General features: G+C 39.9%; 1 protein-coding gene across 1 annotated transcript; it reads left to right on the forward strand.

Moving 5' to 3' along the window:
• The first annotated feature begins 210 nt into the window (after positions 1-210).
• Positions 211-22,190, forward strand: osr1 (odd-skipped related transcription factor 1). The gene is made up of 3 exons (XM_088354358.1): positions 211-331; positions 14,406-15,108; positions 20,775-22,190. Exons 2-3 carry the CDS (start codon positions 14,435-14,437, stop codon positions 20,905-20,907), a joined length of 807 nt encoding a protein of 268 aa, XP_088210484.1. The 5' UTR covers positions 211-331; positions 14,406-14,434; the 3' UTR covers positions 20,908-22,190.
• Positions 22,191-72,089: the final 49,899 nt, after the last annotated feature.

Consider the following 72,089-nt stretch of genomic DNA (forward strand, 5'->3'; position numbering starts at 1 on the left):
CATATCAGGAGGACATTTCTTCTTTAAACAATCGCACATGTACGGAGTGCACTGTGCAGTGTGACTTGTTTGGATTGGCAAGGGTTGCGGGTTTGTCTCCCGCCGTGCTCCTCGCACGTCTTGAGTTGTTTGTGGGCAGGCTTGAGTGACGCGTCGTTCAATGAGAGCAATAAAGAGTTGCGGAGCAGCGAGAGCGCATTTCAGCCAGAAGCGAGCGCCCCGAAAGACGCACCGCCGTGCCTTTTCCGCACCCGAGAACATGCCGACGTCTCACTGAGTCAGGAGCAGCTGAAGAAGTGGACATTTAATCCTCAGAAGTCGGCTTTTTACGGTAAGCTCTCCATTTTGTTTGTCAACAACGACAGTCGTCGGAGTCGATGCAATTTGGCGCCTGCAAATTGCGCTAATTATCATGACAACGCAAGTCTTTACTACTGTCAGTGTTGGGCACGGTACTTTAAAACAAATCATTTAGTAAGCGTTATAGGCGTAACTAGACCGTTTTGGGGATCAAGTCAAGTCAAGCCATGTTTATTTCTATAACTCTTAATCACAAGGTGTCTCAAAGGGCTGTACAGACTACAGACTATTATTACTCCATCCCCGATCTAAAACCTACATGAGGGCAAGGGAAAAACTCAAAAACCTTGGTGTGGTCATGCTAAAACATTCCCTAATTCAACCCAAGCACCCCCCAAAAATTATAGCACCTTGAAAACTCTCTTTTCCTTAATACATGACAGGATAGGATTAACTATTATAAAAACACGCAAGCTAGAACATAAAAAGGTAAAACAAAGCACAAATGTGAACAACGCATAGTTGGAAATACTCCACCACCTTGAAATGGTTCCGTCCTTTTGATTTCGAACATCACTCTCGCACGCCCTCCCCGTTCACCCTTCGCTCGGCTAGTGTCACTTGCGGCATAGCGGTGAAGTCTGTGGAGGCTCCGGTGTATTACGATGCCCTAATTAAAAAAAAGAACATTTATTTAATAATAACAACGTTAAAACAAACATTCAATAAATATAAACAATCTTTTAGAATAAAAAGACTCTAGCAAAATATTTTAATTAAATTTGTTATGTTATATCACTTTAACCGAAATGAAAAAAAACGTTTTTATCATCCAGACACTCTGGGTGCTCAGCACCCCCAAAACCCTGAACCTAAACTCGCCCCTGGTTATAATTGCTCACTACTTTTTCCCAAAAAGTAACTGAGTCACTAATTGAATTACTCTACAGTAAGCTTACTTGTTACATGCAAAAGTCAGTTTTGACGTTACTCTAAAAAGAAGTTGTATGACAAAGAATTTGTCATTTTCTGAGCAGTATTCGAGTCAGTCGAGAACAGGGAGTTGTGTTGTCATATTTATTGCCTCTCACAAGCAACAGATTCATCCTACAGTTGAGGGGCAACAAATATAAAAGTAAACATTATAATTAAATAGGAATCAGCATTAAATGATATAAAGTGAGGTGAATAAATTGAATGGAAACACAGAAAAAAAAGGAACAAAAGAAAAAAATACAAAAACTAAAAGAATCCATCTGTCATTTTTTTATAAATTTGGTAACACTGAAAAACACAGGAAATACAACAAAAATATGTATAAAGCTACCAAAAAATTAATACTTACGAAATTTAAAGTCAACACCATATTGACCAACAGTGGCGTTACCAGGCATGAGTCTCAGGGGGGGCTGGCAAGACTATTATTACCCCTTATTATTACAATTGTTTTGTATTTTATAGTTTTTTTTTCTTTTCGGAATGAGAAATATTTTTTAGTTTCCAGTGTTTTTCAGGGGTGTGTTCTACCATAAGCTTTAATTAAAAACGGTTTAGTTTATTCTTGCATTTTGTACACTGAAAAGATAATACATATTTTAAGTTGACATTTTGCTGTTTCGCGCAGGGATTCCAGTTGCTTGGCTTTAAAGTAGTTTAGCATGAAAAGGTTCAAAGTTTAAATGAGTTAAAAGTTCACTAGAAAGTGAAAAAATTAATCTTATTATTAATTTTATAATTAAGTAGAATAATAGTCATTAAGCATTTATTATTGTTGTACATAGTGTTACATTATTATTGGTAATATACTGATTTTCTTCTTTTTCCCCCTTTTTTCTGCTATTTTGTTTACCTTTCTTCCTAGCTTTTTACTTAATTTTTCTACTTTTTCTTCTTTTGTTCTTTTTTTTCCCTTTTTTTCTTTCAATCATATTTTGGTTGGAGTATGTTGTTAAGGAAGCCCAATAGTGCCATATTTCAATTAAAAAAGGAACATTCCATTATTAAAACCTTTTGAATAAAGACTTTAGCTAAATATTTTAATAAAATGTTATCATCATTGAATTCTACATGTTATATTACTTAACGTGAAAAAAAAGAAAGTTTTTAACCAGCCGGACACTCAAAACTCTAAACCTAAAATTGCCACTGCTGTCAACCTCAGCCAATTACTCCCTTTATTAATGACTGCCATTCCCCTTATCAAGCAATGATGAATCTTAAAAAAACAACGCGGCTCCTATTTACTCACAGCAAGACAGACTTTGTGGACCACGGTGACATTATTGGCAAGACGTTTAGGATTGGAGCACGACTAGATTGGTCTAGCAATAAAAACGAGTCGTTAAATTTATTTAAATATTTAAAATTCATTTTTATTTTAAAAAGAAAATTATCCTTTAAGCTTTGCAATGTTAAATATGTCCACTTGATGCCGCCAAAGCAACTGGGGCTGTACTCTCCCTCTCTCTTTCTCTCTCTCTCTCTTCTTCCCTCTCTGGCGTTGTCTTCTTTTCCCCTCTTGTCTTTTTGCTTTTCTCTGTTTTTCTCTCTCTCTTTCTCTCTTTCTCCCTCCTTCGTTTTGTATATTTCTCACGCTCTTTCTTTTACTTTTACTTTTTTCTCACTTTCTCTTTTTCTTTCTCACTCTCTCTTTCTCTCTTTCTTTATTGCTCTCTCTTCCTTATTCTCTCTTCTCCTGGTCTCGTTCTCTTTTTCTCCCCTTTTCAATTTCTCCCTCACGTCATGTGAAGCATCACCGCCCTCTAATGGTCGTAAAAGGACAGCTCTATTTAGAAAAAGAGCTCTCTTAGCTCGGCTCCCAAATGGCTCCTTAGATTTTTTCATTTTTTTTAATGATATATCATCGATAATAATAAAACATTATTCACCAAATTAATTAGTAATTAGTGATATCATATGTTTTGCAGGGATCGCTGAAAAATACTTGAAATATAAATTAAAATATTCACAGATCTACAAAATACATTTTGTAAAATTTTAGCTTTTTACACACTGAACATATTTAAAGTGAGACAACACAAAAGCCCCAAAACACAAAACAATAAATTACAACTTCAAAATATTAACGCTTCAGTGCTATGAATAAATGATAAAATGCCAAAAAAGTTAACTATCTACAATTTTGTTTTAACCAATTTACACACACATCCTCTAAAAACATGCAAAAACATAAATTAAAATAGGTACATTGAAAAGGAAAAGGGCAGCACAGTGGTAAGCCCGTGTGCGGCACAGTTCTGAGGTCGTGGGATCGAACCTTCCTGTGTGGAGTTTGCATGTTCTCCCCGTGCTTGCGTGGGTTTCCTCCGGGCACTCCGGTTTCCTCCCACATTCCAAAAACATGCGCGTCAGGTTAATTGGCCTGTCCAAATTGTCCCTAGGTGTGAATGAACGAGTGAGTTGTCTGTCCCTGTGTGCCCTGCGACATGCTGGCTACCAGTTCAGAGTGTCCCCTGCCCACTGCCCGAAGATAGCTGGGATGGGCTCCTCCCACATTTCAAAAACATGCATGTCAGGATAATTGATAAATTGTCCCTAGGTGCATTCAATATCATTAGAATGAGACCAAATTTGACTCATTTTTTCTGGTTTTCATAAATATAGTACTTTCTTTTTTTCCTCCCATATTGAACTCCGTTATTACCCAACATCTATAGAGTACTTTTCGTGTTTGTAAACAAGTGTGACGTAGTGTTGTAGAAATTGGAGGTCCGATAATCGAGAGAAAGTCTTCTCATAAGTGGATAAAAGACATAGACAGGAGCCCGCTTCGTTATGGAGGGAGATGTCACTTTATTGATGCGTCAATAAAGATCTCACAGAGCTAGGAACATGACAATGTATTTAAAGCTGGTAGTGACGATTAGGCTTCGATTGAGTACACCCCAAAAGGCGGTCCTGTATCACGTATCAAGTACAGAGCGTCCCGTCCCTTGCACGCTATCTTCAAGGAAACTTAATGTCTGCCAAGAGTATCTTCAAGGATGTCTACCCGACCTTTTCCCACAAACGTAAAAGCAAGTCTTTCTAAATTTCTACATGTATGCAAATCCATTCTACATTTGCAAATGTATTTGCCACAACAGTAGCCAAGCTGCACATGCATTGTTGAAGCAGAATAGATAGATAGCTAGATAGATAAATACTTTATTCATCCCTGTAAGGAAATTCACACTTCCAGCAGTCTACCCCGTTGTTTATTAACAGATGAACATGATGCCCTAGGGGTGCTTGTAGCGGAGTGGATGACGTCACGCTAGTCCAAAAGTTCGACATCCCTGCGGCAGATGGAAATCTTTTCTTTGTGAAAATCCAGGGATACACCACCTCGTGTTAGCAAGTCCGCCTCCTCTCCGATTCCCCCCGGCTTTCGTGTCTCTGTATAGCGGCGTTGAAGCCGGATAGCTCCGGGTAGCTACACGTTAGCGTCCTGTGCGCTTCGATGTTTTCCACCAGCACTCGATGATCTTATTTTGTCGTGAGTTCGCATTTACCATGATTACGGATGGTACCGAAGACTTATAACACCGCTAGCCGCTTAGCTAGCTCCGGCTCTTCTTCCACGATAGGCCCCTTCATCACGCCGGCACGAGAATTCTTCAGGGCAAGGAGTTGATACCTTGAATAAACGCATTTTTGTGCGCTAAAACCCATGTCCATAGGATAGAAGTAATCCATAGTGTAGTTGTCAAAACGGGAAGAAAAACACCGAAGATAGGAGCGGACAATAAAACAATAGGGCAGCTGCTGGAAAAGGCAGCCGCTCGATGTCAGAATTCATGTCAGTTTATAGCAGCCCATTGACACATAAAGATTGTAGATCAGCGATAGGTAAATCTTAAAATAGCACAAGAAAACCACTTCATTGTAGTCATCAACAACAACAACAAAAAACGTTCTTTTGATCGACGCTTAATCTCTTGCTTTGAAGGTACTGCGAAATGGGCCTTAAAAGCGCTTGAAAAGTGCTTGAATTTGGCCATGAAAAAAGTGTACGAATCCTGAATGATTATAAAGGTGATTCTGATCCTAATTAGTGTAGCAGCAGTCTGATCGGATTCACATGGAAGTGAGAAGCAGCGTTTGGGTCTGCCTCCCTTCCCCGAAAGGTGAAAAATCTCACAGCCTCCAGTTAAGCGCGAGAGATTTTTGGATGTGGAGGGCAGACATGAAAGGGTTAAAGGTGAGGAGAGCCTTCTATCCCCTAATGACCTCCCGAGTAAAAGTCAATTACTTCTGCGTCATGATCAGAAAGGAACAGACCACAGGGGGCTTTTTCAGCTTGACTGCTCCTCATTATTGATGGGAATTCCGGCACTTTTTAGAGAAGCGGCTCCTTCGGCTCAACTCACTAAAAAAGTGACGGCTCTTCTCAGTTTTTCAGGTTTTGGTTTTGTTTTCGAAGACACGTTTCCAAAAATAATGGAAATTTATGCCCCAAATTAACTTTAAAAATGTATCATGCCACTACATCGTGATAGCATTTATTGTTTCAATTTACCGTAAGCTTTTGTCTAATTTAAACTTTGAAATGGTTTGTACAAAGCTAACAACACAGAGAGGATGCCACTCTCATTGATTAGTAACGAGCACTTTAAAGATGGGGAGAGAGAGACTGAAAGAGAGAAAGAGAGATAGACAAGGAGAGAGAACTAGAGGGGAAAGAAAAATAAAGTGAGAGAGGGAGAAAAAGAGAATAGAAAGTAGGAGATGGATAAAGATTGATAGAGAATGAAGAGAGAGAAAGACAGAGAAAGAAAGAAAGAGAAAAATAGCGGGAAATTAAAATAAAGTGGAAAAGAGAATGAGACAGAAACAGAGAAAGAGAAACAGAGAGAGAGAGAGAGAGGGAGAGAGAGAGAGAGAGAGACAGAGAGAGACAGAGAGAGAGATAAAGATAGATTTAGAATCAGAGAGAAAAGGAGAGAAAGAGCGAGAAAAAACAAGAGAGGGACAGAGGGTAAAGAAGAGAAAAATATTGCCAGAGTGAAAAGGAGAGAAAAAAGAGAAACATAAAGATTGAGAGGGAAAGAGAGAAGATAAATGGTTAAAGACAAATACAAAAGAAAGAGAAAGAGACTGAAAAGAGAGAGAGAACAAGAGAACGCGAGAGAGAGGAGAGAGAAGAAAAAAGAATAAGAGAAAAATGTGTAAAAAGGAGAGTGAGATAGATATAGAGAGGAAGAAAGAAAGAATGAAAGAAAGAAAGAAAGAAAGAAAGAAAGAAAGAAAAGAAAGAAAGAAAGAAAGAAAGAAAAGAAAGAAAGAAAGAAAGAAAGAAAGAAAAAGAACGGGAACTGGCTCCTTATTGGTGGGGAGCTTGTCGTTCACTTCAAAGAGCCGGCTCAAAGAGACATTTGGTCAGCGAACAACCCAACACTGCTCCTCATTACAAAGTGATCCACTTTAGGGATCAAGGATTCTGACCACCGAGCGTACGATGACTTTTGCCTTCTCTCTGTCTGTCTGTCCGTCTGCCTGCCCGCCTGCCTGCCTGCCTGTCTGCCTGCCTGCCTGCCTGCCTGTCTGCCTGTCTGTCTGTGTATTTCCACGTCATGCTATTACATTGGAGCTGCCAGCTAAATACACTGACTTTCAAATGCCGCATTTCAAGCACACTGACAACTAAATTCAGGTTTAATACGTTTTATTATGATATCCTTAGCACTTTCATCTGGCGGGCCAAATGAAAAAGCAGTGTCTTAATTTACCATGACCTATTCAAATCAGTTTTTTTGTAAAATTGACCACTAGATGCTGCTGTTTTGTGTAGTAGTGCAACTGACAAACAAGTGCTAAAAAGGAATAAAACAAACTATGAGACTCAAAATGACCAATTTTGATTCTCATTTTTTTGGCCAGTCTTTTATGAACAAAAAAGAGACAAAAGGAAAAGGAAATAAAAGCAATAAAAGGAAAATGGAGAAACAGGGGAACAAAAACAAAGAAAAAAGCAAAAAAAGGGAAGGAGAAAAAAGAAAAGCAAATATAAAGAAAAAGGTAAAAGCATGAAGAATAAAATAAGATAAGGAAAAAGGACAAAAAGAGAAGAAAAACAGGAAAGAGGACAAAATAAGAAAGCAAGAAAAAAGAGAAGAAAAGAAAAAAAAGAATAGCAACATAAGCAGGAAAAGAAGTCATAAAGAATAAACGAGAAAAGACAAAAGGAAAAGAGAAAACAAATAAAAGAAGAAATAAAATATGAGGGGAAGTAAAGAAACGTACAATGAAGAGAAGAAAACAAGAAAAAGGACTCCCACATCCCAAAAACAGGTTAATTGGCCGGTCCAAATTGTCCCTAGGTGTGAATGAGCGAGTGAGTTGTCTGTCTCTGTGTTCCCTGCGACTGGCTGGCAACCAGTTCAGGGTGCCCCCTGCCCACTGCCCAAAGATAGCTGGGGAGGGCTCCAGCACCCCCGCGACCCTACTGTGGATAAGCGGTGCATATGATGGATGGATATATGCTTCTTTTGTCTCACTTTCTTTCTTACACCCTTTCTTTCCCTCTCTCCTTCTCATGCTCACATATTTTCTCTTTCTGTCTTTTTCTCTCCTCTCATTCTTTTGATCTTTCCCACTCTCTTTCTGCTGTCCTCATTTCTCTTTCTTTTTATGCATTATGTATAATTTTTTTCTCTCTTACTCTTAAACCTTCTAGTCCGCCCCCCTTGAGGTTATTTTCTTCTACCATGTGGCCCCCCATTTCAAATGAGTTAGACATCCTTAGTTTGGGAAGTTGACACAAAAGTCAAGTCTATTTCTAATTGCTGAGTGTACATGTCTGTTCAATGCTTGCATGTGTCAATCAGGGGCTGATTTGAACAAAGACACGTTGTTGTCTTGTTATTTTTGCTTATCAAAGCAGATTGAAAGTAGCGGGGCTCTGCTGCCGAATGCTGCTGAATGCTGCCATTCTCTTCCTTCAACAGCTCCAGGCATGTTTCTGGCAACAGGAGCTGCAGTTTGGACGCGTTCCGCCGTTTCCGTCTCACAATTTTGTCTCAGTCAATTGATATCTGCTCCCTTTCTTTGACACGTTTTGCACTTTTTTTTTTTTTTTTACAATTCTCATGCTGCGTTTCAGGGGCGTTACCAGGAGGGGAGGGTGGGGGACATAGGTCATGCTCTGCCCACCCCAAAGAAAACTGGATGTAGTAGTCGAGAGTGTTGGGACTAACGTTGCTATAATTTACACCGTAATGGCGGTAATTTGTCAAAAACAGGGTAATATAACGTGACCGCCTCTAATGTCAAAAGTGGTGCGTTACTTTGGCTACAGAACACCAATGCGCACCTGACACCGTGTTCAAGTGCCTGTCAGAAACAGAACAGACACAGGACCCAATCGCGTGACGTTCTCACACAAGCCCTTTATTTTATGGGAAATGGGGAGTCATGCACGTTAGGAAGCCGGTCTGGCGTGGAAGGACAGGACGCCAGAGACCGACACGATCGATAACGAATCAGGGTAACGAAAATAAACAGAAGAAACTAGACGGGAACCAAAAGTGGAGAAACTAACCAACAGGACAAGAATAGACAGAAAACAAAACTGAAACCCGAAATTAAACAGTACAAAAATAAAGGGGAACAATACCGGACTACAGATATCACAGGAAAACAGGACAGAACCCACGTCTTGTGGGGCAGAAGTTCGTTGACGGGCTGACACTGAAGAGAGCGCTGAGCCTTATATCCACAGAAAGTCAATCTCTAGCCCAGCCGCAGCTGGCACAACTCGGGCGGAGCCAATTGGGCACCATGGCAACCGTGACACACACAGGAAGGGCCAATTGGGCGCATTGCAACCGTGACAGACACGGGCGTGGCCAAGTGGGCGCCATGGCAACCATGACACACATGGGCGCGGCCAAGTGGGCACCATGGCAACTATGACAATGCCTAAACGCCTCCAAGTTGTTTACGTCGCGTCTTTTAGGAACACATTGTCATTTAAAATAGCAGCCGCCGTATAGTAAGATAGTGATTATGAATATTTTATATACTCTATAGGGGTCTTGAGACATATATATTTCATCATAGGCCTGATTTTGTAAATTTTTTTCTTCATTTTTCTTATGCTGAGTTTTTCCTTGCCCTCATGTTGGTTTTACATCAGTCTGTAGTTTTCAACAATCTGTGGTCTGTGCAGCCCTTTGAGACTCCTTGTAATTTAGGGCTATATAAATAGACTTGACTTGACTTGACTCTTTTCTAAGGCACCGAAAGAAAAGGCGAATGAGGGCTGAGTCGCAAAGACTTGTGTCGTTCACAAACTCTTGGAAGTGATTTGATCGGGTTTGAAACTTTATTTCAAACATGAGAAAAAAATAAAAATAAAACCAAACAACGTCGAAAAACAAAAACAATGTTACTGTAACATGTCTGAAAAGAAGTAAGAAGAAGCGTATTGTGAAGTGGGAAGGGGGAGACTGCTACCCACTAATCGAGAGCTGGTTCCCTTCGAGACGCTATATTTCTCTTTTAATTGGTCAAAATTCATTCTTTTCGGGGATTCTCTACTAATGACATTGAACATTGAAAATAATGAGTATAAAAAAAGAATAAAATTGTTTTTTTAAATTGATCTTCTTTGATGTAGATTTATAAATACTTGTATTTATATTTCCTGTGTTTTTCAGTGTTAAAATTTAAGGGGTAAATTTTCCCCTTTGAAAGGCAATTATATTAAAACATAATGAATACTAATATACGTATTAAACAACAAAAACAACCTGAAGAGCCATTTGGGAGCCGAAATAGCCGGCTCCTTATAGTGAGCCAAGCCGAAAGAGCCAGTTCTGTATTAAGAGTCAGAATTCCCATCGCTGCAACGGACCATTTGAGTAACATTTAAATTATTAAACTCACTTCATATTGTTGACTGCTCTGTGTTATTTTATTATTTTGTTTACTGTCGGGGCAGCATGGCGGATGAGTGGTTAGCGCGTTCGCGGCACAATTCTGAGGTCATGGGTTCAAATCCTCCTGTAAGGAGTTTGCATGTTCTCCCCGTGCCTGTGTGGGCGTCTCCTCCGACATTTCAAAAACATGGATGTCAGGATAATTGGCCAGTCCAAATTGTCCCTAGGTGTGAGTGAGCGAGCGAATCATCTGTCCCTGTCTGCCCTGCGACTGGCTGGCAACCAGTTCAGGGTGTCCCCTGCCCTCTGCCCGAAGACAACTGGGATGGGCTCTGGCACCCCTGCGACCCTACTGAGGATAAGCGGTGCAGCAAATGGATGGATGGATCTCATCTCATCTCATCTCATTAGTTGTACTGCTTATCCTCATTAGGGTCGCGGGGGGTGGCTGGAGCCCATCGCAGCCATCTCCGGGCAGTGGGCAGGGGACACCCTGAACTGGATGCCAGCCAATCGCAGGGCACACAGGGACAGACAACCCATTCGCTCATTCACACCTAGGGACAATTTGGACCGGCCAATTCACCTGAAATGCATGTTTTTTGGAACGTGGGAAGAAACCGGAGTGCCCAGGGGAAACCCACGCAAGCACGGGGAGAACATACAAACTCAGCACAGGAAGTCTGGAGCTGGATTTGAACCCACGACAGGTTCCCATGACATGAACTGTGCCGCACAAGCGCTAATCACTGCGCCGCCGTGCTGCCCTGGATGGATGGATGTTTACTGTTAATACTTGTTGCACTTCGAATGTAAAAAATGCTGCTGTTGGGTATGTTTAGTGCTGTGCAAAAATGTTTCGGGGTAGTACTAGTTGTGCCCCCCGCCCCATGCGTTTTATATGCCTCCCCCGTAACCCAAATCTTTTCAAGTATCTTATACAGTAATCCCTTGTTTTGCATTCCAAAAAGGTTAATTAAAACCTGCAATTCAGTGGCCTTGGTGTTAGGAGCTCGCCACGAGACTGGGAGGTTGCTGGTCCGCGCTTTGGCTGAGTCATACTAAAGACTTGAAACATTGGTAACTGTTGCTTCCCTGCTTTGGGTCAGGATCATGTGTTGGAATTTGGGGGTCTGGTGGCCTAAGGACTTGGGTCAGTTGGAACAATTGTCAAATTGTTTACTGTACACAAGGAGTTGGGATTGATTTTTGATTTGATTTTAGTTCTGAGAGAGCCACACCATATATTTTAAGACAAAATTCAATCAAACGTCCAAACCCACTCTCCAGACAAAAGCTAATTCAGTGCATTTAGTTTAACTGTGTGATATTTGATAATTTGATAAAAAGTATTGAATAATGATAATAATAATAATGCCATTGCCTGTGTCTCATATATTAATATACCACTTACAATTCCCTTCCGCAATTATTTAGTCTTGAGGCTCATTTTGACATTTCGTCATTTTTGTCCTAAATAATGCTTTAAAACCAGGTGCAAGCAAAGTTATTTTGTAAAAAATGTCACAAAATACTGCAAGCGAGGATACTGTATTTACCTTCAGTGCAGACGACGCTGGGCAAAGGAGAAATAGTGCAAGCACCCTGTCCTGTGTATGGCTCCGCCTATTCCTACAGCCCACCCAATCAAAATGCTTTAAGTGTTATAGCTTCTGGGTAAAACGTTTGATTTGGGTTAAAGTTTATCATGTGCACTTTTAGACACATAATGTCTTAACAGTGAACCTAAATTGTTTTTGAGCTTCTATATAAAGGATTATTTACACATTTTACACATGCTCTGCTGTTCACATAAAAACTCTTCAATGCTTCCAACAACTTTCCACATACTCCATACATTACCTGCCACAACGCCCCTCTAGCATACGCTTTTTCCAAGTCCATACAAGCTAAATAAACATCCTTACCTTTTGCAAAATATTTCTCACACACTTGTCCTACTGTAAACACCTGATTCACACGTCCTCTTCCTTTCCTGAAACCACTATGCTCCTCCATCACCACCTCATTCGTTCTTCCTCTCACTCTCTTAATCAAGACTCTTCCATACAGCTTACCCGGCACAGACAACTAACTGATACCTCTCGAATTGCTACACTCATACTTATTACCTTTACCCTTATACAATGGCACCGCACATGCACTACACCAATCAACAGGAACCACAACACTTAAAAAGCATACATTGAACAAGCGTACTAACCAGTCAACCATAACCGTGCCTCCTTTCAGCAGTACAACCATCCAACCCAGGGACCTTCCCTATAACAGCAAAAACATCGATGAATTTCCCCGCTAGAGGGGTGTCCTAAATGTTTCCTGACGTCACTGTGATTTTTGGGTTTTAGAGCGCATGCCTTGTGATAAATAGTTGCACCATATTTAAAGCCGCAGTGCTTAAATTGCAGCAAAACCTTTGAAGAGTGTGACTTGTTCAAGGGACAGTGTCCAATATTTGAATGATAAGCAAAAATGTATGAACCATCAGATAAAGATGCATTTTTAAACACTTCTATATCAAGAAATTTCTATGTATTTTACATAACACGAGGCTCACCTAATGGGAGCTGACTTGAATGTCGACCATTTTGTTTCTACATGTACTGTATCCCCCTCAAAAACGGTCCTTTTCCCTTTTTCCCCATTTTGTTCTATTCTTTCCTTTTGACTTTTTTCCTTTAATTTGATTTTTCCCTTATTCCTTCTTTTCTTCTTTTTTATTCCTTTCTTTTCTACATTTTTTCCTTCTTGTTTTGGTTTTCTTGCTGTCTTTTTTCTTTTGTATTTCTTCCATTTTTCTCCTTTTTAAATTTTTTTTCTGTGTTTTCATTTTTTTTCTCTATTTTTGTGAAATGATTCGCAGCTCATTCAGTCATGATGTGTGTGTAAGTACGTGCATTTCTTGGCTGCGCTCAAATGAACTGTTCTTTTTTTAATCATTTTGGGGTCTGGTTTGGCGTTTGGACTATGCCAGTGTTGGGAATAACAGCCAAATACGGCGTTATTTTTTTCACTAACGGGGTAATCTATTTCATGTTACTCTAAATACATTGAGACGAGGTGTGTTGGTGTAATCAGGTTTTAATATTGTGTCACTCACAAGTATACTATAACATTCAACTGTAAACATTAGAGGACACACCATGCATACTTAGTAACAACGTGGCATTGTGGGTAATGTAGTTCTTATGTTAGTAAGCGCATAACATCACATAGAGAGATTGGATACCCACTTTATATCATTTTACTGTTGACATTTGTTGTGAATAAAATATTTGAAGTGCAGTTGCCGACTTCTACTTGACCAGTTGTGAAAGTTTGATTTATCCATTTTACACTGCAGTGTAAAACACGCTTTATATTTTTGAACTATTTACTTTTGTTGAGTGAAAATCCTTGAAGGACAGTAGCATATCAGAAGTTGTCTGACTAGAGATTGTGATTTATTTTATAGAGTAAAACTCACTTTGTAGTGTTTTACAATTGACTTTTGTTGTGAACAAAATACTTGAAGTATGCTGGCCTTAGCATACTTGACCAGTTGTCTTAGGTTGTAATAGCTAGATATCATTTATTAAAGTCACTTAATATTGTTTACTTATTGTCCTTTATTTTGTATCACTTCAAGTGTAGAATACATGTTACCGGTGAGGTGCAATAAATGTTACATGGGTCTCTAGTACAACTACCTGTCTGTTCTTCTGTATTTAACTGACTCAAATACTGCTTTGATTTCTAAAATCCTACAACATTTTTTAAAGTAACAGATAGTTACTGTCCCATGTAACTAGTTACTTTTACTGTGGAGTAATTCAATTATTAATTCAGTTACTTTTTGGAAGGAGTAGTGCGTAACTATAACTAACACTGCTAGAAGCAGACCTTTTCTTACTTTTACCATTTTCATGGCTCACTGACTAATAGAAATAAAAACCCTGCAGGGACAAGCATGACATACAGTAACTCTCCAGCACTCCCCCTAGTCTCCATTCTTCAAACCTATGAACTGCTCTGCAAAAAGTAAAATAAAAGCAAAAAGTGCAGTGGAAAATAAAGCACAGGGTCTCTAGAACTTAAGTTGGGCATTGTTAACGCAAGATACCTCAAGTGATGGACCCTCCCTTTAAGTTTTTTAAAAGCGCGAGGAAAGAACAAAGACATCTTGTAATAACTTGATCTATCAACTTCTGTGTGTTCCAGAGATCTTGTTGGATTCTCCCACCTAAGCCATGGGCAGCAAGACTCTTCTAGCTCCAGTCCCTCTTCACCCATCTTTACAACTTGCCAATTATTCCCTTCTCCAGAGCTCCACCGGCCTTCAACTTCCCACGGAAAATTTCCACAGCATCTACAGTTTCAGTGCCTTACATGCCATCCAGCTTCACCAATGGACCCCGGGCTACCTGCCGGTGGCCCTGCCTCGCTGCATTTCCAAACTGCCGGTCCAGTTCTCTTCTGTAGCATCCATCCCCATTTTCCCTCCTCAACTTCAGCCCAAGCAGGACTCGTCAAGTCGTGTGCAGAGCTCCAAGAACAAGCCTCGCTTTGACTTTGCCAACCTGGCCACCGCAGCGACCCAGGAGGATCATCTCAAGGCAGAAGATCTGAGCATGGCCGGGGTCGCCGCTGCTGCCGCCGCCACGGCATCGTCTCACCATACCGAGAACACAGGTCTGGGGTGCCTCCTGGACGTGACCAAGCTCTCCTACCCGGAACGCAAGTCCGGCCGAGGCCGCTTGCCCTCTAAGACTAAAAAAGAGTTTGTCTGCAAATTCTGCGGCCGTCATTTCACCAAATCCTACAATCTGTTGATCCATGAAAGGACTCACACGGATGAGAGGCCGTACACCTGCGACATCTGCCACAAAGCCTTCAGGAGGCAGGACCACCTCCGAGATCACAGGTGAAAAAAAACTGCTGCGAGTTTCACAAGTTGGAGTCTTGGCACTTTAGCAGCACATTAGATGTTTTCACACTTGTTTCAACACATTGTCTCAACAGAACATGTTTGGGCACAGAGTTTGAGAGCAGGAAAGCGGCCTCAATCATATCAAACCAATACCTAAACGTTTTGCAGGGTTCGTTCAGGTGCTTGAAATCCTTGAAAATGCGTGAGTCTTGTGTTTTCAAGGTCAGCTAGAAGTTTGAATTTTGGTTCAATTGCTTAATAACGCTTGAAATTGTTGCCATTGCTGTTTCTTGGCAGTCTGACTCAATAAACCACGCAATGAATGAGGAATATTTTTCAAAAATGCGTGTAAATAACGCCGACACGCCTGCTCTCATTTATTATTTTGTCACGTGATGCATCATCGCCTCCTACTGGTTACACCCAGGAGGACAGCTCTATTTATAAAACCCTTTTTTGTCTCGGCTCACTGACAAGTGTCATATATATTTAATGATACGTTATCAATATTGATCAAACTTTATGCAAATATTTATAAATATACAAAAAAATAAACAATTTTAGCTTTTTACACACTGAACAGACTTAAAATCAAACAGCAACACAAAACATTTTTAATGTTATGAATAAATAAATGATACAATGCAAAAAAAAAAAACAATTTTTATATCTATTTGACCCATTTAGAGACAGATCCTCTGAAAAACACTTGAAAAACACAAATTAAAATAAGTAAAACAAAAAGCAATAGATCAGCAGCCTCCAAGATTGAAACGATGCACCCTGCTTCGGAGCAATCAATAGCATTAAAGTTCAAATTTGGCTCATTTTTCTGCTTATGATACAGTACTTTCTTTCTTTTTATTCATTCGTATTATTATTACCCAACACCTATGGAACCCTTTCGGTGTTTGCAAACAAGTACGACGAAGCCAAGTTGTGTGTGCATTGTTGAGGCAGAATGCATGTCAGTTTATAGCAGCCCATTGACACAAAATATTGTAAATCATTGATAGGATCAGCTCAAAATAGCACAAAGTATGTACTAGAATCAAGTTAGCAACTTTATTTTAGTCATCATTGTCAACAACAACAAAAAATTTTTTTTGAGTGCACTGGATTTCTTCCTTTGAAGTTACTGGACAAATTGAAAACCTGGGTTTCGAAAGTGCTTGAAAAGTGCTTGAATTTGGCCCTGAAAAAGCTGTACAAACCCTGGTTTCAGCAGAAATCTTGATTCGAAATAACAAATTCTTAAAGTCTTTTTGATATTTCCAAATGATCGAGAACGGAAAAATACTTTTGCAATCTGAAGTACTCGATTGTTTTTTGAATTTCAACAATTGAATCCAGCCTGCAAGAGAGCGCCGCAAGTGAAAAATATGCTGTAGTTTCATATACGTCCACTGCGTGTTGCTAAAACCAGGCGCCACTCACAAAGCAACTTCTCTCTCTTTCTCTATTTCTTTCTTTTTCACTCTCTCTTTCTCTCACTTTCTTTCTTTTTCTCTTTCTCACTCCCTTACTTTTTTGCACTCTTTCTCTTTTCTCTCTTTTCATTCATTCATTCATTCATTCATTCATTCATTCATTCATTCTCTTATCTTTCTTTCTTTTTCCCCTGCCCTCTTTTTTCTTTCTTCCTTTTCTCTGTCTCTCTCTCTCTTTCCTACTTTTTCTCTTCCTTTTTTTATTTCTATCGCTCTCTTTCTTTGTTCCTCCCTATATTTTACTCTTTCTCTCTTTCCCTCCCTCTTCTTGTCTTTTTCCACCCTTGTCTTATTTCTCTCTGTGTCTCTCTCTGTTTCTTTTTCCCTCTCTTTCTCACTCTCTGTTTCTCTTTTTGGCTCTCTTTTCACCCTCTTTGTCTCACTCTCTCTCCTTTTCTTTATTTGTCTCTCTTTCTCTCTCACTTTATCTCTTTCGACTCCTCTTTCTATCTCTTTGTCTTGCTCTCTTTTTCTTTCTTTTTTTGCCTCTATTTCTTTCTTTCTTCTAAACAACTTGCCTTGCCTCTGTAGTTTTTTTCTACGTGGCCCCCGAACTAAAATGAGTTTGATATCCATGTTGTATCTAATATAATTTTATTCCTTGGTCAACTTTTTTTGGTATCAGATATAATTTAACATGTAAGAGCAAGTAAATAGGGAGAGGTACTTTTTGTTACAGATTGTTGCGAAAGGCTGCCATTTTGATTTATAGATTTCTAAAATATCCACTTATGTTTTTACTATGTTGTAATTTTTACAAGTTAAGTCACCCACTAAATCATCAGGTCAGTTAGAAATCAAATTTACTAGAAAATCGCAATGAGCCATTAGAAAAGCTCTTCCACGGTTTCTCAATTATATTTTGAATGTTCTACCCAAAATCTAAAAATAAAAGTTTGTTTCAATAATTGTGTGAATGCAGTTTTACACCTGAACCAACCACGCTATACAAGCTCAATACTGCACTCTAGCGGAAAGCAAAAGCACTTGGTTTGCTTTTATTAAAAAAAAAAAATCATAATTTTTAATAAAAATGACATTGAGACTTGCTTCTGTTTTTGACATACCCAGAGGTTTATGGCCGTAATAAATCATCCAACAGGCCAAATCTGCCCTGTGGTTTGATATGTCTAGAGTTAGTTTTTTTTAATCACAGTAATCAATTTTGGGTTTGTATAGGTGCTCTAAAATGCTTGAATTTCAATGTTCTGTTTTCAAGGATTTGAAAAGTGCTTGGAATTTGGGTGAAGTGCTTTTGAATTCCTGAATTTGTTGCAATGTTTCACAAGTCTCTCCAAAAAATGACACATACACAGCCCTTGGTGGCTTGGCTTTGAAATTCCATTTCTTTTATCAAAATTAACGGAAGCTCGCATGAGTTTGTATGGCATTGTCCTATGAAGCGTAATGACCCCTATAGTTTGCGCCCAAGAGGACAAGTGCATGCTACACCTAAGCAGGGCACTATGAAACGTGTATCAGTGCAAGGATTAGGTACTAATTATGGACATTTATTATGGGCCGTGCAAAAAATTAAGGTAGAGTAATTTGTCTCAAAATCAAATATATTCACAATTAACTCAAGATGTAAAAATCATGTTGTGATTTGCACAGAAATCAAACTTAAACTGCATAAATGTGATTTGATTTACTTAACCTTATCAAAAGGCTGCCGTTTTAGTCGTATAAATGCAATTACCTTTTACTGCTCTCTTTTTGTAGCCCAGATAAGGGACACTTTATGATGTTCCATTTAGTTGTTTTTTTCAAATCCTGAAAATGAAATCTGAAATTGAATTTCTTTACTATATCTGTTTCAATTATCAAATAAACAAACCACACTGGCATTCATTAGTATTGTATTGATGTTAAACTTGAGTTATTCTACAACAGAGTAGTCATGTGGGGCATCGTTCCCCACAGGATGGGCTGTATTAAACTTATTTAGTTCGATAAAATAGCTAATATAGATAGACACAGCACTTGTTGCGTTCATTGTAAGGCTTATATAAAGCAAATTTGTTTTTTGTCCGGTCCAATATGGCTCTTTCAACATTTTGGATTGTTTAACCCTGGGATCATTGGTCGTCTGGTAGTCTTGTGATTAACTTGTGATTAAGGAGTATACAAATAAACATGAGTTGACACTCAAGATTTAAAATGGCATATGTAAATCACATACTGTATCTACTTGTGGCCCTCTAAAATACACGATTCACAACAATTTTTTTCTTATAAGGTTACTGGAGAAACTGGAAATTTAAAGGTCCTTAAAAAGTGCCTGAATTTGGCCATGGAAAAGGTGTAAAAACCCTGTTGTTTATAATTAAGTAAACAAAAACTAAATCACAACGGGCTTATTCCTTTTAAAGGGACATTGTGTAAAAGGTAGCGACTCATAGTCGTAAAAACACGCCATTCTTTAAGAAAAAAAATATTAATTTTAATCCATCCATCCATTTGCACACTCATATACACCTAGTGACCTAACATGCATTTCTTTGGAATATGAGAGGAAACCAGAGTGCCCGGAGGAAACCTATATGCGAGCACGAGGAGAACATGCAAACTCTGCACAGGTAGACCGGTAGCTGGAATTAACACCTCCTGGACCTTTACACCCTGGGTCGGATGTGCTAACCTCTCAAATGCTATGCTGCCCAGTGATTTTAATAATACGCTAAAAATATATGAAAATACTCGTAGGTCCAAAATGAATCGACATTATTATTTACATATATTTATTTTACTTAATTACTTTATTTATTTTACATAACAGGCTCACCTAGAAAAGCTGACATGTTCGTGTTGTTGATTGTGGGAATGGTGATGGTATGTTCATTATAAGCACATATGGGTCATTCTTACTAACGGGGGCCATTTCTGGACAGTAACCTTCACTCAAATAATGTCAAATATTCAATGTTTTCAACAGTTCATCTGAAAGAGGGACTTTCAGACTATAACTTGGTCTAGCTCAGGATATAATTCTGAAACATTTTTTTTACCAATTACTTTAAACATAACATAGGCCAAATTGTGTCCCCTGTTATAGTGCATAGCATTGACAGCACCCCTCCCTCTGTCATTTATTTTTAAAATTATGTATTTATTCGATTTTTCTCTTTTATATTTGTTACAAAGGACAATCAAACATGACTGGTTTGATAGCATTTTAGTGTACCTGTACTACATTCAAAGTAATTAATTCAAAATCAATTCATCCTGCATACAAATCTGTGTGTCCTGTGAGAGATGGCAGTTAAGCATACAAGAAAGTCTTTTTAAAATAAGTTAAAGCCGATTCTTTCACAAATTCTTCCATTTTACGTCACTGAGACTCAAATGGCACCGAATCACAGGAATAACCCATATGTTGTTTATGTGGTTATGTATTAGGGGCAGGACAAAAAAATCGTTTCAAGAATATATCGTGATTTTGATTTTTAAAATCTACGGAAGAGCAAATGGAGGAAGAAAGCGAGCAATAAGAACTAAGGCCGGAGCCTATGAATTTTAAATCGAAAGTATGGACACATTTTAATTTTTATACAGTTCCCTGGAAGACGTTGACATTTCAGTTTATATCATTTTGGGTCTGTTTGCCGTGTCTACGTAGTGCAGTGGTTAACACATTCGCCTAACATGAGAAAGGTCCCCGGTTCGAGACCAGTTGAAAACATATGTTGGCCTGTTGAGGGGTGGACGCCACCAGGCTGTATTTGCCCAAGAAACACCACAGGAAATGGTGTGCTTACCACCCTAGTGGTTAAGGGAAGCAACCAACCAATCAAACCTGTTGCACAGAGTACATGTTATATTCTCATTGTCTCAGTTGAAATAAATTTTAGCCTTTGGACTGATAAACACAGACTGATGTGCATTGTTTGAACATTCATGGTAAGTGTATGCTTTAAGTTGCTTGTTTTTTTAGGAAAGAACATTAAATCGCAATTATCAATTATATCGAATCACAAAACTTGTAGAATCGCAATTATCGAGAATTGTAATATAAATCGGCACCTTAGTATCGTCATACAATGGAATCGTGTTTAAAGCATATCGTTCCCCCTGTTATGTATGTTTTCATCGAGTTTTTCAAATTGAACTGACTAATCCAGCTGTTTTTACTTGTGGCTGACACTGCATTGTTTTTTTTGTATTCTGCAGGTACATTCATTCCAAAGAAAAGCCTTTTAAGTGTCAGGAGTGTGGGAAAGGATTCTGTCAGTCCAGGACTCTGGCTGTCCACAAAACACTACACATGCAAGTCAAGGTTTTGAAACCAGCAAAGATGAAATGATAGTGTTCGTCTTAGCTGTATTGCCTGGGAAACTGGAGATATAGAGAGATCCCTCGGTTTTGGCGGTTGACGGGGACCAAAACCACCCGCAACAAGTGAAGATCTGCACCTTCATAAAAGCCCCCAAAGGGTTCAACTGTCCTCGAGATGACGTCATTACCGACTGAGAGTATGTGACTATAACATAATAACAATTGTAAAGCTACAAATGATAACACACAACGCATATTTGCAGTTGAACGAATGTTTTATTGTCATTATACAAAAGTAAAATGAAAATGGAGGGCTTGTCCTTTCAGTCCAAGAAAGCATTTAAGAGAGCTGCACGCTAGCTGCATGCTAGCATCGGGTATCCTCGAAAAGAGACATATATCTGCCGTGATTGAAATAAAATTGTCCTGAATGTAGTAGTTTCCCATAAATTGTGGTTCCAGGTCGTCTGTTTAAAGGCATATGGACCTGGCTTTGGAGAATTGTTAGCTCAGCCGTTAACAGTAGGCCGGACCAGCAGCACCGCTCTTGCCCTTTCCCAGACGCCACTTCTAGTCCACGGAGCACACGATCAACATTTCATTGCGCTATTCCAAGTTTTCCTTGGAGTCCGAATAAATTGATGAAGGTCTTTTCAATGTAACCAGCCGCCAAATCCTTCCTAGTTTAGTTATGAGGCAGCTCCAGCCTGCTGTTACACACCAGCCCATCCCAGTCATGTACACAGACAGTCACAACCACCCAACACAGAGTGCCCTCCCTGATCTGTCCCCGCGGTTAACAGAACATAGTGCACGAAACTTTGATGTCAATGACAATAAAAATAATAAAATAAATTGAAATGCAAACTCCATAAAAGAGTGAACGGACCATAACCGAAGCGCAAAGTAGCGAGGCGTCTCTGTATAAATGTTTCAGTTGGATCAAATATGCTAACAATCAATGAACAACCAAAGACTAAAGAATTTGGCAGGAGGATCCTAAAATGTATTCTATTGTGCGGGAGTGCTGCTCAAGGATGAACATTTTCAGCAAAAAGCCTCAGAAAGTTCATGAGTTCAAGCAATGTGAAACAGCAATACAATTTAAATACTGCACTGCAGCAACTTGTATTCCAAAGATAAGGTCCAACCAAGAGTTTATTATTGAGCAGGATAAAAGCCATTGTGGAAAGTTTTCCTCCTCTTTATGGTAACATTCCGATGATATTTTTGTAATGATGCATTATATCAGAAATGTATTTATGCACTTTAATCTGATTATTGATCATTTTCTATATATCACTGGATCTTATTTTCAGAACAAATAATCATTTTGGAATAAAATGTTTTATTATAAACAGTTGCGTCTGACCTTGTTTGGGACCTTCTTTCATTTGTTCGTTCATTCATTCATTCATTCATGATTTCCCGCGAGCAAAGCTCAAGCAAGCAAAGCGAGGGTGGTGATAATGTTTTTGTTTGGAATCTAAGTACGCATACATATCTGTTTGTTTGTTGGCTTGTGTGTGTGTCTGACTACGTATGAATCTGATTGGCTACACCAACAGCTTTATCGTAACTTATTTTAAGCCACAGGGCCTTCAGAGCTGATTTTGAAGGCCTCCGGGTAGATTTCTGACCCTGGCAACAAATACCAGCTGAATTGGTTAAATGATAAAATATGAAAGCGCACATCTGGAAGCTGCACAACCAGGGGGAAAGCAATAAAATGAAGCAGATAAATTGTTTTATTAGTATTGAATGACAAAATATAATCAAAATCACGTAATACAGACACTTTTCAGGCCAGCAAGGAAGGCCTTACAGGGCCCATTATTGCTCTAACGGTTCGCCCATCAGTGATTTAGGGCCCGGTCACACAGCCTTTCACGGGCGTATCGAGGCTGAATCACGGCCAGAAATTTCTGCCTGTGAAGCAGACGCTGTTGGCGATTTTAGATCGCGATACAGACGAGATACAGCCATGCTTTGCACGCGGCAAGAAATTCACACGCGGTTGGCCGCGCGAAAAAGTTTTGCGCTGCTCAAAACTTCAGACCACGGGTAATCGCGGGCGGCACACGTGGTACACACGAGGTAATGACGCGCTACAGACACGGAACGACGTGCTACGGCCGCGGCCAGGGCGTGGTTACACGCGGGTAGGACACGAAATTTTAGCGGGTAATCGTAGGGGGAGCACAGTCATAGCACGTTTGTTCTGCGCCTGTATCGTGGTGTTATCACGTGAATTAGCGTGTGTAACGCGTGTGACGGTCAAACGCCTTTCTCCGCGTATATACAGCGCGATTTGCCGAGCACACATCAGTTGTGCTCGAGACGTCAAGGGGTGAACATGGATCCCCGTCACCGTAGTGACCTCGTCTTAATCCATTTTTATTTCTTGACTTTTCATTTCATAACAAGATAATAAAATAAAAATAAAAAACTATTACAATAATAACATATTGGCTTCTTCTTCGGTGCCATAGCTTGAAATCTTTATCTTCACGGGACTGTGTCTTGAGCGGTTATGATTTCTACAGCCCGGCTCGGCAGCTTTTATACCCGTGGTCCACACGCGGAAAGGACGTGGAACTGACGCGATGAGGAAGCAGAACAGTCGCCGGCGTCTGTTTTGCGGGCATACCACAGATGAACAGCGGGTTGGCCAATTTTGCGCATTTTCTACCGCGGGCAACCACGGGCAAAAAAAATCGCAAAATTTTACCCGCAATACAGACGCAAAAGGCTGTGTGACCGGGCCCTTAGAAACACATATGCAATTTTCTTATACGACACAAAGCACAATAGGAACATGAGGCACAATTTTGTCAACTATACCCATTGGATTACATAAAGTCTGCTTTTTGTGTTCAAGTGATAAGCAGGAAGGGTAACTTTGTCACTCTATAAGCATCAAGGTGTACGGAATATTTATGGCAATTAAAATTCCCTCCAGAGAAATCTGACTCTTGGTAGACTACATGGGGCACAAAAGCATTTACCGCCGCTCTAATTAGAGGAGCTGGCAACAAATCATCTACGTTGACTACTAGTTTGTTTGAAATGTTAATTAGCATGATTAGCGAGTTAGTTAACTTTCAAGATGATATTGACGTCACTGAAGTTCACCCTCTCTCCAAATAAGCAGTGTTTTTAAATAGAGAGGGAATTCCGGTCCAGAAAGTAAAAACACAGATTTATTTTAAGTAAACAAGCTCATAAGCCGCGATCTGAGCAGCGGCACCTTTTGGTTAAAGGGACAGTGTGTCAAATTTACTACGAGATGTTTGGTGTTTGGTGTAGATGACCTCAGTTTGGCCCAGGGGCCAGATCCAGACTTTCTATTTTCAGGCAGGTCAGAATAGTAAAAGAATGTCAACTCAAATTATTTTCGCTTGTTGTTGTTTTTCAGTATTATGCTTTGCCATTTAGCCTACCCTCAGATGTTAGAATTGTGGATGACAAGGTATAATGTTAAGCATAACACATTTATTCTTTAAATAATGGAAAAAAAAGGTTTTCCATGATTGGCATTGAATGCGTTAACGGGTTTGATATAACAGGGTGAATGCAGTTTTACCTCTGAACCAACCCACCACACTATACCAACTCATGTGGGAGCTATGAAAATAACGTTATTGTATTCATTTTCGAAATTATGAAAAAAAAAAATACAAAATAAAAGTTTTAGCTGTGCATGTGCAACAGGATTAGACTACATCAGGTCAAACTACTATGCTGAGCCTACTTGGTACTAACCTATTCAGTCTGCATGCTTGCATCTATTTAAAAAAATCATAACTTTCGATAGTAATTACCTAGAGACTCGCTTCTCATTAACAGAAATTTGTTAAGGGCTCTATCACATTATCCTACAGGTTGGGTCTGGCTCGCAGGCTGTATGTTTTACATTTCTAGTGTAGTGCAACCGAAAATGAGTGTTTCAAAGCACAAGGAACAATACGAACTACAGAGATGCAAAGTGACCCAAACACACTATTTTACTTTCCATTTTCTTCCCAGCCTTTTTGAGGTTTCTGGGTTTCAGAGGCAGCAAGATGACTGACAATTATGTCAGCTCCCTCAAGGTCAGTGTTTTTCAAATACTGGAGCACTGGGGGGCGTGAGCCTCTCTCAGTGTGACCTCCGGGATTTTTTTCTGTAAGAAAATAAAATACAATTGCGCCCCCACGGCATTTGGGGGCAATAGCGCCCCCATTGGCACAGTGTATACTCTTGGTGAAGACATTTTTTTACACTTACTATAAAAGTACCCCAGAAATACAGCTCCAGCAAAACGACAAAAGTACTACAGAACTACTACAGAAATACTACAGAAATACTACAAAACTAAATATAAAAGTAAAGGCTTAAAACAGTGACCTAATATCTTATTTTGCTTTAATTGTGAGCGTTTAATCTTATTGAAAACAGTCTTAAAAAGAAACATGTAAATGTCTACAAGTATATTTACTCATAAAAAAGAAGTAATCGATTGGTCTTCAGGATTGGCCCCATGTCCAAACATTTCAACGCAATGGGGCCCGCAACTCCAAATAAATGAATAATTACTACTCTATTTCCTATTGTATATATTTCATTTTAGTTTGACAATTTTCGTTTTGGCGGGGCAGGATGGTAAAGTGTGACGGGCTGAGTGACGGGCCGTGTGACGGGCCCCGTGATGGTCTGCATGTAGCCTGCGGTCCGTACTTTGCCCACCTCTGCTCCACATTGTTAGGTAAAGAAGTATTTAATCTTATTTTAAGAATTTAAAAACTTGAGGTATCGAAACAAGCTGTTTTTTGTGAGTGATTTTGTTGAAATGGTATGCTAAGGCAAAGGCCCAATTAATAAATCCAACAGCGAGCGCTAAGCCACGCCCACCATAGATACGGTATCCATGTATCACACACGGAGCAAATTGGGCGGCCGAAACAACAACGAGCGACTCTTTAGTCGCTATTCCAGATAGCATAGCCGTATAATTTCTTCCTTATCATGTTAACGTATTTTAAAAGACAGTAGAAAAGGGTCCACATTATTTAATACAAAGTTATATTCATGGAATCATCGTATATTTATTTACTTTTTTCTGTCGTAATTTAGTTTAGTGCACCTATAGTATTTTGTAGTATTTCTGTCGTAACACTTTTCTAGACGTTTTGTTGTTGTATTTCTGTTGTAATATTTATGCATCGTTATTTTTGTATTATAGTATTACTGTAGTGTTATTTTCTAGTGTTTCTGTAGAAGTATTTCCATGCTAATATCTTTGTAGTATCTATTAATTTGAAAACAGTTGTTATCGTGTTAGAGTTTCATACCTGTCAACCTGTACGGTTTTGCCGTACAAAGTACGTTTTTTATGCATTTTAAAACGAGTACGACGTACAAGGAAATCTATACGGAAAAACGCAAATTTGTCAATGATGGGTACCATCCGGTATACACCGACTATCACGAAACGGCAAATCAATCAAGTCAAAGGAGTACGCCACGGAAGCCTCTATCTCGGTATCGTTTTTTTTCGTTGCAAACGAAGCGAGCGGTTTGATACTATGCGTCTGCCGCCTGGGGATTTCCCATCATGCATCCGAAAACATAAATAAATATGGTGTACGATTATTTTGTACGGGAAAATACGACAGTTTGTACGGGCATGGAGCCGTGGAGGTTGACAGGTATGGATTTCTGTAATCATATTTCTTATCAACGTATTATTGTGGTAGTATTTTTGTTGTATTATTTTTCAGAATCAAGACAAAATAATATTAGGTCCTTGTTTTTAAGCACAAAATCTGATATCTAGTTTTGTAGTCATTTTGTAGTATTGATGTAGCAGTAACGGGGACCAAGTTGGCACCAAAAAACATTTTTTATTAGTATAACTATATTTGGTTGGATCCTTTAACCACTAGGATCATAGGGCACAATTTCCTGTTGTGTGTCTTGGGCAAATACAGCCTGGTGGTGCCCAACCCTCTCCATGCCAAAATATGTTTCCAACTGGTCTTGAACCGGAGACCTCTCATGTGTCAGGCCAATGTGCTAACCACTGTAGTGCAGGACAACACTACATTCACTATGCCATAGATTGTCATAATATATTTTGAGCATTTTGGTCTGGAGGCCAGATGAAAAAGCCTGCATGTAGTTGTAGTTTGCCCACCCTTGCTCTGGGTGCCTGTCACCCCCAAAGCTCTGACCCTAAAATCACCCCCTGCTTCCAGTATTCCTGTCAATAATCTTGTCAACAGCAGCTATAAAGCATTGTTACCATTATAGTGACTGAATAGCATCAGCATCCTTGTTTTCATCAAAACACGAAATAGGGCGTCACAATATTAATGTGCGTATGTTGGCACGTGCAACACCGAAGGAAGGCTGTTGGTCCAGGACGGATGCTCGGACCGCTACTCTGCATTTCTTTTCTGGCCAGGAACTAATCAGTCTGTCAGCATCGGCCATAGTAGTCAGGAAAACACACACACAGCTGGTCAGTTGAAGATGGCAGGGATAGTGTACGTGACACACGACTTGTTGAAAAACACCCTTGTTCCTATGCTAGCATAGCATATGACACAGTTCAAGTTGAGGGTAAGCTGCTGAAAACTGTCCTTGACTCCGGATACCACAAATGAACACTCAGTATTAGTTAAGTATGATAGGTCTATGTTTAGTATTAGGTAAAACCTAGGTAAAAACGGCACATTTTCAGGTCCCATTTAGTGTTCCCTATACCTTTTCAGTAACGGGTAATCAAACTCATTATTCTTTCTGACGTTACAACCAATGTTCCCTCTAAGCTGGGCAATTGCACACTGCCTAGACCTTCTCAGCGCACAATAAAATCCATATAGCGCATAAAAATCAGGGCTCGGAATTGCAAAATAAATTCGCTAGCAAACACGGCCAACTTCCTTATGGGGTGTGTTTTCGACATGGTATTTTGAAGTCAATGTCAGCACGAAATTGAGTAAAGAAAAGTTAGCCCGCATGGGATTTGGAGTTACAGTTAGCTCAGCAAAATGTAACGTTTTGATTTGATTTCATGCTTTGGACATTTCGGATAATGATTTGGTTGCCACACTTGGGATTGACGTTGCTCACTATTGTTCCAAGAGACGCTCACAGACTTTGCGTGAACGTTCAGACCTGTGGAAGCTTCAGGGGAACGTTGGTTACAACGCTGTTATCGTTACTGCTGGTCAAAAGCAGTGCGCTGCGAGTTGTTTGTGTCACGTCCTTTTGTATCATATGACCATTCAAAATAATGATCACCAAATAGTTAGATGGCGATTCTGAATATAGTGTTTATTATGCGCCGAAAGAAAAGGCCAATGAGGGCTGATTTGCGAAAAATTTGAGTCGGATATTTGACAGCACCCGACTCGTGTTGTTTGTGATCAAAACGTCTCTATGGGCCGACTTTTGGATGTGAATGAAGGGAACCGGCTCCCCACCAATACACAACTGGTTCCCTCTGTGACGCCATTTTTCTTCTATGATTGGCCAGTATGCATTTTTGGGGAGATTCTGTGTTGTTGAATTTAAATTTGTCGAGCAGAAAAAGGTTATAATTGTTTGCGATTTTATATTTCTTTCTGAGATTTTGTAGTGTTTTTATTATATGGTCTGTTTTTCAGTGTAACGTGTTTGTTTAAAAATGTAAAGTTTATTTATTTTTCTTCTTTTTTCTGTCTTTCTGCTTTTGTCATTGATATTTTTCTTGTTTCTTTCTGTCTTCATTTTTATCAATTTTTCTTTATTTCCCCCTTGATGAATCATTCAGGACATAATGTTACTTGATAATTGAGAATGTAGGGATTAAAGCTACTCAAACATCATGAAAGGCCGTTTGGGACCTGAAAGAGACGGCTTTTTTTGTAAGATGAGCCAAAAAATCCAGTTCGGGATAGTCCGGATTCTTTACAAGTAAACCCCGGTCAACGACTTCACGGCGTTGTTTTGTAATTTCTCAAAAAATTTCAAAATCTTTGACATACAACTTATTTTCAAAGTAATTTAACTAGTCACTTTCCCAGGTAACTAATTACTTTTAGTATAAAGTAATTCAGTTACTTTTTGGAAGAAGCAGTGAGGAACTACAACTAATTTTTTAACGCCCAACACTGCTGATACCACAAATTAACACGCTAGTATTAGATAAATATGATATATATATGTTTAGTATCAGGGTTAAGTCATGAAAAACAGCATATTAAGGTGAAATTAGGTTCTCCATAACAAAATAAAGAAAAAAGCTGATTTACAGTTTGAGCCTCATATTCAAGCATCCTTTCTAGCCCCAGGAGCGTACTTGAAAATGTTAGCAGTTTCTTCAATCAATAGACGCTACATGAGTAATTGACTGTATGATTTACATGCGTTTGTATTTGAGTTTTTTGAGATCCCAGGGAAATGGTTTGGTGTTTTGGAAACAGGCATGATAATACCTACATAAGTGAACAACTTCTCTGGCCTTTGCTTGACCCTGGTGCCGTTTGGGCCTAAGGGAAATGTCATTCACTGCTACTGTCCTAAATTAATAATTTACGAGGAACTGGAAGGGATCATAAACGGACTAAGGTAATGCTATACACAGTAGACGTCGCTGTGTGCCACTGACACTTTTATAGCTTCCGACCGGCAGGATGAGACACAGGGTGGCAGGATGGACAGGCAGTGAACTGACAAACACTTGGTGGTACACCCCTCTGTCACTGGAGGAAGCCTGGGAAGGGGAAGGAAGTTTCAAACCCACAACCCCCACACCATTTTTTTGCTCCCGATCACTTGCTGTACATATGATCATACTCAGTCAGGAAGGTTAAACTAAGTTTCATTGGAAAATGAGTTCATGTAGCAAGGGCAAATATTCCTGTGGCAGAGTTTAGCAGACAAAATTAAGGCACAAACTGTGCTTTCACAGCTGCTACTTTTAGTGTCCCTATGATAGAACAGGTCATCATGATAATTAATACCCATTATCAGGGTTTGTACACCGTTTCATGGCAAAATTCAAGCACTTTTTTAAGCACTTTGAAGGCCATTTTTTAAATGTTTCCAATCATTTCGAAGGAAGAAATCCAGCGCAGATCATAAGTCAAGTCAAGTCAAGTCATTTTTATTTGTATAGCCCTTAATCACAAAGAGTCTGAAAGGGCTTCACAGGTTATTACACAGACTATTTTTTCAGACTATTATTACACCATCCTTGAACCAGCGGAACACTTCTTGGCTCTTGGGATCACCAAAAGACCGGCGCTCTCAGAACGAAGGCTTCGGACCGGAACATAGGGGGAAATCAGATCTGAAAGATGTGAGGGAGCAAGTCCATGTATGATTTTGTATAATACTGAGAGAACCTTGAAATAACATCTTAGGCTAACAGGGAGCCAATGCAGGTTAGCCAAAATCGGGGTGATGTGATCGGACTTTTTTTGTCCTAGTTAAAAGCCTCGCTGCGGCATTTTGTACCAACTGAAGACTCTTGATTCTGGACTTCGGGAGACCGGAGAGTAGTGCATTACAGTAACCGAGACGGGAGGTCACAAACGCGTGAATTATAATCTCCGCATCCGACTGAGACAGTATAGGACGAATTTTAGCAATGTTATGAAGATGGAAGAAAGCGGTTCTAGTAATTTTCTTCACATGTGTTTGAAAGGACAGATCGGGGTCAAATATGACACCTAAATTTTTAACTGAGTCACTCTGTGTGATGTGACATGTGTCAATGTTCACAGCAGTTTTTGGGAATAAGTCGCGGCATTTAGATGGACCAATAACTAACATTTCGGTCTTTTCAGAGTTAAGACGCAATAAATTGAGTGACATCCACTCTTTTATCTCAGTGAGGCAGGCCTCCATATTTCCACATTTAGTGTGGCAGATTCCTCCAACGGAAGATATAGTTGAGTGTCATCTGCGTAGCAGTGGAAACTGATATTATACTTGCGAATAATATCACCTAATGGAAGCATGTAAATGCTGAAAAGAAGGGGGCCAAGTACTAAACCCTGCGGAACATCACAGGTAACACTAAAGGGCTCAGATGTCAATTCGCCATATTTAACACAGCGCGTCCTATCTGAGAGGTAGGATCTGAACCACGAGAGGACGGTTCCTGAGAGACCAATCCATTTTTCCAACCGTTCTAATAAGACATTGTGGTACACTGTGTCAAAAGCATCACTAAGGTCCAGCAGCAGCAAAAGTGATGAAGCGCCATAAGAACGTATTTTTTTTTAACTAAAATAAAGTGGCTATCTTGATACGAACTGTCCTTAGGAGGCATCACATTTGAGACCCCTGCATTATTGTATCCTACACAGCTGGAATCACCGTATATTTTTTTTCACCGTATCTTACATCTCCCCAAAGAAAGTGTTGTTTTTAGTGAAAATATTTTTGCAGAATCAATTTATCCATCACGATATAACAAAATTATTAACCCACTTCTGAATCGCCAACCACCAGGCACTATAATAATAAAAACATCGAATAATGATAATAGAATAGAATATAATTGTCTTTATTTGTCATTAATAACAACTTAGTGAACATTGTTTGCAACTGGATTAGAAATGGCACTACAGGATAAACAAATTATACATGGAATAAAGACGTGATAGAGAAAAAATAGATAAAAGAATGTCAGGATAAATAGGCAAAACTATTTACAAGGTAGTGCTTGAAACTGAGTTGGAAGAGTAATTTTCTTTTCGTAATAATAGTGCTATGAAAAATTGTACACCATAACAATAGTGCAATGAAAAGTAGTGCAATGCTATTTAGCAGCAACAAAATTCCTGAAAGAGTCGATAGATGAGATATACATACCCATCTCTTTATTTTACAGGTTCCTCTGCTCAGAAAATGCTGGTCTACTTGTGACTACAAGAGCCAAATAGAAATCTTCAGACTCATGAGCCTTCTCCATTCCGGGTCTATGAATTGCTCTGCTCAGAGATTGGAAGCTCCGTCTTCACTATCGTGGACGACTTGAACTATTTTACATATTACCTATGATTTATATTGATGTTGACTATGTTTAGACCAGGGACTGTCAACAGTGGAGAAGGCTGTCCAGAGTTGCGTCCTTATTGTTGCCCCGACGACCCATGCGGTTAAGAGATCTGTGGACGGTGAACAGAGACTATGTTTTGTGTATTGTTACCCAATCCAACTTCTATTGCAGCCTGGTCATCCTAGAAGGGGGCTTACCACTCGTGTGACCCCTCCTCAAGGTTTCTTAAGTTCCTCATGTTGAGGTATTTTTGAGTTTTTCCTTGCCCCCATGTTGGTTTAAGATCATGTAATTGTGGCCGTTGCAGTTCATTGAAACATTTTGTGATCAAGGCTGTCACAAATAAATGTGACTTGACTTTTCCAGTGAAGGCCCTTGGAAATAAACTGAGCTGGTTAGTCTTTGTTTTAAGGGCACTGTAGGGCTCACCAGAGGGCGAAATCTCAACGTGGTGGTGAGAGGTCTTTATAATGTTGTTGGCTCTGTTGCGGTATCGCAAGCCGGCAATGTCCTCCAGGCTGGGCAGAGCACAGTCAATAATTTTCTGGGGTGTGTTGGCTGTGTTCTGTCCGCTGCCATGCTCCCGGAATACCACACTGTGGTATGAACGCTTTTCACTGCGCCTGTGTAGAAGAATACCAGCATCTTGTACAGTAAAAATAATAATAAAATAATAACAATATCAATATCCTTCTCACATATATTTCCAGCCTGTCTCGCTTCCAATTGTTGAACTGCCTTTTTGAGCACACTTTGTCTGCGAATTAACTTTTACCCAGACACATATAAGAAAAATATAGTTCGTGGAACATGTTTGGCGAGTATCACCTGAGCATTAGCCAGGAAAACCCGACACATGGCATGGACACCATTCAAATGCTAGACAAGAAGTCCTCTCTCAGAAGAGGTGACTCGACAAACAAGTTCCAGACAACAAAACCCAGGCAGAAAAAATGTCTTGTCTGACAAGTTCCTCATTTCAATGGTAAATACTATCATTACAAAGTATTTCCTCCTGTTATTTGGTGCCATTTGAGTCCCAGTGTCATCAGATGGTATATTCTTTGTCAAGCTGGGCTTAGACTTATTTTAAAAAAAAGTCTCGTACGTTTAACTGTCCTCTAACAGGACACACAGATATGTATGCAGAATTTTATTGCTACTGTCCCAAATGAATAATTTACGAGGAACTGGAAGGGATCATAAACTAAATTATTTCTTCTTTAAATAATTTACTCTGAGGTGGAACCTTCCTGTGTGGAGTTTGCATGTTCTCATCTTGCTTGCGTAGGTTTCCTCCGGGCACTCCGGTTTCCTCCGGGCACTCCGGTTTCCTCCGGGCACTCCGGTTTCCTCCCACTTTCCAAAAACATGCATGTCAGGATAATTGGCCGGTCCTAATTGTCTCAAGGTGTGAATGAGCGAATGAGTTGTCCGTCTCTGTGTGCCCTGCGCCTGGCTGGCAACCAGTACAGGGTGTCCCCTGCCCTCTGCCTGAAGATAGCTGGGATGGTCTTCAGCATCTCCGTGACCCTACTGAGGATAAGCGGTGAAGATAATGAATGAATGAATGAATGAATGAATGAATGAATGAATGAATAAATTTACTCTGATTGTAATACAATTACACTAAAACGCTTCGTCCTAAGTCATGTTTGATTGACTTTTGTGAATAGAAAATTGCTTTAAGTTCGATTTAATTGGTTCAGAATCCAGCACGGCGGCGCAGTGGTTAGCGCGTGTGTGGCACAGTTCTGAGCTCATGAGATCAAACCTCCTGTGTGGAGTTTGCATGTTCTCCCTGTGCTTGCGTGGGTTTCCACGGTAGATCTTACCTTTTTTTAGCTGCGAATGAATGACTGGATGCTCCAAACTAAGTTGTTTTGCTCTTTGACAATGACAATAAATATTCTGAATCTGAATCTTTTTGATCAGTCCAGAAGGAAAATAACGTAGACACTCATACAAATAATGCATGTGGTTTGATTCGAACAAATTAGGTTTTATTTACATGGAGGAAAATTGAAACACACGAAAGAATAAAGCAATTGTTGACACAAGCACTCGCAGCGTTAGAAAGAAATTCAGTAACAGGATACTTGATCAATAAACCCATTTTTGAAATCATCAATCACTTAAATGATCAGGAATTATTTTCATAGCGTGTCAACATGGAATATTTGCCCAAAACATCAACGACAGGTTGTTGCGTATCTCTGAGAATAAAGGAAGACTCTCTGGGAGAGGGGTGTGAGTGAGGCAGCACATGGCCTCACAGGAAGATGAAGAAAGACACGTTCGTATCCCTTTTGGCGGTGGACTTTACGGCGGTTGTTTGCATCCAGAAGACAGGGAAGAAGATAACCACAGGCTCTCCGAGCTCTGTGGCTCTGTGGTGGCCAGCCCCAAGCCTGGGAACCTTGGTCGGCCATCTTAGTCCTGGCCAGCGCGACCTGACCCATTTGAGAGAGGATCTTCTAGGCAGTGGGAGCATGGGTTGTTCAGGGTGAGCTTTTTAATGTGTTAATGTAAATATGTATTGTTGCCACAGTAGCAAACCACCTAACCACACAAATAGTACCTGGCATTGTCCATTTCTTTAGTTGAAAACATTTTTTTTTGGCTTCTAGTAGGAGTGGGTGCATGGATTTGGCCCATTCTTTTGCCTGAAAGGCCAGGTAAGAAGAGGTACTGAAAGTGTGACTGTCAGTCAAGCATAAAAGTTAGAGGGTGGCCGAGGGGATGAGTAGAGGAGTGAAGGATCATTCCTAGGACAATAGTATCGATTCGATCAGAGTACTAGCTAAGTATCGCAAATATCAACATGGATCAATCCGTCCACCCCGACCATAACTAGATCTCAGCACATCAACATGCTATCATTACCTCGTGTCAAATCTAACTCTCATACGTGCATTCGTGTGACACTACCATTGTTCCACCCAAACACCTTGGTCCATTTGACCTGATCTTGGTTCACAACGCAAAGCTTTATGCTCAATTCCTTTTTTTTTTTTTTTTGAAATCCCATGTTTTTGTGTGATCGTTCACAATTTCAACTAAGTACCACTTGTATGTGACCTAATCTCCTTTGTAAACACCACAAATGGTTAGCATGTGCAGAAGACTACACATGACGTCATGCGCAATGTGCTCAAGTTTGTGGAAGTACTCATGGATGTCAACTGCGGAGTGTTGTCACCCCCCAAATATTAATTAAATCTTAACCTTGCTTTCCCCCCATTGAATTCTCTCTGTGTGGTGTGATTTGAATGCAAATATTGTTAACTACTACTAGGGGATACTATTGCTATATCAATGAGAGCCACTGTTGTTTACAGCAGTAACGCTAAGCAACATGTTGTGAATCCAATTGTATGCAATGTGATATTGCCATGCAGGGATGTTTTATTTATTTTATTTTTTTTAACAAAATATACTTTTTGTATTATAATTTTTTATCACTATGACAGTAAAATATAAAGCAAAAATGTAGTTTACTTTACTTATTGCCTGCACAGTTAGACTACGTCGCTACATGACCTTTCTTACCTACATGACTAAGTCAATGTTGCCGCGAAAGTTTCCATCTTTTTTTAGTGTAGCTCTTTCGGCTTGGCTCGCTAGAAATAACCCTTTCTGCTCCCAAATTGATTCTTGGATTTGTTCTGTTAATTTTATCCATTCCATTATCGATCATACATTCTGCACAAAATGACAAAAGCAAAAAAACAAAAATGAAACAAATGAAAAAATATAAAGGAACAAACGTGAAAAAATAAGAAAAAAGGAAAAAGCAAGAAAAAGAAATGGAGAGAAAAAAAAGAAACAAAAACAAGAAAAAATAAGAAAAAGCAGTAAAAGTAAAAAGAGAAAAGGAAGTTACAAATAAAATAAAAAATGAAACTAGAGAACAAAAGAAGAAAAAAGGCAAGAAAAATAAGTCAAACGCTCAGAAAAAGGAAACAAAAGAAGAAAAAAGAAATAAGGATTAAAAAAACAGAGCAGGAAAAAAGACATGTTTTTGAGGTCTCCTTGATTGTTTATGTGATACATTTAAATTAAATTACATTGAAAAAAGTCAAATATTTTTGCCAACATTTTACTTCTAATTCATTCAAATTTGAAAAACTAACAAGCCTTGCCAGAATGCCCTCAGAATGTAACTTGATTTGAACTCAGGATTTAAACATTGTTGTGAATGATTTGGTTGCCACACTTGGGATTGATGTTGTTCAACGTTATTCCAAGCCATGCTCACAGACTTAATGTGATTGCTCAATCTCAAGGAAGCTCAGAGGGAACACTGGTTGCTAACAATAAGAGCATTTAAAAAGAAAATCAAACTGGTCTAAATCACTCACCACTCTTGCGATAAAAGAGTGACATTGACATTATGCCATCAGGCTAGTGTACCGGGGAATTCCGACAAGGCTGGGCCGGTAAATGGTGCCATTTGTCACTTAAATCATCTTACTGTTATTCTTTTCTTCCGTGTGCATATTTCAAATCAACCGAGATAATTGAAATGTTCCTAATCACGTGAAAAAATGGCACACGTCCACTATCACGGAAGGGCGCATTGCAAATGAGGTTCTCACTCTGGCCTCCACTCACTAGGTGATGGTATGAATGAATGAATGAATTGATGGATGGTTATTAAACAATCGTCCTACAAAATTGGCAAAGAAGTGGCCGGTGTTGTGCCTAAATCCGACTCCCCTGCAAAACCTGACTCCCCTTAGTGTGAACTACGTTCTCAATGCTGCGCTTCAGACAGAACATGTGTTGCGATCGAAGTCTGTATGATGTGTTTATTATGGAAATTTTGATTGCAATACTTAAAATAAAAAACGATTGTAGTCTATATAATGAGCAGGGTTGGGTAGGGTTACTTTAACTGGATTACTTTCAATTACTTTTGGATTACTCCAATACCAAATATGCTAATAAAAGACAAAATAAACTAAATATGAATAAAATGACTAAATTTTGTGCAGGCTTGGGGAGTAATGGAATCCATGGATCGGCAAAAATGATGTTGGCAAGCTGTTTGGATGTATTTTCATTTTGTTTCTGTCCCATTTTATGTTAGTTTTGCCAGAGATCAAAGAGATCAAAGCCAGGAGAGAAAGCTTACCACGTGTTGTGAGTCATAATTTTATTCATATTTAGTTTCTTTTGTCTTTTATTAGCATATTTGTTATTGGAGTAATCCAAAAGTAATTGAAAGTAATCCAGTTAAAGTAACCCTACCCAACCCTGATAATGAGTTCATTAAGACATATGCAAATCATAACCGGAGGCGACCCAATGTAGATAAACGCTATAATATCCGCGATCAAGACAATTTCATTAAAGGTAGGCTTTGTTTAGTGTTTCACAGTAGTCTTATTGTATAATATGTCACCACAGTGATATTAACATGTTTTAGACTTTACTTTTGGAAGTTGGGATGGGGTGAGTCAGATTTTGCCAGTTGTCTCATTCACAATGGTCCTCTGGTTACAGTGATCAGTGAACCACTACATACAATAAACATGCATTACAATAAGGCTACTATAGTACACTAAATGAAGCCTTCTTGAGTACAACTAGTCATGATCCTGAATATTATAATGTTTAGCTACATTGGGTTGCCTCCGGTGTTTGTGACATTAGCATGTCTTAATAAACTTATTATACGGACTGCGATTGCAAGGCACGTTTTTTCGGAAGCCCGGTCCATGTTTCCGCAAAGGGTAGTCAGATTTTGCAGGGGAGTCAAATTTAGGCACAACATCGGCAAGCTGCACGCTAGCATTGGGTCGAGCCAGGTCCCTTTGATGAGTAAAATACAACAGTCAGTTGTCCACCAGGTGTAGCTCCAGGTCAACCGTTTTAAAGGTCATGGATCTGGCGTCGGTGAGATACAGGCTAAACTCTTTGTAGTTGTGAGAGTTGTTACGTAGCCGCAGCAGTAGATTTTTCTTCCTCTCTCGACGATGCCTCTGTTGCTTCCTGGACCCAATACCAATCCACGGAGCACCTAGTGGTATACACAATTCATCAGAGATATTGTATTGATGTCGCTAATTGATGACCACAAGCTCCTGCCGGATGTCGTGGTGTAACGCCGATCTATGCGTGGATAGAGTCCAGAGACAAATGTGTCTTTGTGTACACAAAAAACACTGAATGGGAGAGCAAAGTACCGCTGCGTCTGTGTACGCCGCCATATTGGATACATTTTAATAAGTACCTGGAAAGGATCTGTAAAGTCACAAAAAACACCTCACACGTTCTTTTTTCATTCAAACATTCCCTCAAACATCAAACCAGGTCTGTTGGATCCAACTAGAATAGGCGACTGTCTACTCCTGGGCGTGACGCCACACAAAGATGGTGTCAATAGAGCGACACAAAGTTGTTAAATATAACACATTGTACCTTCAAGATACGAATTTACAATTTTAAAACAATAAAACGAAATATCTATAGCATGCATCGAAGAAATGAATGGGTGTCTGTCGAATCTCGTGCTAACCCCCTCCAGATTTCGTATGCCAGGGCTTCCAATCCCTTCTGTTTGGGGCTCCCAGGGATCCTTGCTAGTATAGAAAGACAAGATAGGCCCGATGAAAATCTCCCACAATGGAGTGTTTTCTCTAAAAACCTAGGAGACACTTGAGATAGGTTTTCACTCCGAGATGCATCACTGTGTCTTCTATGTGCTCAGGGAACAGTGGATGCAGGGAACTCCACGACCTCAGTTGGTGGGTGGTGGACATTGGAGGCACAGCAATTCACTAGAAAAGCATCCCCAGAATCCTTTGCTGTCTGCCAAAGTTAACACACAGCAGAAGATTCAGTATCAAAGTTTCCAATATTTGGCCCTGACAAACACAATGGCCACTACAATAACACCAAGAGAAGTTGTTCCCTGCTGCCTATTCAAATATAAATTGTTTAATTATGAACATTTGGGAAATCTCCCTGCTCTGCCTTGGGTACTTTGTACCTCGCACCCTCCAGTGTTTGAAAGCACAGCTTGAGGTCATTCACCAACATCGAATCTAGGCTTTTTTTGTTTACATTTATCGTTGTCCTCCTGCACCACGGGGCTGCCTTTCTTTATTTCAACCTCATTCACTGAGCAAAGATAAAAACGCACACTATATAAGCTGCAGTTAGAAAGTGTTTACCACGGAAACACAGGTTGGTCATTTTTCATTTTAAGCTCATTTAATTTTAGAGGGCATCAAATATTTATCTTCAAAATGTCAAAACAAGAAAGTAATGGAGGAAAGTAAAACTTGAAAATTTTGGGAATTTAGATGTGGTTATAGTTATTGATAAGTGTAACTGAATATAATCTACTTTGATTCATGAGTAAAGTTTAAATCAATTTCAGATCATTCTTAATGCAACACAATTCAATATTCATTATTAATTCAGTACAGCTATCTAGCTTTTTTAAGCTTTATATCTTGCCATTTAGTTAGCTTTTCACTCTTTTAGCTAGCCCCCTTTTAGTTTTTTACCTGTTTAACTTTCTTGCTAACTGTCAAGCTACCTACACACACCTGTTCAATCTTAAATATTACAACACACCTATTTCTTCCGAAATAGCTTAAAGTGTACTTTGAGTACAAATCCTGTCATCCTCTTCAAATCTCAGCGCTCTGTCATAATGGTCTATATTTTCTTCACTTGGCTTTCATGCCCTTTGTTTAAAGTAGGACTTGAAAGGGTCTGTGCACATTATGCAGGCTCCTTTTAGCAGGAAGTTGTGGAAAGAGTGAATAGTTGAGGTTTGACTCAGTGGGAGTGGGACTCGGGGTGGGGGCTGATAGACTAAAGATCAAAGTCTGACATTGAAGCCATATTCAGATAAAACAAATGGGTTATTTGCTCAGGGCACAAGTTGGATTATCAACAAACTTGAAGTGTCAAGAGACATAGTAGTCAATGTATAAATCCGAGCGGAAAATTCCAAAGTAATTCTTCATGCAGCACTCTGTCATATTATGACATTGCGGCTTACCAAAGGTATTTTTTGGGTGATTATGAAATACATTTTGTCCCAATTATGAACAGAACATGTCCTCCCCCCCGCAATCATGCAGATATGTTGACAAATATTACGTTCAAAGAATTCAGTTTCAAAGTTGCTCGATTTGACGTCACTGGACGAAGAAAAGACCCGAAACGATTATGCATATCATTGAAATAACATATGATACACGTCCAAAACAGACGGAGCTTGTAGTGAAGAGCGATTAAATACAGTTTATCTCTCCTTGGAGATATTGTAACCATGTCACTCGAAGACTTGTGACTGTTTTGTCTGAGATGCCTGCTTAGATCTCCAAAACCTTTGTGAGGTGAATTGTTCTGCTGCCGTTACAATATGTGTTCCGTTTTCCCTTTGCTATGTTGGCAATTGTGGCCTTTCCTTTGTCATTTTCACTGCGCGTCTTGCACTTGGTATAATATTGTCCGGGTAGCTCACAGTTAGCGTTGGTGGGCTGCCGAAGGCTTTCAGTTTTGTTTAGTTTAGGTTAGCCTAATTAGCAGTTGATTAGCTAGCTAGCCTGCTGTAAAATGATTGATTCATGTTTGTTGATATTTTTGTTTTTGTTTTTTCTGCTTACTGCATAATTCTGGTCAGCCAGCTTTACGATTTTCTGCCAATTGGTCCTAGTTGGCCTTCTTAAGCAGCCGTCTGGCCTGCCGTGGTCATTTTTGGTTTGTTTCTTAGTTGGTTCATGTTCATTGTTGGTTCCTGGGTAGACTGGCTGCTTACTGCATTTTTTCGGTCGGACAGCATTCCGTTTTTGTGCCAATCTGTTTGGCAGCCGGCTAGCCTGCCGTGTTCTGGATGGGTTAGTCCCCGTTATCTTTGTCCAGTTCACCCCATTCTGGCTGCTCGCCAAACAAGTACTTAGGTCAGAAACGTACTATTGTCCTGAGATCGATATTGTCTTTCCATTTCAACTATCCATCCATTATCTGCGCCGCTTATCCTCAGTAGGGTCGCGGGGGTGCAGGAGCCTGTCGCAGCCGTCTTCGGGCAGTGGGTAGGGGACACCCTGAACTGGTTGCCAGCCAGTCGCAGAGATGGAGAACTCACTCACTCATTAACACCTGGGAAAGTTTGAACCGGACAATTCACCTGACAGTTTGTATCTCGAAATTATTGAAGCTACAGTAGCTTGTATGTAAAGGGGCCACTATACATTACCTTGCAGCAAAAACAGTTTTCTTTGACTGTAGGTGTGTGATATTTGGGTTTACAATGAATAAAATCAAAACCCAGAGGTCTGACATACTTTGTTGATAAAAAAAACAACAAAATCATAACAACAAGCTTCAAGTCTTAACCTCTGGCCAGAGGTGAATAGAGTAGCCAAAATTTTACTCACGTAAAAGAATTGTTACTTCACAAAGATATTACTCAAGTAGAAGTAAACAGTAGTCATCCAAATAATTACTTGATTAAGAGTAAAAAAGTCTCATCTCATTAGCTATACCGCTTATCCTCAGTAGGGTCGCGGGGGTGCTGGAGCCCATCCCAGCAATCATCGGGCACTGGGCAGGGGACACCCCGAACTGGTTGCCAGCCAATCGCAGGGCACACGGGGACAGACAACTCACTCGCTTAGTCACACCTAGGGACAATTTGGACCGGCCAATTCACCTGAAATGCATGTCTTTGGAATGTGGGAGGGAACCAGAGTGCCCAGAGGAAACCCACGCAAGCACGGGGAGAACATACAAACTCCGCACAGTAAGGCCGGGAGCTGGATTTGAACCCACGCAGGAGGTTCCTACGACCTCAGAACTGTGCAGCACACGCGCTAACCACTGCGCCGCCGTGCTGCCAGAGTAAAAAAGTACTTGGGGAAAAAAATAATCAAATACGTCTTATTTATGATTATTTTTAAAAACTATTCAATCAGATCATCAAATCATTAAAATCCATCCATTCAACTTTAAAGTACCTTTAATTAAATATTAGATCAAAACGATCAAAGTAAAATCAAGTACTTTATAAACCATAAAATTCTAACAGTTTAAAATCGGTGTGGCACGGCGGATGGTTGGTTAGCACGCAGCAGGTAAAGAGGTCCAGGATTCAATTCCTCTCTCTGCGGATATATATATATATATATATATATATATATATATATATATATATATATATATATATATATACATATATATATATATATATATATATATATATATATATATAAATATATATGTATATACTGGACTGTCTCAGAAAATTTGAATATTGTGATAAAGTTCTTTATTTTCTGTAATGCAATTAAAAAAACGAAAATGTCATACATTCTGGATTCGTAACACATCAACTGAACTATTTCAAGCCTTTTATTATTTTAATATTGCTGAATTTGGCTTACAGCTTAAGAAAACTCAAAAATCCTATCTCAAAATATTAGAATATCATGAAAAAGTATACAAGTAGGCTATTCAACTAATCACCTGAATCATCTAATTAACTCGAAACACCTTGCGAGGGTTTCCTGAGCCTTAAAAACACTCAGCTTGGTTCAGTAAACTAAATCACAAGTATGGGGAAGACTGCTGATCTGACTGCTGTCCAAAGGACCATCATTGATACCCTCCATCAGGAGGGTAAGACACAAAAAGAAATTTCTCAAAGAGCAGGCTGTTCACAGAGTGCAGTTTCAAAGCATATCCACAAAAAGTCTGTTGGAAGGGAAAAATGTGGCCGGAAACGCTGCACAACCAAGAGAGATGACCGCAGCCTTAACAAAATTGTGAAGAAGAGCCGCTTCCAGAATTTGGGGGAGCTTCAAAGACAGTGGGCTGAAGCTGGAGTCCAGGTATCAAAAGCCACAGTTCACAGACATGTCCGGGAAATGGGCTACAATAGCCGTATTCCCATGGTCAAGCCACTTCTGAACTCAAGACAACGGAAGAAGCGTCTGACTTGGGCTATGGAGAAGAAGCACTGGACAGTTGCAGAGTGGTCCAAAGTTTTGCATTTCATTTGGAAGTCAAGGCGCCAGAGTCTGGAGAAAGGCTGGAGAGGAGCAAAATCCAAGTTGCTTGAAATCCAGTGTGAAGTTCCCACAGTCAGCAATGGTTTGGGGAGCCATGTCAGCTGCTGGTGTTGGTCCACTGTGTTTCATCAAGTCCAGAGTAAATGCAACTGTGTACCAAGAGATTTTAGAGCACTACATACTTCCATCTGCTGAAAAGCTCTATGGAGTTGAGGATTTCATTTTCCAGCATGATCTGGCACCTGCCCACAGTGCCAAAACCACCAGTAACTGGTGCACTGACCATGGCATCACTGTCCTTGATTGGCCTGCTAATTCCCCTGACCTGAACCCCATCGAGAATTTGTGGGGTATAGTTAAGAAGAAGATAAAAGACACCAGACCTACAAATGCAAATGAGCTGAAGGCCGCTATCGAAGCAACCTGGGCATCAATAACACCTCAGCAATGCCACAGGCTGATTGCCTCCATGCCACGCCGGATTGATGCAGTAATCCGTGCAAAAGGATTCCCGACCAAGTACTGAGTGCATCAATGGACATTTTCAAATGTTTGATTTAGTTTTGCTGTTATAAAATTATTTTTTTACTTGGTCTGAGGAAGTATTCTAATATTTTGAGAAAGGATTTTTGAGTTTTTTTCAGCTGTAAGCCAAAATCAGCAATATTCAAATAATAAAAGGCTTGAAATAGTTCAGTTGATGTGTAATGAATCCAGAATGTATGACATTTTTGTTTTTTTAATTGCATTACAGAAAATAAAGAACTTTATCACAATATTCTAATTTTCTGAGACAGTCCAGTATATAGGGCAGCACGGCGGCGCAGTGGTTAGCGCTTGTGCGGCACAGTTCATGTCATGGGAACCTGTCGTGGGTTCAAATCCAGCTCCAGACTTCCTGTGCGGAGTTTGTATGTTCTCCCCGTGCTTGCATGGGTTTCCTCCGGGCACTCCGGTTTCCTCCCACGTTCCAAAAACATGCATTTCAGGTGAATTGGCCGGTCCAGATTGTCCCTAGGTGTGAATGAGCGAATGAGTTGTCTGTCCCTGTGTGCCCTGCGATTGGCTGGCAACCAATTCAGGGTGTCCCCTGCCCACTGCTCGGAGATGGCTGGGATGGGCTCCAGCCCCCCCCGCGACCCTAATGAGGATAAGCGGTACGGCTGATGAGATGAGATGAGATGTATATATATATATTTATATATATATATATATATATATATATATTTATATATATATATATATAAATATATATATATATATATATATATATATATATATATATATATATATATATATATAAATATATATATATATATATATATATATATATATATATATATATATATATATATATATATATATATATATATATATATATATAAATATATATGTATATATGGGCGGCACGGCGGCCATAGTGGTTAGCGCGTCCATGGCACAGTTCTGAGGTCATATGGTCAAATCCAGCAACCACCTTCCTTTGCGGAGTTAGCATGTTCTCACCATGCTTGCTTGGGCTTCTTCTAGGCATATGCTTTCTTTCCACATTCCAAAAACATGCATGTTATGTTAATTGACCGGTCCAAAGTGTCACTACTTGTGAATGAGCGTGACTGTGAGTTGTCTGTCAGTGGGCCCTCCTGGCAACCAGTTCAGGGTGTCCCTGGGATTGGAAAAAAATCGGGATCGGAAAAAAATCAACAAAAAAATGTGCATAATGTTCCCCTTATCTGGCCAACAAAAAGAGTGCAATAAATTTACACAGGTAAAAGTTAAAAGTATGGAGATTTAAAAATACTCCCAGAAGTACAAAAGTCCCAACTACCCACCTCTGCCTCTGGCCCTATTGTTACAACCTCTTTTGATTCCATGTTAGTTCAAATTTTAAAAAAACGTGCCACTTGCCTGACGCAACATTCAACCACCAGGGTAGATGTTTATATAAATATCTAAGTGGAGGCCAAACGAATATGACGATGAAGGCCCTCCTCATCGTTTGATCCATATTCCAAGACAAACATGGGCAACCCTAGGCAAACACACACACACATAGATTGGCCCAATATTATTCTTTTATTTCTCTTGTGATCTTAAACAGTTTTTGCTCAGCGTGTTTATGAAAATATCACTTTGTTTGGACCTCACCAAAACAGCTGATTTTAAGACATTTTTTTAACCACTGCAAACATAGTAAAGTTCCAATAGAAATGTTGTCGTAGCTGTGTTGAAGTGCATTTTGGGGAGATGAGAGGGTAATACTTCCAAAGACTTAATTCGAACTTGTCCGAGTAAAACCAAACATCCTTACCAAAAGGCACTTTATCTCGTTTTTTTGAGGAACCCGTGAATATGGCAGGGCAATTGTTATATATAAAGAAAGTGTGTGTTCTAGGTTATCTCATGAGGAAATCTAGTAATGGGGTATTCCTTAAACACCTCATTAAGGAGGCATCCCAACAAGATGTTCAAGCCACCTAATCTGGATGTTCTAAAAGTGAAGAAGAAGTGTTTCATTCTGAGCTTCTACCATTCAACAAGATCCCTTAAGGTGCAGTTTGGTCCCATCTAACCTCAGCAGGCAATTCTTCTGAATTACTGCAAGTGTCAAGGACTCACTTAGGGTGTTGCGGAACCACTGTTTAGAAACACAGATTAGAATAGTAACAGAGGTCTTTATTCGAACAAGGAACAGTGGACTGGAAGTCAGGTAGCGAGGGAAAAATCTTGGTCCAAGATGCAGGCGAGGTGTCGGAGTTCCAGTAAAAAGCAAGAGCAACAGTCCTAGGGTTCATCAGGGGGTACTCGTGATCCAGAAAGGCAGGAAAGGGTTCGGAACACTGGAATATAAGGCTGAGACAAGAAGGCAACAAACGAGCCCAGAGCCAAGTGGACAGAGTCTTACTGATGAGGGAGAGTCATGATAGGATGGTAAAAAGGACACGTAGCCGCAGTTATGAAAAGGAAGACTACTTTCATGTTAGTGAACAAATAATGTAAGGTCCATAGACAGATGGGAGAAAGAAAGAGAGGGGGAGATAGAGAATGAACTTATAGTGCCAAAGAAACAGAAGTGCAGAAACTTGACGGCAAGCAAATTAAACCTTACCATGACATTAATGGTAGAGGAACCAAACAGCCCATATCAGGGTATGATACATTGCTTATCACCTATGCCTGAGTCCCTTGAAACACCATTTCCATTTAACCTCGAAGGATCCTACTGAGGGTCTAGAACTGGTACAGATCTCTCTGTCACTTTTGTTCTGTCATTCTTTCCCTCTCACTTTCCCTCTCATAAACTGCATCAACAGTATGATTTTCTTTTAATGAATCATAAAAGAGAATCTGAACACGAAACAAATTCATGTTAAATTTAGATAACTGAACAATAATCATAAAACAAGAGCATTATAATGTAAAAAATAGGATTAAAGAAAATAGTAAAAATATGCAATATACCTTTTTGCCTCGCGTTTCTTGAAAAATTGATCCAATGACGTCTGCTTTTGACAGCTTTTGACAATCCGTCGGAAATGCGCGAGGCAGACGTAGCGATAGCTGACTTGTCAACAACTTTTCCTGGTGATACCGGTCCACAAATTCTGAGACTTCATGGAATTTTTCTAAAATGTCTTTAAAAATATACTTTTTATGACAGGAAACTGGGGGAATGACTGCCACTAAAACAACGAATGTTTATTAGTAGTACCAAAACTGTTTGTTTGCTGGGCTACGCAGCTTGGGGTTTACTTTGGGCAAAGTCCCTCAAACCAAGTGTGGACTTCAAGAGCAGTGCCTAAATGAATGGTTGAGCGCTGAAGTGCGCATCTCGGCGACATATAACACACAAATTGAAATTGAATAATGGGGCTCGGGTCGCGTTTGGGCCCAGGCCCAAGATCTTACCTCTAATCTACACTGTAGATCAAAATTAGAGAACAATTTTAAAACAGTTGAATAATTCTGAAAAAAATGCCATCTTGACTGTCTGACAGTTTAAGGACATTTTGTTGTGTTTAAACCATGCTACTAAAACACTTTTCCACAAAATGGATAAGGCATTTCAAAAAACCCACAACTGTATTTTGCCAACAATGCACTGATCAAGACTAGAGAACACTTTCAGGTCCCCCCACTTGATGGTGCTGATCTAGCACATGGTGCTTATTTCCTTAATTATCTGTTAACACCTATTTTAAATGGCATTCTAACTGCAAGTTTCACTAACTTTGCAAGATAGTTGCCGTTCTAAATTGACGAAAAGCCTCCAGCAGCAGGTTGGCCAAATGGAAAACAAAAGAAATGACCCTATTAGCCATAGCAAGACAATTTGATCCTTACAAATCTGTGATTTCAAGAATGTTTATTTTACGAACTTACAAACTCAGTCAAGTCGCCCAAGAAGGCTGGTCGTCCACGGAAGCAAGCGAGGACAGGTCACTGCGAAGATGTCTATGGGTAATCGTTTCCACACTGCAGCTGGGACTGCTTGGCAGTTCAGTGCTGAACATGGTAAGGATCTGTCTCGCCATACAGTATCTCGCCCTAAAGTGTCTCGCCGTTTAACACCATTTGGACTGAAAGCCCACACTGCAGTGACCAAACCTCTCATTAGCAAAAAATGAAAAAAAATAAAAATTGAAAAGCTTTCCTGAGAAGACATTGTGTGTACAGAGAACTGCTCCAAAGTTAGCTTCAGTGATGAAAGCAAAATTACATTTATTTGGGTCTGATGGGAAGCATTATGTTTGAAGACACATTGGAGAAAGACTGAGTGTGTAAACAAAATTAGTGAAAGGTTGAGGAGGAATTGTCATGGTTTGGGGCATGTTTTCTGCAGCAGGAGTTGGGCCTTTTCTACAACTCAGGGCAGAGTGAAAACAAATGTGTATCAGAACAATCTTCAACAGCACATTTCTCTTTACTTGTGTTCATGTCCCAATCAGCCTGCTGTCTTCATGCAGGACAATGGTCCATGTCACAGAGCAAAACAGGTAAAGAATTTCCTTGAAAGTAAATCCTGATCTCAAGCCAATAGAAAACTTTTGGAAAATCATTGGTTACAAAGTTATGGTCAAGAAACCCATTACGATCACCAACTTGTGTAGGAGGCTGGAAGAAGAATGGACCAAAATCACACAAGCGCAGTTTAAAAGACTGGTGCTATCCTTTGACCCGGATGTGCGGACGTCATTCACAGCAGAGGTCTACACAATTAATTCTAGATTTTTTTTCTATACTAAAGTCATGGTTGTTCGGTGATCAGTGCGTTTTTCTGAAATAGATATACTTTTATGAAATGCCTGGAGCCATTTTGGCAAACAAAGTGTTGAAGTACCATTATATAGAAACAATACAATTTCATATTACTAAGCAACAGTGATGATGCTATTATTTCAAAATTATTCATTTTTTAAAATTAATTGTATTAACTGTAATTGTATTCGAATTTTAACCTTGAGTGTATATTATTATTTTAAGCATAATATGAAGTTGTTGAAAAGTAATAAGACCAATACTACGCTGAATTTAGTTTTGGAAAACAACTTTGGGATCATTATATCATCCTCTGCAAAAAAAAAAATATACATATATAATAATAATAATTTAAAAAAAGGTTTTTAGCTAACTTTTAGTTCTCATGTGGTTTGCTTGTTTTCTGTTTGGTTGTACCACATGGCAGGGCAGACATTCATGTCAGATATTCAACACTGTGTTCTGATGGATTTTCTATCGCCTTCAAGTTCGAGATTAGCTACTTATTCATTTGTAAACTTCAACATTAAGCAAACCTCAAATTTTCTTGGAAATATTCCATGATTTGTTTTGACTGTCATCCTGAATTTCAATTTTTTGTTTGGATTAATCAAAAGATAATAATTTAAAGTAATTGAAATGAAGTAAATTAATAGGGTCATTGATTGGATAGCAACCAATCCATGAGTTTCCAGACCAGGGGGATCCGCAGGTACCAGGGTCGAGAGTTGATGTGCCCATGGATCTGTTTGAAAAATAGATTACCAGTGTTGGGTCATTGTGATATTCTAGTAAAAGGATTTTTTTAATTGGTTGACTAAGTCTATTTAGGCGGCATAGCGGCTCAGTTGTTAGCGCGTTCTCCCCGTGTTTGCGTGGGTTTCCTCCGGGCACTCTGGTTTCCTCCTACATTCCAAAAACATGTCAGGTTAATTGGTCGGTCTAAACTGTCCCTAGGAGTGAATGAGCAAGTAAGTTGTCTGTCCCTGTGTGCCTTGCGACTGGCTGGCAACCAGTTCAGGGTGTCCCCTGCCCACAGCCCGAATATAGCTGGTATGAGCTCCAGCACCCCCGCGACCCTACTGAGGATAAGCGGTGCAGATAATAGATGGATGGATGAATGGATGGATACGTCTATTTACCCATATTTTTAATAATTATTTGGTAAAAACATATTAACAACCGGAGTCTCAAGAGAACGGTTGCCCATTCAAACCTCTCCGGTATCTTAAAAAAGTAGATGACATGAACTGGTAAAAATCAGCTATGAAAGAGGGATTTGAAACAAGACGAGATCGCTTTGATATGATGGATCAGAAAATAGAGAAAAATTCTTAGAAAATTGAGAAAATGCTGAACGAACCGATGGAAACAACGAAGGAGGTGGAGAATGTGCGGAAAGAAATGAAGAAATCAAGAAAGATTTCACGTGACTTAAGAACAATGCGGTGAAAATGGAGAACAAACTTGAGAAATAAAGAGGTAATCAATCGAGCCATATCGACAGAGAAGATTACAATACTATATCAACAAAAATCTTAAGAAAATGAATGCTGAAATTGCCTACGAGGCACGCCAAATGAAAAAAAACAACAACTGATAGACAGCACCTGGACAACAAATCTTGAAGCCTTTGTTAAAACAAAAAGGAAGTATCAAAGATCAGATTAAAACACGGTTGATAAAGAGGATTAAAAACCTGGGCAGACGCGTAAGCAACTGAACACATGTCATGTTAGAATATCTTTTTCTGCTAATTTTATCACTTTTTATTTTTTATTTCGCTTCCTTTCCTCCAGCGTAATGCATAGAAGCTCTTCGAACTGTGAACATTGTTAACACATGCTTTATAAAGAAAAAAATCTACTTTCAACTTTTAAAGACACATCAAACTACAAACTGAATACTTGGAGTGATTTAGGATCATTAAACACTGTTCATGGGTGTCATTTTCCACATTATACATTACAAATTCAGGGTATTGGGTGGTAAAAGTCAAGTCAAGTCATGTTTATTTGTATAGCCCTTAATCAAAAAGATCCTCAAAGGGCTGCACAGATCAGTGACTATTGCAAACTACAGACTACTATGACACCATCCCCTCATCTAAAACTTACATGAGGGCAAATGATACAGATATCATCAACATAAAATATAGGTTATTCATTCGCTGTAGGGTAGAAGTGTGTTTTAAGCTTGGATTTAAATATTTCCACTGAGGTTGCAGATTGATTCTCAGGGGGAAGAGCATTCCACAGCACCGGGGCCCGGATGGAGAACGCTCTCGAACCTACGGATCTCTTCTTGGCTTTCGGGATCACTAGTAGACTAGCATTTTCAGAGGAAACAGTTCTTCAACATAACCGCTGTATACGATAGTCTCACCGTAATAAACCAGAGCTTCCACAGACTCTGCCACTATTCCCCAAGTGACACTAGCCAAGTGAAAGAGGAGCAGGGAGGGGTGGGAGATCACAGCTAGGAATCAAATAGACTGACATTGTGATGTTCACATGTTTGTTTTGTTTTTCTCTTTTAAAACATTTAATCTAGAGTTTTTCATTAAAATTAAGCCTATCCTGTCCTTTATTAAGGAATATAAAGTTGTAAAAATGCTTGAGCACAACCAAAAATGAACTGATTACGCCCATGGTTTATACACACTGTCCGTTTAAGCTACAGTGAGATATTTCCAGTACCTCCAGTTCCAGTATGTTGCCTCAAAATTAGGCCAGAAAGCAGCAGCTCCTCAGTCCACAGGTCCTTAGCTTTGAAATTGCATATGATTGCAGCTGAGCTGCCCCTGTTTTAAGACGATATTAAGCATGTGGTGGGAATCAGAATTTAACCTACAATCAGCGAAATTACACATTCCGTCACAGTTATTTGAAAGATACATATAATTCGTGTAGGAAGAACGTCAAAGATCTAAATGGGAACTAACCAAATGGCCAATTTCCTAACAAAAAGCGTCTGTTCTCCACACATTTTATAAATGCATATTGTAAAGAAACCCTTCAATTCCAACAGATATGGATTCATTTTTTCCCCAGGAACAACTCATCTTTCCACAGTTTTTTTCTGCTACGTTTGCAACTATTCACAATGTTTCAACAGATTAGGAAATTGTGTTCACGATGGACAAGCAGATACTTTAAATGAGAGTGCTTTCTAAGAACAATATATTTTAACAGTATGCTTCGAACTTCCTTGAAGTATGTGATGCTGACTGTTAAATAATGCAAAAACAACATTGTGAATTGTTGTTGTTGGAACATACAGTAAGCGCATAAATTGTGCCTTCCAAGTCCTGGGTACAATTATTATTTGGATTTTGCCATTCTTTTGTCAAACCGCTTGCAAACAGTGTTGGGCCTGTCAATGAAAAGCAAAAAAAAAAAACAGAAATGAACTGGTTACATTTACTAGTTACCTAATTTGCAAAGTAGTTCAGCTACCCTCATGATTACTGACCCCAAACGTAATGCGTTACTCTGAAAATTACCATATTTACAATACTCGCATGGAGACAGACACCCTTAAACTGCTTTAAATAGCCAGATAATAAAATAGATAAAAGAAAATGTGCACATCAACCAGTGGAAGCAGTGAACCCTTTATATTTATTGTTTTATTGAGAGCTTGCAAACGAAAACTCCATATCCATTTTGTTCCTGGGCTTCAAATCACCCCTTCTATGTTTCAAAGTAATGTCCAAGACATATTGTTTTTTCCCTCCGGGTATGGTTTATAGCAAAATAAATTTTTGAAATAGAAAGACCAAAATTCAGTACACTTTTAACATAAATTCGGTGCTAAAGTTTTATTTATTGACCTCTCGTTAGTTTGCTGTTCCTGGATAAGCAACACCCCCTTATACCGTGCGCTACTAGCGATACACAACCAAATATGCACATATAAGCCGGCTTGGATGCGAGTATATATGGTAGGGAGAATATCTCCATGAAGAGAAATGCTTGTACTCTGTGCTTGAGACGGTGCGGCCAACATTAAATAATTAATTAATTAATTAGAATTAGTTGTATTTTGTAGGTAAATATAAACAGTAAATGAGGTAAGAGTACTAAGCAATCGGAGAACACTATTCCTGTTGTTGGAAAATACAGTAAGCGCAAAAGTTATGCTTTGCAAGTCCTGGGTAAGATTAGTATTTGTCTTTTTGCATCCTTGTGTCCAATCAGTACTAGTACAGGGGGTAGAGCAGTCGTTGAGGTTCAATTTCCGGCTCTTCTGAGTTAAATATCCAAGTGTCCTTGGGCAGGATACTTAAACCCCATTGCCCCTGAAAGGTAGGTCGGTGCCTAGCTTGGCTACCTCTGGCTATTGGTGTGTGAGTGTGTGTATGAATTGGTTAAGTGTGAAGTAGTGTACATTGTGAAGCACTTTGGAGGTCTTCAGTGACTGATTCAAAGCGCTTTACAAATACAGTCGATTTACCATTTACCATTATCACTGTAATAAATGATCTTCATTGACGTAGTTACGACAGTAGAGTTAGAAACCTTCATTAATAACTCATTACAATACTTACAGAGGAAATTAATTGCATTAACACTTAAGTCCCAACAATGCTTGCAAGAGCTATCAGTATCGAATTAAAAGTGATTAAGCATTGTCAGTTGATACAAAATTTTTATTATTAGCCGAGTTTCAATTAATGTTTTTTTTTTGCCAAATAAAAATAATATTAACTCAATTTTGAAATAGTACAATTTTGACTTGTAGGTTTCTCATTTAATGAGTGATTCACTTCTGCAGCTAGAGATAGTAACATTCTGAGAACTCAAAATGATCTTAAACTATCAAACCTCTTTAATGTTGTTTTCTAGCTGAGTAGTGGACTATAGTGATGGGTCGCTCACGAATGTGTCAACTTGTTTAACTGACTCGTAAAAGTGAATCGACTTCAATCATGTCACGAGCAGTACAAGCAGGGGACCCAAAGCGTAATGTTTCACACAATGTTTCATTAAGGGATCGGGGAAGTCAGGGCGAGAGGAAAAGATAGCAATCTGGTGCTCGCTGGGCAGGAGGAGCGGGAAGCCATGGCGAACGAAGTCGGACAGCCGGGACGAGCGGGAAGCCAGGGATTAGGGATTGATACAGGAATCGGGCAGGATAGCCGTGACAGGAAAACGGAGCTTTGATCGGAGATCGATACAGGAAACAGGTCGGGATCAAAGCAGGAGCCAGAGTCAAAAGTGCTTGCCTAGCATGCGCTGAGGTTCACAGACGGACTGACAAGGAGCGAATGAGAAAGACGTGTTTAAATAAGAGGGCAACCAATCAGGAAACCAGCAGCAGCTGGGTCTAAACGAGTGAGCGCAGGTGAGAGCAATCGGCAAATCATGACACATCGAGATGCTTTTTTTTCACTTGAAAATGGACGTGATTGGTCGAGATGCATTTTTTTTCAGGGATTTTGTGTTCGTGTTTGTTTTTAAATGTGTTGAGTATATAACAAGATTAAATTATTATATACTTTATCATTTATTTTTCTGACATTTTACGTATATTGTATGTCTTTTTCAGGAATCCCATGTTTGTTTTTTTTAGCACTTTTTCTACACATTACCAATTTTAAAGTTTATTTTTTACCTTATAGTAAATATTTTAAACATTATGTTGTGTTGCAAGTTTTTCAGTAATACTCTGCTGCTTAAGGCCCGGTCACACAGCCTTTCACGGGCGTATCGAGGCTGACTCACGGCCAGAAATTTCTGCCCGTGAAGCAGACGCTGTTGGACGCTTTGAGATCGCGATACAGACGAGATACAGCCGTGCTTTACACGCGGTAAGAAATTAACACGCGGTTGGCCGCGCGAAAAAGTTTTGCGCTGCTCAAAACTTTAGACCACGGGTAACCGCGGGCGGCACACGTGGTACACACGAGGTAAAGACGCGGTACGAACGTGCTAGGACGTGCTACGGCCGCGGCCAAAACGTGGTTACACGCGGGTAGGACGCGAAATTTTAGCGGGTAATCGCGGGTGGAGCGCGGTCATAGCACGTTTGTTCTGCGCCTGTATCGCGGTGTTATCACGTGCATTAGCGTGTGTACCGCTTGTAAGCACGGTCAAACGCGATGCAGCCGCGGTTACCCGCGAAAAGGACGCGGAACAGTCGCCGGCGTCTGTTTCGCGGGCATACCACGGGTAAACAGCGGGTTTAGCCAATTTTGCACATTTTCCACCGCGTCTGTTTCACGGGCAGAAATTTCTGGCCATGATTCAGCCTCGATACGCCCGTGAAAGGCTGTGTGACCGGGCCTTAAGTAAGAAAACTTTCAATTTGTTAAAAGTTCACTGAATATAAAACAAGGGCTATTATTGTACGGTAGTTGGATACAAATTTGGAAGTTATCATTTAATTTTGTGCATAATTTTACACAATTATGGTTATATACTGATTAAAGTGACAACAAAACCTGAAGAGCTGTTTGGGGGCAGAAAAACCAGATCTTTCAGTCAACTGAAGTCAATAAATACAAATAAATACATTACAAAAATATACAGTTGCAAATACATATTACACATATTTACAAAGTAAGACGGTACATCGAGAGAGTTTTCAAAGCTTTAATAATAATAATATAACTTTCATCCTAAACCGTGCCTTTGGGACGTAGCCTCACGCTACTAACAAGACGCTCGCATACCTTCAAATTAGTCTGTTGAGGAAATAAATGACATAATAGTGAGAATCATGGCAGACCATCCGCTTCTTCCTCCTTGGTAAAGACATCTAAGTTGTTTTTCTCAATATCGGAAAGTAATTTAATCATGATGACGTCGTTCCACGCTCCCTTACTTCAACACACCCCAGCAATATGCCCGCTTGCTTTTAACATGGTGGCTGCATCATGAGCCTTATTTAGTGCAATTTGCATGATGAGGGTATGTTTACGCTTGTAAATTGTGATCTTCCTCGGCACATATGTTCCACCGGTCTAAATCTTACCTCTCGTTCTCGAGCACCGCTGGCGGCCCGTTAAAAAAATTACATAAATTGGCCGCATCTCTGAAAAAGCCGCAGGGTTGAAAATTTGGGAAAAAAGTAACAGCTTATAGTCTGGAATTTACGGTATATAGAACAGGGGTCTCCAACATGGTAACCTCGGGTAAAGGGTGCTCCCTAAGGACAGCTCAGGTGTCCACGGACCTCTTCTGGTAGTGAAATATCATAGTATTAACATGGTATTAACATGAAAAGTTGTTATTATATTCATGCATATTGTTTGCCGCATGTTCAATTAAGCTTCCGATTGAATATTTAGACGAAGAAAGAGCTGAAGAGAGCAATTCAATTAAGATACTTTTTTTACTGAGAAGCAAAACAAAGATGCTGGGCTTGTGAACAGGACTAAATCATCCCCAAACAAGTGTTGATGAAATGGCTGACCACTGTTTTTATTTAAAAAAAAAGGGGGCGTGGGTTGACATAAAAGAAACTGAACTGAAAAATAAAACAGAATCGGGATATTCCCGTTGAAGTAGGGTAATGACATCTTCACAAGAGACCTTTGTAAAGACCGAATATAACTGGATTTTGGATGTGGTATGATAAAATGATGGCAGAGTTATCAGAAACATCCCTGAAAAAGTACTAAATAAATGAATACATTGAAACATCAAATGAATACTGCGAATAAATACTCCATTCAAATAAAGGGATAAGAATAAGGTCCAGGTACTGTATAACGACTAGATAAATAACGTGATCATCAAACCAATGGTAGCAATGTCAGACTTATTACAACACAATTAGAAACATTCCTGGGAAAGTACTTCATGAATGGATACGTTGAAACATCAATGTAATACAGCGAGTAAATACATTCAAAAGTATGGATAAGCATAAGTTGCTTTTATTACAACTAAATGAATGATGCGATTATCAAAGTAAGGATGTGCTGAATAAATGATTAAGGTAATAAAACTGGAAAACCTATCCGATCATGACTCCATATTCAGTGACACATTTGAATAATCTGACAATATCAAACTTTGTGCCCTTTGCGCTAATTAGTAACAAAAAGTAGCTTTCGGCTTAAACAAGTTGGAGATCCCTGGAATAGAGCGAGCTCTGTTATTTTTTGTGTGTGTTTTACGGAACCGTATCCACAATATGACGTTTCGTTGGGATGATAGTTGAAAAATCATAAATGACACAATGTGAGCATTGAAACATGGAAATGATTTGGGGTGCTCCTGTCTGAAGTGATTAAAGCTGAAATAGGGACCGACACAAATATGCAAGGGGCAGCTGCAGAATGATTGGGGTCCACAGACCCAGTGCTTTAAATTGAGGCTTGATTACAAGTAAAATGAAGACGGCAGATATCCAAAAAATACCAAAGAGCTTTCTCATGCTGACCACAGAAAATTCATAGGTGCATGTCTATATTGGGGACCAGTCACTCATCCAATTTAATATTCTGCCTACAGAACTATTGCTGAGTGTCATTGATGATTTAAGTTACAATGCAGTACATAATAAGATCCAAATAGTGATATAATCCAGGGGTCTACAAGGACAGTTGAGGTGCTCACCAGTGCTGGGTCATTTTCTTGTAAAAGGATTTTTTTATCGGTTGACTGAGTCTATTTAACCTTATTTTTTTTATTGATTCACGTGGTAATAACATAGTAACAACATAGTAGTAACATGAGTTGCTATTTTAGAAAATCAAATAAATGAATTCCAGTTCATGGGCTTCATGGACAAAAAAATGTAGTTAAGTATTTTTAAAATTATTTTTAAGAAATTGTTTAAGAGAGTAAAATTATAATTTATTTGTGTATTATTCATCCTTGTGTCATGATTTGCCCATTGCCCTCACCTGTGCCCACTCGTTTAGCCCCAGCTGCTGCTCGTTTCCTGATTGGTTCCCCCTCTTATTTAAACACATCACTCTCATTCACTCCTTGTCAGTCTGTCAGTGATTCTCCACACATACAAGGAAAGCACTTTTTGACTCTGGCTCCCGTCTGTTCCGTCCTGTTTCCTGCTCGTCCGCCCCTGGCTTCCCGATCGTCTCTGGTAACCCGTCTTGTTTCCGTCCTCCGACCACGCACCGATCTCCCGTCCCGACTGCCCGACTTGTTTCTGGTTTCCGACCACTCTTTGATCTCCTGTGCCGGCTGCTCGACTTGTTTCCGTCCTCCGACCACGCTCCGATCTCGAGGGCTTCCTGCTTCTCCTGCCTAGCGCCGATTCACTGTCGTTTGTTTCTTGGCGCCTGACTTCCCCAATTCCTCAATAAAGCTTTGTGTGAAACGTTACGCGTTTGGGTCTACTGTCTGTTCTGGTTCTGACACCTTGTTATTAATTTATCGAACAGGAAATGCAACAAACAAAATTCCCATTTGTAAGTTTTATAACGCGAATGAGCAAAAATATACTGTTAGGTAGGTACATGATCTTTTTTGGCTTTGTAGCTTGTTACCTAGCTTTCTACCTTTTTAGCAAAATATCTATTTAGCTTTTTACATTTTTTTAATGTTTTCTACCTAACATCTGATCTTTTTTGTTAGTTACCAAGCTAAATTTTGGCCTGCTTTCTAGCTATTTATCTAGCTTTGTTTTTAGCTTTCGATTCAGCTGTTGAGATTTTACTATTTTAGCTAGCTATTGAAGTGCAAAGGACACTGTCTATTTCCCTTTTAGATTCATACTCGTTTTCATTTCTAACAGACTCTCAGAAATTCATATCAAACTAGGTGCTTTTTGTGGAAATTTCTTTGTATATATATATAAGTATATATATATAAGTATATATATATATAAGTATATATATATATAAGTATATATATATATATATATATATATATATATATATATATATATATATATATAGGGCAGCACGGCAGCGCAGTGGTTAGCGCATGTGCGGCACAGTTCAAGTCATGGGAACCTGTCGTGGGTTCAAATCCAGCTCCAGACTTCCTGTGCGGAGTTTGTATGTTCTCCCCGTGCTTGCGTGGGTTTCCTCCGGGCACTTCGGTTTCCTCCCACATTCCAAAAACATGCACATGCATTTCAGGTGAATTGGTCGGTCCAAATTGTCCCTAGGTGTGAATGAGCGAGTGAGTTGTCTGTCCCTGTGTGCCCTGCGACTGGCTGGCAACCAGTTCAGGGTGTCCCCTGCCCACTGCCCGATGATTGCTGGGATGGGCTCCAGCACCCCCGCGACCCTACTGAGGATAAGCGGTGCAGCTGATGAGATGAGATGAGATGAGATATATATATATATATATATATATATATATATATATATATAAATTCCGACCTCCACACCTCCAGTTACTACTGTATATGTTAGCCCAAAAGCTACTATGTGAGTATGCTTTATAAACAATAACATTGCAACCGCCAGATCAGGTTTTTGCCCCAGGCAGTCTAGCTGTCGGGAAACAACTCACCGCACAGACTTTTGTTTCATCTCAAGAACAGAAGTTGTATTGTGGTTTGCTTGTTTCTCTGCTTTGGAATGTACTGTTGAAAGAAGAAGCCTAATACACATTTAGGTATTTTAACTACACATACTATAACATCATTGCTGTCACAATGACAGTTCCTACTTTTGTGCAGAATTCAAACATTTTCAAGCACTTTCAAGGCCAAAATTTCAATTTTCTATTACCTCTAAAGGAGGAAATTCAGCGCTGATCAAAATTACATTTTGTTGTAGTTGTTGACTTAGATGACTAAAATAAAGATGCTATCTTGCTGCTAGCACATACTCTGTGCTATTTTAAGCTGTTCTTATATATGATCTACGATCTTTTTGTGCAGCTATAAACTGACATGAATTCTGCTGTTCTGCTTCAACAATGCACGCACAGCTTTAATACGTCACACTTGTTTACAAACACAGAAAGGGGTTGGGTAATAAAGAAGTTCAATACAGAAGACAAAAAAGAAAGTATTGTATGCAAAAAAAGAAGAAAAATGAGCCAAGTGTGGACCAATGTTCCCTCTAATTTTCCACGGGTCTGAGCGTTCACACAAAGTCGGTGAGTAACGCTTGAAACAACAGCGAGCAACAGCAATCCCAAGTGTGGCAACTAAATCATTATCAAACATGTCTATAACTTGACATCACGTTACATTTTGCTGAGTTTCCGGCAATGCATTTTTTTTTCATTTTTAAATGAATTGTATAATGTATTATTGCAAAGGTTGTGCGGCCTACAAACGTCATTTGTTTTGACAACAATTCTTTCACAAGATTTCCATTTCCTTTTTTCCTGGTATCTTTTGTCACATGATACTAACATTTTTGGGGGCTTATTTAGTCAGTTGCACGATACACAGCTGTATTTAATCACATTTTTAGTGGAAGTACAATGTTTGACTCGGTATAATTGGAAATTATTTGATTACAACACAAATGTTTTCTTCTTTTTCCCTGTTTTTCATTTTTAATTCCTTTAAAAAAAATCTCATTGTGTTTATTTTTTCTTAGCTGTTACTTTTTTCTTTTTTTTCTCTGTATTCCTTTTTTTCCTTTCCTTTCTTCCTTTTCTGGCTTTTTTTCTGAATTTTTCCTTCTTTTTTTCTGTTCCTTTTGTTTCTTTTTTCTCAGCTTCTCACTACATTTTCATTTTGGTATTTTTTCTTTTTTGTTCTATTCCCCCTTCCTTTAAGTCAGGGGTGTCAAACTCATTTTAACTCTGGGGCCACACGATAGAACAAGCATTCTGTCGGGGGCCGGACTAGTAGATTAAAGAGAAAGAAAAAGAGAGAGAAAGAAATGAGAGAAAGAGGGAGGGGAAGGAGAGAGGGCAAAGAAAGAAAAAGAGAGAGGGAGAGAGCATGAGAAACAAAAGATAAAAAGTCTTGAGAGAGGGGGAAAAGAAAGGGAGAGAAAGAAAAAAATCCAAAGAGAAATAGAAAGACAGAAGGAGAGAAAAGAGAAAAGAAAGCGACAAGGGTATGAAGAGAGAAAAAAAAGAAAAAGAAAAAAGGATGTTAGAGCAAAAGAGGCTAAAAGATACAGAGAGAGAAAGAAACAAAGAGCAACAAAGGAAGAGAAAAAGAGAGACATAGAGAGTGAAAGAGACAGAGAGTGGAAGAAAAGGGGTGGAAAAGAGAGAGAGCTAGAAATATACAAGTACAGTGTCTTTGTTCGAGGCACCTGGCTTTGGTAACAGCAAGTTGACATATTTCAACCTGCAGCTTGTTTTTGTCTTGCGCTTCTCTGCTGAGTGTTGTCTCGCGGGCCGGATTCAATCCCTTAGCGGGCCTGATCTGGCGCGCGGGCCGCCTGTTTGACACCTGTGCTTTAAGTCATTTGGTGTATAATTTTACATAATATTTGGTCATATAGGGATGAAAGAAGCCAAAAGAACCTGAAGAGCCGTTTAGGACCCGAAAGAGTGAGCGGAGCCGAAGAAGCCGGTTCTCAAAAAAACTCTCCTTACTTTACTCAACTTCGTTCTACTTTGACCTTGACTACCAAATACCTCATTTAGAACACAGCGTCAGGGGAAACCTTGTATTTTTACCTTTATGCACTGTAACTTTGACTTAATTCGCTTCTTAATTAGCAATTTCGAGCCCTGATTTTTGTGAGCTGGCAAGATTTTTTTGTGCACGGAAAAGCTCTGGGTAGTGCGCAATTGCGCACAAACGCAGCTTAGCGGGAACATTGCGCTGGATAGATTTTCTTGTGCGCTGAGAATGTGCGGGCATTGCGCAATCGCAGCTTAGAGGGAACATTGGTGTGGACTCATCAAAACTTTCTCTAGGCACTGTAATTCTATGACACTCATTTTGCTTACCAGTCTAAAATTTCCGTGTGTTCCTCTCTCTTAACCCAAATCTAATTTTGCTCTGGACGGTGGATTGCTCTCTCGGGTCCCAGGCCATACCAAACTTCTGTCCCTCTGTGTCTTCAAAAACGATTATTATTCTATTTCGCATTTTCTTTTCCCGTCACCATGTTCCCCACTTGCTTCATAGCTCCTATGGCTCCAGCTACGCAATCCGCACATAAATTGGTTCACTCAATTCGTCTCTTGATTGGAATGTATTTTGTCATGCTCAATGTCTCATTTCTGCTAAACCCTCTGCCTCTGTTTCCCTTCTTAACCTTCCCAAATCGATAGATTTATTGTCTATTCCGTCCGATTGTCATGATTTAAAGGAAGTTTTCTTCACTTTATCGGCCATACAATTATGAGATCTATTTCAATCCAGGCGCTCCTTAAGTTTTACAACTTGTCTAAACCTGACCGGGCAGGGATGGAGATCAACATCTCTGACAACCTGGCCACAGCATTCATCCAACCCTCCACCTTTCCTGTTGGAGCAGGATATTTTGTTGTTGATTGGAAGGATAAGACCCTGCAGCCATCTATCGATTACTGGGGCCTTAACGATATTACGGAAAATAACAAATATCCTTTTTCATTACATGATTCTGCCTCCAGCTCGCTTCATCAAGCCAAGTGCTTTACTTAGCTAACTCGTATCATTTGGTCCGTATCAAAGGGGAGATGAATGGGAAACAGCATTCAATACCTCGTTGGTACATTTCTAGTATCTTGTCATGCCCTTTAGTTTAACCAATGCCACTGCTGTTTTCCAGTGTCTTATAAATTACGTGTTGTGGGATATGTCGGGTTGTTTTGTGCTTATATACTTCGGTTGTATTTTGATTGCGAGACAAATGCGAGTTTCATGTGTCTTTTGTGCAACCTTAAACAACTTCAGAGGTTTCTTGATTTTACTGATTACTATTGTCGTTTAATTCATAACTACAGCAGGGTTGCGTCTTCACTTATTAAGCTCACCCCATCAAAACGTCATTCTCCTGGTCAGACGATGACAAATCTGCCTTCCGTAAATTCTATGGTCTATTTTGTTCCGCTCCTGTCCTCACCCATCATGATCCTTCTTCACAGTTCATCATCCGAGGTGCCGTCCTCTAGCAGTGCTCTGCTTGGGACCAAAATCCATACGTGCACATTCTTCTCCCGTCAGCGATCCCCAGCTGAACAGAATTATGACGTGAAGAACTGGGAGTTGTTGGGACTTATTGGCAGTGGTCCTGGTGCTTCAGGAGTGGATACATTGGTTAGAGGGAGCTTCTCAGCCTTTAGTGGTCCCGTCGGACCATAAAAATCCAGCCTACCTCCTCCCTGTCATCGGCTCAACTGCCGCCAGGCTTAGTGGACCTTGTTCCTGGGTCATATCCAGTTAACCCTCAATGGGTTGTGGGAGCCACTAACAGTTTGTCCTCTGGTTACCATTTGCAGACTAATGGCCAAACAGAGCGGGCCAACCAGGTTTTGGAATTAGCCCTCTGCTACGTGCCACCCTGTCTCCAGGACCACTTACCTCCCTTGGATGAAGTCCCCCCACAACCCTGTGGTGTGATTGGCGACGGGGATGTCTCCCTTCAAAACAGCCAATGGTTACCAGCCCCCGCTGTTACCGTGTCAGGAGAGATCTGTGGTTGTACCTTCTATCCAGGGACACTTGAGGAGGGCTAGTCGGGTGTGGCATGAAGTCCAGGCGGACCTCTTCCGTACTAGCGTGCGGTCAAACCTTCCATGGGGAGGCTGAGATTACATCACTCTCTCAATGTCCATCTTACATTCCATGTCTTCCTCCTCAAACCGGTTTCTGCCAGCACTGTCTGTCCTCCTCTCATGGTTCTTGTTGTGGAGGGTCACCTGGCGTATTTGGTCTGTCAAATGCTGGATGTCCGCTATGCGACCTGTGTCTTCAGTTTTAGGTTGATTTGGAGGATAATGGGCTGGAGGAACTTTCTTGGGTTCCTGGTTCTCTAATTTTGGACCCCTCTTTGATTTCTGATTTTTATCCTGCTAACGCTTACAAGCCTCGCGTGCCACGTGGTACAGATTGAGGTGGAAACTGTTTTGTTTCCGTTCAGTGCTTCTCTCTTTCTCCGTGTTTACCCGCAGGTAGTGCATGGCAGGGCACGTGGCTGGCTACTCTTGTGATAAAACACACCTGCCTCTCACCAGCGCATCATCAGACTATATAAGCTTGGTTGTTGCGGCAGCACTTTGTTGGTACTGTCCTGGTACTTTGAATCACTGCCTATGAACATTGCTCAACCCAAGACTTTTTTCTCAGCCTCCACTACCTGCTCCGGTGTTGTGAACACCCCACTGCCTCTGCTGATGGCTACCAAGTTGTGAATTGATTCTGTAAAACTGCTATCACCTCACGTCTCTGCATTTGTGGTCCAGCCATTTACAAAAACATAACATTTAGGGGGTTCATGGCAGATTTTAACACAGTTTTAGATCATTAAACCCCAATCATAACAAGAGGGTTGAAGTAAAGTAAAGAATGACCACTTGTAACATTGAACCTGAAAAATGTGTGCATAGTGCTTGCTTGTATATTGAAATTATTGATTAAAGCAAAAGGATTGCCTTATGGGCAACACATACTTTTTTAACAACGTCCCTTCCATGGATATTCACATATAAGGAGAGGGAGAGGAGTGTATCACATAAAATGTGAGGGGGAACCGTCTCCCCCTTTTAATTCATAAGACATTCAAGTTATTATAGGTGCACTGAATTTTTTGTTTTTCAAGCGTGCCTTGTAGTATGAAATATTTGGTAAGTATATTTCAATGCTAGTGCTCAAATACTGAACGGCACACATGCCTTGGTTAAGAAAAAGACATCTACGTTTTGAGAGTTTATTTCCACATTTGGAGATATTTTAACTTTTTGAGCTAGTAAAATAAGAAAATAGCCACTCAAAATAGATAAAATTGTGTTTTGCCTATTTAAACAAATTAATTAAAGTTGGTAAATCTGATACTGTGTATGAACCAAGATTGTTTATTTTAAGGAGCTTTTTCTTGCTTTTTTTCAAGAAACAAGACAAAACATTTGGGTGTGTTCTTGATTTGTGAAAATCAGTCCCGTCTAAACATGATGCAAGTGCTCTCATACTGAACGGCTCACATGCCCTGGCTAAGACAAATGTATTTTATGATTTGAGAGTATTTTTCTAGTTGGAGATATTTTAATTTGTTTTGGGGCACTACAATTAGTATCTGTTTTTTAGATGCATCTCATAGTTCGTAACAGGAGTCTCCAATCTCTTTCAAGTTGAGAGCTACTTTCTGTGACTTATTAGTGCAAAGGGCACTCAGTTGGATATCAATTTCAACAACATGACAAGTTATCTTGCTATTACTACATTGTTACGAAGTTATTAATAGTTGATTATTGGAAGTATGGTTGAATAGATTCTATCAACCACTAAAAAAATCAGGAGCCTAAACCTTAGTTTCAAACCCTAACTATAGCCCCAACCTTATTTCAGGACCCTAAAACCGGTTTAAAACCGTAACTTGGAGCCGTAAACCTTTACTCCTAACCCTTGCCCTACACCTAACTCTAGCTGTAATCAAACTGTAACGCTACCTCCAAACCTATTTTGGAACCCCACATTCAGTTTATAAACTCATATAAATCTCAAACCCTAATTTTTAACCCTAAACCAATATTTAGTGTAGCCTCAACCTTATTCCAGAACCCCGAATTTAGTTTAATAGTCTTTTAAGGAGCCGAGACCTTAGTTTCTAACCCTATAATTTTGTAACCATAAAACCATAAAATACGTTTAAAACCCTTATCGTAGCCCAACACAAAATCTAAGAAACATGGCAACAATATCAAGCCTTTACAAGCAGGTCTCCTAAAATTCTCAAACTCAGCACTGGTTAGCTTTTATCAGAACAGGTCTGCGATCACTTCACAACCACGTTGGACAACCTTGGTCTGGAAAATACAGTAATCAAAAAATGTCAGCAATGAAATAGAGAAATAACATTTTAGAGGGCGACTATCAAGGTCAAATGTTGTAGGTTTTAAAGTACACTGTATATCTGTAAAGTATATTTATTTGGCTCCTGCTGTAATCTCCCTGTGACGCATTTGGTGGGATCCATGTTGCATACCTCAGGACCTTGTCTAAACAGGAAAGAAGTTGGGAGCAGTTCTTTGTAGTGGATGACTTGAACGGGCAGCCAGCCAACCCTTCTTGGTGTTACAGCTCTGCAGTAAGCATGGAGGAGAAAGATAGTGGGGGGGGTTGGACTGCTGAGATTTGTCTTGTAGAACCTAAAAGCCTGATTTGATGACAGCCGGCCTCTGAGGATCCGTTTCAAAACGCCTTCACAAGGAAAACAATTGCTCAGGCCGATACGTGTTTTTTTTTTAGTGTATCTGTCGTAAGAGCCGAAGCTAACCCATAAAACCACATTAAATGACTATAGATAGCCAGGGATGATAGCCATTTACTTCAGTGATGATTGAAAAAAAACAAATGTTGCAGTGTGAACGTGACTGCAAAACCAGACGACATAAAAATAAAAAACACAATCACGGATAAAATTCCCCTTGCAGGAAATGCAGCAGAACTGGTTTGCATCTTACATCTTCAACACAACATGCACTTATTTTTACTCAAGTAATGATTTGGATAAAGAAAATGTTTATCAAACTATCAGTTGAACACCAAATCACTAAATTTTCCTCCTCGGTCTTGGGGTAAAAGACACACCGCTTACTCTATCTACCTCGACCACGTCAGTCGCATTTCTTCTTCTTGCCAATGGTTAAGATAGATAGATTGATAGATGGATAGATAGATACTTTATTCATCCCCGTACGGAAATTCACACTTCAAGCAGTATCGTTGTGTTGAAAATAAAACAATAATAAAGTAAAAGGAATATAATACATAAATACCCAATGTAACGTGTTGATATAGAGTATTTAAATAGTGCTACATAAAATACACACTGTAATAAAAATAGGGTAATATGCAATGTGGGGGTGTGGTTTAATGTGGGCTTTTACTCCCCCAGGTGGAGTTAAAGAGCCTCATGGCATGAGGAAGAAATTATCTCCTCAGTCTGTCCGTGAAAAGAGACTGTGACAGCAGTCTGTCACTGAAGGTGCTCTTCCGTTTGGAGATGATGCTGTGTAGTGGATGTTATGAATTGTCCATGATTGACCGCAGCTTTTTCAGTGCCCGTCTCTCAGCTACAGTTGTCAGGCTGTCCAGCTGTGTGCCCGCAACAGAGCCCGCTTTCCTCACCAGTTTATTAAGACGAGAGGCATCCTTCTTCTAGGCGCTGCCTCCCCAACACGCTGCCGCATAGAAGAGGGTGCTTGCCACAACAGTCTCATAGAACATTTGTAGGAGCTTTTTGCAGATGTTGAAGGACGCCGGCCTTCTGAGGAAGTACAGTCGGCTTTGACCTTTCCTGCATAGAGCATCTGTGTTGGCAGTCCAGTCCAGTTCATTGTCCAGCTGCACACCCAGGTATTTGTAGGTCTGGACAGATTCTACACATTCTCCTTTGATAGTTACAGGACCCGTGTGATTTCTAGTTCTCCTGAAGTCCACCACCATCTCCCCGGTCTTGGTGGTGTTCAGGTGCAGGTGGTTAGCGTCGCTTCATTGGACAAAGTCCTGAATCATTTTCCTGTACTCCTCCTGCCCATTTCTGATAGATCCCACGATAGCAGTGTCATCAGCAAACTTCTGCACGTGGCAGGACTCAGAGTTGTACTGAAAGTCCGACGTATACAGCCTATGATCAAGCTTTACAAATTTTCTTTCTGCTTTTTGGCCCGATTTTTCGCTATTTGCATCTTTTCTGTGCTATTTTGTTCAGTTTCACTTTCGTTCACTGCTTGTTGCCGAGATGCGCACTTCAGCGCTGAACCGTTCGTTTGGTCTCTGAACTTGCAGTGCACACTTAATTTGAGGGACTCGGCCTCAAGTCAACCCCAAGCTGGGTAGTTTGTAGCTGAGGTACGCATGGCCAGAGTAGGGCTTCCGGTTTCCTTTGGCGGCAAATTAAAGGTTTGTGTCAGGCTCTTTTATCAAATCACGTTAATCTGTCGGGTTTGGGCGGTTTCGGGTTTGTATACCCGCGACTCAGGCAAGGTCGGGATGAAATTTTTGTGCCCGATCTTAATTCTACCGCAGGCACCAGGGGGGCCCTCTGGGGACAGCTGTTCTGAAAATACTTCGACAGTGCTGGGTCATTGTAATTTCCATCCATTATCTGCACCCCTTGTCCTCAGTAGGGTCGCGGGCGTGTTGGAGCCCATCCCAGCCATCTTCAGGCAGTGGGCAGGGGACACCCTGAACTGGTTGCCAGCCAGACGCAGGGCACACAGGGACAGACAATTCGCTCGCTCATTCACACCGAGGGACAATTAACCCAACATGCATGTTTTTGGAATGTGGGAGGAAACCGGAGTGCCCGGAGGAAACCCACGCAAGCACAGGGAGAACATGCAAAGTCCACACAGGAGGTTCGACCTTATGACCTCAGAACTATGCCGCACACGCGCTAACCACTGCACTGCCGTGCTGTCATTTTAATTTTCTAGTAAAATTATCTTTTTGAATGTGGTTGATTGAGTCAACTTAAAGCTACTTCCCAATTCCTACCTCTCTCTTCTGCTTCTCTTCCTCTTCTTTTCTTTCTTACTCTATCTGTCTCTTTCTTTCTCTGTCTTCTTGTTCTCTTTAATTCTCTCTTTCTTCCTTCCTTTCTTTTTCCTCTCTCTCTCTCTCTCCCTCTTTCTCTCTCTCTCTCTCTCTCTCTCTTTCTCTTTCTCTTTTTCTTTGTCTCTCTCTCTCTGTTCTTTCTTTCTTTCATTCTCTCACTCTCTTTCTTTCTTCCTCGCTCTCCCTCACTTTCTCTTTCTTTTTACCTGTCTTTTTCTTTCTCTCTCTTTCCTTATACCTCGCTTTCTTTCTTTTTTTCTTTCTTCTTTCTACTGCCAATAACTAACCTGGTAAAAACATAGTAGCAACATAGTAAGTCCATCCATTATCTGCACCGCTTATCCTCAGTAGGGTCGCGGGGGTGCTGGAGCCCTTCCCAGCAATCATTGGGCTGTGGGCAGGGGACACCCTGAACTGGTCACCAACAACAACTCGCTTGCTCATTTATACCTAGGGACAATTCAGACCGGCCATTTCACCTTAAATGCATGTTTTTGGAATGTGGGAGGAAAGCGGAGTGCCCGGAGGAAACCCACGCAAGCACGAGGAGAACATACAAACTCCGCACAGGAAGTCCGGTAGCTGGATTTGAACCCATGACCTCAGAACTGTGCCGCACATGCGCTAACCACTGCGCCGCCGTGCCCAACATGGTAAGTCATACAAGATAAATCATTTTACAAATGCATATCAAACTGGGTGCCCTTTGTGATAATTAGAAGAAAAATTTAGCTCCCAGCTTGAAAAGGTTTGGAGAACCCTTCCTTACACTGTCTTGTAGAGGAAGGCACTTATTGGACATCCGGCAGTTATTTTCTCATAAAACCTTTTTGTTTTGACAAGAAATTCCTTCTGTTAGACACTGTATGAAATGTGGGACTGTGTATTGAGTGTCTGCAATGATTTGCCACTGACAATTAGGATTAAGTAGCTGAATTTTTTTTTCTACTATTTTCTCTCCTACAGAGTAGGGGTTTTCATCATGGCAAGATTGTATTTGTCCTAAACATTAACAGTGATGGGAATAACGGCGTTAATTTTTCAGTAATGGGGTATTGTAACTACCTAATTACTTTTTTTTCTGTTACTACACTCTCAAGGTCAAAAGCGGTGCATTACGTTGTCTAGTAGAAATCAGCATAGATAAGCATGACATCTTCAGTCCGCCTTTCGGCATATTTATGAACCAACAACATGCGAACGTGAACACGGCTCTCAATTAATCCAACACAGCAACCATCTATAATAACAAAAAACATTTCATGTGTGATGACTCCACACAATGGAAAAAGTCCTACCGTAATATTACAAGTAAGAGTGCAATTAAATTCACAATGCTTAACATCTCATTTGGGGAAACTAGTGTAGGATTCTTTCTCAGTGGTTCCTGTGTCGTTAAACAGTAATTGTTCCAAATCTGTTGTTCTCTCCTCACTGAGAAATATGTTGTTAGCTATCATAGATAGAGGGAGAAAGAGATAGAGAGGAGGGAATGATAACGATGGAGGGAGAGAGGGTAGGGAGTGAGAGAGGTGGAATGGGGGATTGTTTTACTGTTGGATTTTGTTGAGAACAAAATATTGGAAGTGCAGTTGCAGATTTATACTATACCAGGTTGTGAGAGTTTGATTTATTTATTTTACACTGCAGTGTAAAACACACTTTATATTATTGAACTGTTTACTCTTGTTTTGTGAAAATACTTGAAGTACAGTAGCATATGTCCACTTGAGAAGTTGTCTGACTAGAATTTCCGATTTATTCCATAGAGTGAAACTCAATCTGCATTGTTTTACAATTGACTTTTGTCTTGAACAATTTACTTGAAGTACAGTAGCTATGTCTACTTGACCAGTTGTCTCAGGCTGTGAGGGTTAGATTGAATTTATTAAACTCAATTTCTATTGTTTACTGTATATTTTCGTTGCACTTCAAGTGTCAGATAAATCTGTTGCATGTTAGGAGCAATAAACATTACAAGGTTCTTTAACACAACCACTAGTCTGTTCTTCTCTATTCAACTCACTCAAATTCTGCTACGAAAATTTCAAATTATTTGACAAACAACAACTTGTTTTTAACGTAATGGAAAACGTTACTCTTTCTGGTAACTAGTTACTTTGACTGTAGAGTAATTCAGTTACTATCTCAGTTAGTTTTTGGAGGAAGAAGTGAGTAACTAAACCAACCACTTTTTTAAGGAAACGTGCGCAATACTGAACATAAATTTCCTTTAAGCAAAAAATTGTGTGGGAGTAATATTTAGGCTTCTGAGTTTCTTGCATTGCTTAGATGTGGACAATATCCAGATAAAGTGATTGTGACTCGACACAGTGCAGACACTATTTGATTGTTAACATTTGGCAGGCATGCATATAAACGTTACTCATGACTCATAATAGCAGCCACCAAGATATTAGTACAGACTATTGGTCGTAGGTTCTCACAGTCAAAACAGATGAGTTAACAACAGTGTTGTGCACGTTACTTTAAAACAGTAATTAGTTATGTACTTCTTCCAAAAAGTGACCGAGTTAGTAACTAAATTACTCTATAGTCAAAGTAACTAGTTACCAGGGAAAGTAACTATATCCGCTGCTTCACCAGACAAGTAACTACCAGTATATGTCTGGTGAAGCCAGGCAGACGCGCTAGATCAGAGGTCTCCAACGTGGTGTCCACAGGCACCGGGGTTCCCTCTTGGGACAGTTGAGGTACCCGCAGACCTGTTTTGAAAATTGCTCACTAATGTAGGGTCATTGTGAGTTTCTAGTAAAATGATTTTTTTAGTGGTCGACTGAGTCAATTTAACCCTATTTCGTACTTCCATCCATCCATTATCTGCACCGCTTATCCTCACTAGGGTCGCGGGGGTGCTGGAGCCCATCCAAGCTATCTTCGGGCAGTGGGCAGGGGACACCCTGAACCAGTCTCCCAAAATCAAGAGCCTGCAGCTGGTACAAAATACTGCAGCGAGGCTTTTAACTAAGATAAGAAAGTTTGATCACACTACCCCAATTTTAGCTAACCTGCTTTGGCTCCCTGTTAGCTTAAGATGTGATTTTAAGGTTCTGTTGGTAGTATACAAAATCATGCATGGACTTGCTCCCTCATATCTTTCAGAATAAATTTCCCCCTATGTTCCGGTCCGGAGCCTTTGCTCTGAAAATGCTGGTTGACTAGTAATCCTAAGAGCCAAGAAGAGAATGGCAGGTTCAAGAGTGTTCTCCATTCGGGCCCCGATATTGTGGAAGGCTCTGCCCTTTGAGATTCGATCTGCAACCCCAGTGGAACTGTTTAAATCTAGGCATAAAACACACTTCTATTCTCTAGCTTCTACTCTCTACCTATATTTCATGTTGACAATGTCTGTGTATTACAACATCCGTTGCAGCCTGGTCATCCTGGAAGGGGGATTACCTCATGTGCGGTCCTTTCTCTTGGTTTCTTCATTTTCCTCATGTTGAGGTTTTTGAGTTTTCCCTTACCTTCATGTAGTTTTTAGATCAGGTGATGGTGTAATAATAGTCTATGGTTTGCAATAATCTGTGGTCTGTGCAGCCCTTTGAGACTCCTTGTGATTAAGGGTGTCACAAATAAACATGACTTGACTTAAAGACTCACTATCAATGCACTTGTCAGTCTTGTTTTTCAACTGGCCGACGTATTGTCTGTAAATAGTTTTAAAAGTGGCTGCGCTCATCATGCTACAGCTAACTCTATTGATGCGGGAACATTTTCAGGAAGTTTTGTGGCAGCAGCAGAAGCGCTGCATTGTGGGATCTGTAGTTTGAGAGTTATTAGCGTTTCATAGAGCAGGGCCATTATAGTAGATGTATTTAAAATGATTTCACGGGCCGGATATAATTGTACGCCAGGCCTGATGTTTCCCGCAGGCTGTGAGTTTCTCCCATGACACTCGAATATTCGAGGCTCGTATCGGGGAAGTGAAAGGAATTAATCATTGTCAAAATGCAGTACACTTTTCAAGGCACTTGATTACCTTTAAGTACATTGATGCATTCTCAAATACACTGTTCAAAGGCACACTTGGAAGAGGTCAATTATGGCCTTTGGGACTAGGAGCAAGCAAGGAAATGTCACACCGTCAATGTAATGAGTGTAATGTGTTCCTTGTCAGTTATTTGTTAACCCCCATTGGGTTAAAATATTTCTGTCACAACTGTTTCAGGTAGTTTGGGTTGTTCTGGGGAAAAAAGGGCCAAAGGTTATCACTCATAACATGATATCTGACTCTTTCTTAGCCAAAATAAAGGAAAATTCCAAGCGACCTGTATAATACATAAA

This window comes from Urocampus carinirostris, chromosome 15 (genome assembly GCF_059441175.1).
Source record: "Urocampus carinirostris isolate Australia breed hairy pipefish chromosome 15, RoL_Ucar_1.0, whole genome shotgun sequence".
Lineage (NCBI taxonomy): Eukaryota > Metazoa > Chordata > Actinopteri > Syngnathiformes > Syngnathidae > Urocampus > Urocampus carinirostris.

Excerpts from the sequence above, each read along its gene's own strand:
- osr1 (XM_088354358.1), top strand. The coding sequence starts at position 14,435 with ATGGGCAGCAAGACTCTTCTAGCTCCAGTCCCTCTTCACCCATCTTTA. Across the intron at positions 15,109-20,774 it reads GACCACCTCCGAGATCACAG|GTACATTCATTCCAAAGAAA; the intron begins GTGAAAAAAAAC and ends TGTATTCTGCAG.